The sequence below is a fragment of the Ixodes scapularis genome, unplaced genomic scaffold (genome assembly GCF_016920785.2).
Source record: "Ixodes scapularis isolate PalLabHiFi unplaced genomic scaffold, ASM1692078v2 PGA_scaffold14__6_contigs__length_520768, whole genome shotgun sequence".
NCBI classification, from domain to species: domain Eukaryota; kingdom Metazoa; phylum Arthropoda; class Arachnida; order Ixodida; family Ixodidae; genus Ixodes; species Ixodes scapularis.
Genome location: NW_024609840.1, coordinates 161,016 through 233,104, shown reverse-complemented (window position 1 = coordinate 233,104; position 72,089 = coordinate 161,016).

The window sequence follows — 72,089 nt, the reverse complement described above, 5'->3', positions numbered from 1 at the left end:
TCCACTGCCGCAGATGGAACTGATCGGCTTCGAAGCTAAATTGCTCCAGATTATTGAGCGTGAACCTGGATTATCTTGATAAAAATCTAAATAATTAACTTGAGACTACAAGTCTTCGGAATTGTTCGAACAACGCACAAGTAAGACTCCGGTTGCGACAACCTATACAAATTGCACATTTATGTCTCTTTCTGTTTGCTGCTATTCTAAGGCTTTCTAACCTGCTTCGAGACAAAAACAAAGTTACGGCGATCTATATGAAACCTAAAGGAGAAAAAGTAAAAGGAGAACCAGGAACAACAACGTTCCATCATCCCTTGGCGTCGCACAGCTCTTTAACGCGGAGAGCTGTTAGCACACGCCCATCGCCTGACAAGGGCCTGACATCGAGCGACGTGACCGCCACTTGGCAGGGGAGTCACCTGCAGCAGCGGCCTCTACGGCGACGCGGAATGCAAGGGCGCGGTCCTTCCAGACTTGCCGGTCTCTTGAGCGGTGCATGCTCGGTTCTCGCCGTACTTCATCAACGGTCGGCACACAATCCCGTGGCGTCTGCCTTCCACAAGAAAGTGAGGCCAAGCTTTGAACTCACTAAAAGGATAGAATAAAACATAAAAAATGACCGCGTATTCGTAGACAGAAGACGTATCCGTTCCCGTGACAGCCACGCCACATGTGGCGCTTTGTCGCCACGCTGTCTTTTTTGAGCCGCGTCCACAGCGACTGTCTTTCGTTTGCTCGTCCCTCCCTCCACTTAATCAACACCGGGAAGTCGCCGCAGATTACGATGGTGAATGCAACACTCGGACGCACGCTGCTAAGTCCGGACCTCCCGTGAAGTACAGACTCCGCTGCGCTGCATGATTCCAGCATTGCAGTACTCAGGTCCAGCGGCGTGCTACGAAAGGAGGTTTGTTCGATTTTGCTCGAACGCACTTGCGTTTAATCCGGGCACGACCGCGTGAGCATTGCTGCGCATTCAGTAGGCTTCATACACAATCCAAGTTCCAATCGACCGAATTATCGAGGTCATCGTACGGGCCATTCAATGCTTATATAAAGCTTACGTCTACACAACTTTCGCCTGGTTCGATAAACTATCCCCGTTTGATAGGAGGATATAGCGTCGTAAGTTTTACGGCTTGGCAACAAGGGTCAAACTTAAAATATTTAATTAATATCTGACTAAAGTGCTATCATGGGGAAACTTCTGGGGCATTGCAAGACAAGGGCAATCGAACAATTAAGTTGATATATTCACATCAAAACAATTAAAACCTGTAAATAACAGAAATATTAACTCTTCAATACATTAACTGAAAAACTTGTATTAAAAGAAAATACAAACTCTGTAATTTAAGTTTTCTTTTTTTTTTTTTGTATTTGTCTCAAAGATATTGCAGACGGTTCGAGCGATATGGTTCCCATCTCATTACAATATGGGTGATTTCATCTCACATCGTGTAGGCCAGAAAAAATAAATAAAACTCCTAATTTTGAATAGAAAAAAGTTATGTATAAACATTTTTTTTACCTAGAAGAACGGTAAAAAACGTGGGTTCGGATCATTTTTTTTCTTTCTTTTTCGAGGAGCGCAGGAGCGACCAAGGTGAAAATTTGCGACCTTCCCGACTTTCGAAGGTCGCATACTCTTCTCCTGTTTTATTTCTAGCTAAGCTATTTTACCTTTTTTCTATAAATCTCCGGACAACGTGAAGAAGTCTTAATATATTTATATATTTTTCACATCTTTATAAACAATTCGCGAACCATACCTCTCAGCTTTATTTTTCTATAAATTTGACACGCTGCATGGAAAACACAGAACAATTTCTTTTGAATTATATTAAGCTCAATAAGTTGTTCTAATTATCTCGCTTATTATCATCGCCTAAAACTTTCAAAAGTTCAGAAAGTCACTAATGTAACATTATTTTCTTAAAAAAAGAAAAGGAGGATGCCCTTCAGGCCGGTTGTTCTCCCGTATGTACACACATTTTCACATATATATATATAGGATCAAGCTGGTGGCTGAAAAGTTTGACGTGCCTGTTGTGTTCTCAGCTCCTTCAAAGTTGTCCCGTCTTTGCGCCGCAGTTAATCGTGTTGGGTCATCTGGGTCTCGGTGTGTGGTGAGCCACCGAACCCGGTATGTTACGTGCGCGACGGGTGTCGTGTGTCTGATCCCTCTGTCGTGTGGCAGGGTGTGTATAGGTCAGACGGGGAGGTGTGTCAACGTTAGGGCCAGGGGTCATTCCCTTTCCCTTCGGTCTTCACCGTCGGGACACCTTGCAGTTCACTGCGATAGGTGTTCGTGTTCTCCGGTTTTCACGGAGATTAAGATTCTGGCTGGTCACCGCAACAAAGTGGCTAGAGAAATTGATGAGGCGTTTTTTTATTTCTACCTACGGAGCGGACACCTGTGTTAGTGCCCCGTCCGTGGCTTTGGCGGATGACGAAGTGTCATCATTAAGAAATTCAGCAGATTTGTTTAAGTGCTCGGGCGCCTCAAGGGGTTGGATTATGCTTTATCTATCTCGCATCTTTTATATTTTTCTTTCTTTTCCTCGCAGGAATAAACTTCAGTTGCCAGTCAGCGTTCTGTTCGTTCACTTCTCGTTCTTGTCCCCTGTCTTTTTTGCGCTGTTTCTAAGTTTGCATTATGAATCAACTAGCCCAACTTCACGCCTTGTTGCATTTTTTTTTTACTTTTATTTTTTTGTTTTTTTAGATTATACTTGTGATTTTTTTTGTATGACCTCTATTTAAGCCTTAATATCGTGAAATGTTCGTTCATATTCAGCTTGGGCATAGGCATCCGTGTATTTCTTAAAATATATTGGAATATCTATGGGGCGATATGTCCACGCCGGGTTGGAGGACTCACTGTGAGGTGACCAGAACAAGACGAAAACAGTGTAAGTAAAAAAAAATTTTTTGCGTGGAAAATTAAAAATAAAAACTCAAAATTTCACCTGACGCTTAGATCAAAGAGCATACTGCACACCACTTTTCCTCTACCGCGCAGGCACTGCGACAAAATTCACCCCCCCCCCCCCATAAAAAAAAAAATAAAAAGCTATTAAGACGTTTGTGTTCGACTTGTTTTTTTTTTCCTTCGTTCCAACGTCCTCGCTACTGCCGTCCCTCCAAAGCTCGACGTGGCATCCACCCCCATCAGGTCTTCGCGCACAAGATAATAATAATAATAATAAAAATATTCTCCCTCCAAATTGTCCGTTCGTCTTGCATTCGCGCTCCCCACTGCACTCCACAAAAACGTTTGAGCTCGGACAGATCCCCAAAGGCCGTGCTCGTCGAAGGTCCTAGAATATGGGAGTGCAATGAAAGAATACAACACAAGAGCTCGCCTGCTTCAGTGTTGTGTCACGTGCCCTTTGGTTTGGTCGGAGCAACGTGTGTATCATGTGAAACGCTTCGTGTGAGGAAATGGCTCTGGTATGGCAAAATAGAACTCAAGTTTTGAGTGTGATTTCGAAACATAAAACTGATGTTTGTTTTTTTTTTTTTTTTCACTTACACCGTTTTGGTCTTGTTTCTGTCGCCTCATAGTGAGGCTACCATCAGGGCGTGGACATATCGCCCGGGAAATATCCAAATATATTTCAAAAATCAGAAAGACGGCCAAGCTCAATTGGTTTCTCTGTTTTTCTAGCTAAATACCAACACACATTTCACGGTATTAGGGCTCAAATAGAGGCTATACAATAAATCCAAACAAACATCATTGTTTGACTTACCCCGACCGCTTGCAGCTTACTTCTAAACCGTGGCAATGACGAATATACTGTATCCATATGTCCCTAAAGAAAGTATTTAGGCTAGCTTTATACAAAAGTAGGTTTATAGTCAGCGTTATTTTGAGATTATTTATACTTGATAAATGTAATAAAACGAAAGTCATTCCTACTTTTGCGCCCTCGGTCGGGTGGTACATAGGCTCGCAGAAATAATGGGCATCGACAACAACACTTGACTAACGAAACCGGTCGAAGTTTTACTATCCATCCAAATCCGGATGATGCATGCAGGTCACCATCCGAATGGAACATTCCAGTGAATACCTATCACTTCCGTTAGACTAAAACGAAAACCTCTAAAGGCGCTGAAATGCTTGCGATAGCCTGGTCCGCTCGAGTTCTTCCCCGCCGTTTCCATTCCTAAGCGTGTTATCTCCAATCGCCTCAGCCGATCTTCCCTACTGCCGCGTCTGCCCCGCCATACGGCGGCTGCGCGGCAGTGGGTGCACGCATAAATCACCACAAAGCCTCTAGTGTACTGCGAGCTCAAAGCCTCGGCCACCTAATATAGATCAACGTCGTCCCCCTTGCGTCGCGCACGTTGAACGCATTTCCCTCGGCGAGTGTCACTGACCTATGCACTTCACTGGGCGCCGCATCCGTACATTTCTAGGAAAGGATTATGAACACCAGGAGAGAGGTAACCGGAAACAATCCCCACTGGTGACCCTCCACAGGCGTCCAGCCTCAAATGGCAACTTTAGCCATGCTATAACGTGCTTGGGCGACGAAACAAAATAAAGTGAAAGCCGTTTACAACTCCCTGTAAAGCCGAATTGGAGCGCAGCTTTTAAGGAGGAGGAGGGAAGGGTACTAAAGGGAGGGTAGACTCCTCCTCCCCTCATTCTTTAATATGCTGCGGGGGGTCACCTCACCTCGGAGGGAGTGGGTCGCGTGACCTCGGGGGGGGGGGGGGTGTACGTGACCTTGGGAGGTCACGTGGGGGTCACCTTGGGGGTCACGTGACCTTTAGGTGACCTTGGAAGGAGTCACCCCAAGGTGACGCCAAAGTCACCCCAAGTTCACGTGACTTCCCCAGGTCACCCCAAGGTCACGTGACCCCGAGGTCACATGACCCCTCCAAAGGTCATGTGACCCCTCCCAAGGTCACGTGACCTTTGGAGGGGTCATGTGACCTCGTGGTCACGTGACCTTGGGGTGACCTGGGGAAGTCACGTGACTTTGGGGTGACTTTGGGGTCACCTTGGGGTCACGTAACCTTGGAAGGGGTGACGTGACCTCGAAAGGTCACGTGACCTTGGGAGGGGTCACGTGACCCCTCCCACCCATGGGTGAGCTGGGGGTCACGTGACTTTGGGAGTGCTCACGTGACCTTGGGGTGACCTTGTGTAGTAATCTTGATTAGCGATAGATGGCGCCAGTCGCCATCTTCTTGTGTTATTTTGTTTGTTTAAAAGATGGCGCCATGTTTCCTTTTATTTCTTATTACTGGCGCCACCTGGGTTTTCCTGTCAATAAACTGGGGCTCACGAGTTTTCGTGAGCAGTCGTTACCAGCCCACGCCCGGGATCGAACGTGTCTTTCTTTCGTCTGGCTCTTCTGGAACATCCTGTCTCTGATGGCCACGCCGGCCCGGAGTCCACCGACGATGGGAACAGCCGGGTCCTCCGAACCGTAAGCCGCTCGCCGGCGCGTCGGCCATCACGTCTTTCTTTGTAGTTTAGTTATAGCGCGGGCAATTAATACTCGGCACTCGTTCCACCCAGCGTTCTACCTTCTGCGCTGTCTCGGGACTGGGCCCCCGAGCACGCAGGAGGCTGTAGTCAGTATTCGTACCCAGCGTCCAAGTCAAGTCTTCTCTCTTTGTAAAATACTAAATGGCGACGACGTAAACGTTTTTTTGTTTTTTTTTTCTTCTTCGCTCTCGGGCGATGGTACGACTCCGCGTCCCGGTGCATTGGTCTGGAGCACCGGCGCGTTCCATTTTTTTTTTTTTTTGTTCCGTTCGATTTGGGCCTCGTCGGAACGCGCGGTTAGCTCGGCGGCGATGTAGCCGAGGTCTGTCTATTTTTCTTGTGCACGAACAGCTTTACCGGGAGTGGGGCCCCGGTGAGCATTAATTTTTTTTATGAACTTTGTTCGTTGCATTGCTTTTTCTGCAAACGTAATCGTACTTTGTTGTTTGAGTATGCTTCGTCGGTGACGTGTCACCGTGTCCCTCGTATTCCAACGTTGGGTTGGGGCCCTAACGTTCGATTTCCATTTCCTTTTGAAGCTTTTGAGCCAACGTGCTACAATTCATGGTTTTCGCGTGTTCCAACCACATTGTTGGTTCCGCATGTCTTAAACATAGTCCTTCTTGTAAAAATAACTTGTTCGCTGTCATAGTCACATCAATGTATCGGTGTCCCAGATCTTGTTTCATAGATTCACACCGCTTTAGGGGTGTGCGGCCAAAAGCTCTAAGTTATGGAAACAAACAACAGCTCACGCTGTTAGAGTTTTGAGGCCGCAACCCGTGTTTTCGGGGACACACCGTCATGTCGCAAACGAGTTCCGCCGTGGGTGTAGTGGGTCTGACGACCCCGCCTGCATTTTTGGCTGTCCCTGGGGCGCCTTATCAAGCTTGGTCAGCATGGAAAAAGTCATTTTTAGCATTCCTTGGTGCTACTGGATTAGATACTGTCTCTGCCACTCGTAAGAAGCAGATTCTCTTCACGATGCCTGGGGTCGAGGGACAACGAATTGTCGATTCTTTTCGTCTTGACGAGACGCCGGTTCCCGAAGGAACCGATGAGTTTTCAGCGTTTCTCACTACTCTGGAGAAACATTTTGAATTCTCCGGGTCTGTTATGCTGGAACGTGAGAAGCTGTTCGACAGGGTTCAGCAACCGGGTGAATCGGTGACAGAGTTTCTCACGGCGTTACGCCGACAAGGTTCTCTTTGCGCGTTCGGGGACGCACTCGACGCGATCCTTTGCGACGTTTTCCTGAGAGGATTGATTTCGAAGCGAGTACATGAGCGTATGCTCCGCGACTCCGTGGATGGGCAGTTCCCCACATTAGACAGAGCTTTCCAGCTCACGCGGCAGTATGAGCACCTCGCTGCAGCGTCGCGCGAGTATCACCAGGAGAACCCTGGAACTTCAACCCTCGGCGATGCCGGCAGAGGCCCGGCAGACGTACGGAGAGTCCTGGCGCGAGCGGCCGTTCGAGCGCCGCAGACCCAGGAGGGCGGTCCCTGGCCACCATCCTCCTCGAGCCCCGGCCAAGATGGCCACCCCGGCCTCCCGCCCGGGCCTGACCATGGCCCTTACCCGTTGCTGCTCGACCCCAGTTCGCGGGCACCGAGGTCTTCTGGCCACGTGCCCAGATACCCGGCGCGCATGAGCCACCCCACGAGTCGGGACCCTCCTCCGTCTCGGAGGGCCGAGAGAGCCAATGACGAGCCGCCGACGTGCTGGTTCTGCGGCAGGCGGAGCCACCCCCGTGAGCTGTGCCCTGCACGGCAGGCTTCGTGCTTCCTCTGCGGGAAGCCGGGCCACTTCGCGGTGGTCTGCTGCAGCCGTGCGCAGCCGTCGGTTTCGTTCGTTCGTGACCAGCGGCAAGCGGCGTTCCCGGTGCGCGGCCATGGAGCGCAGGGGATCGGGCGCTACCAGCGCCGAGCGTCCCGAGGCGGCGCAAGGGTGGGCGCGGTCCAGCCGGAGACGTGGCCTGACGCCACCCTGAATCCCGACGACGTGGTGCCTGTCCAGGCTACAGGCCACACTACGAGCGACAGAGATCGCCGCTGCTCCTTCACGGCCGACATCCAGGTGAATGGACACCCTTTAAGACTCCTTGTAGATACTGGGTCGTACGTCTCCATTGTAAATGAAGCCACCTTTAACCAACTAAACAAGGATGGCAAGATACGGCTGTACAAGCCACGGAAGACTCTCGTACACTATCTACAAGAACCGATCCCTGTGCTTGGATGTTTCCTTGGCTACGTGCATTTCAAAGATCGGCATACTTCACTAGAATTCTACGTAACCCGAAATGGACGTTCGCTGTTGGGAACAGATGCAGTCAAGGACCTCAGTATGACACTGTCGGGGGCTAACTATCAGTGCTCTACTGTACATCCAGCTGACGGAGGAGCCCCTCCTCGAGGCCTAGGGACGGCTGGCAGCCAACAACGACGGCCATTCACTGTGTCGTCGCACCAGCCGGGCCAACATCGCCATCCTGATGGTCTGGGCAGCCGGTTCCCTCCAGTCACTTTCCCCACCTGCCTGTCCTCACGGTCCTCTGACTGCTGCGAGGAGACTATGCCAAAGGTCATCGAAAGGTCGGACTGCGAGGAGACCTTTCCAAAGGTCGTCGAAAGATCTGACTCCAGGTCGACCCCTGTTCCACAAAGTCATCATGATACACAAGGTAACATCCACACAAGTATACATATCAAAGACACATCCAAGTTGCCGCCAGGCTTTGAAGATTTTGAACACCTATTTAGTCCTGGACTGGGTCTGGTTAGGAACTACACCCACAAAGTAAAGTTAAGACACAACGTGTCCCCTGTACAAGCGAGGCTCCGTCGACTCCCGATGACCCTCAGAGACCAGGTTTCGAGGAGATTTTCAAGTTAGAGCGAGAGGGAGTCATTGAGCGTGTGGATGCGTCAGAATGGGTGTCGCCCATCGTTGTCGTTAAGAAGCAAGACGGCAACATCCGGATGTGTATCGACCTTCGCGCACCAAACCAGGCCGTGGTCAATGACTCATTTCCTCTTCCACACATCGATGAGCTCTTAAACTCCTTGGGAGGTTCCTCCTACTTTTCCAAACTTGACTTGGCGTCCGCGTATCATCAAGTTCGCCTCGACCCGGTGAGCCGCGACCTCACCGCTTTCATTACCCATGAGGGGTTGTTCCGATTCAAGAGGGTTTGCTTCGGGTTGGCTTCGGCAGCCGCTGCATTTCAACAAATCATGTCCAAAATCCTGAAGGATTGTCCAGTTGTTCAGTTTTACCTCGACGATGTCATTGTGTATGGGTCGTCCCTACAGGAACATGATGCCAATCTCCGTCGAGTTTTGTTGCGTATTTCCCAGGCGGGAATGAAGCTAAACTGTAAAGGTGTTTTTCAGGTCCAAGAGCTCTCATTTTTGGGACACCATCTCTCCATGAAAGGACTAGCACTCCTCTCATCCAAGGTAGATGCCGTCCTGAATTTCGAGACCCCTTCTGATTCTCACAAACTAAAGGCGTTTTTAGGACTCGTTGAATATTATAGCAAGTTCATTCCTCAGTGCTCCACTCTTGTGGAACCCATGCGTCGTCTCCTGAGAAAAGGAGTCCATTTCAACTGGTCTCCAGAAGTCGAGGCCAGTTTTCAGAGAGTTAAGACTTCCTTGAAAAAAGCTCCAATTTTGTCCATGTTCAACCCAACGTTGCCCATTGTAGTAGCTACTGACGCGTCTCAGTACGGTCTGGGAGCTGTCTTGCAACAGCAGTACGGAAACCAGCTCCGTCCAGTAGCTTTTGCGTCTCGCTCGTTGACAGACACCGAGCGCAGATACTCCACTGGAGAAAAGGAAGCCTTGGCGTGCCTCTGGGCGTGCGAGAAGTGGCACGTTTACCTGTGGGGCCGTTCGTTTGTGATCCGCACAGACCACCAGGCGTTGGTTACTCTTCTTTCTAACAAAGGATCCGGGATTCGTCCGCTTAGAATCACCCGGTGGACATCAAGACTCCTCAACTACAACTTCAAGATGGAATTCCAGAGAGGCGCCACCAACGTCGTTGCTGACGCCTTTTCCAGGCTGCCAGTGCCAGACACTGAAGAAGGCATGAAGTTTGATGAAGAGGTTGTCTCCATGGTAACGGTCCCCTTGTCGAAGGGAGAGTTCCAAGAGGCGACAGCCAATGACATCTTGTTACCGTCTGTCATCCGTTATACAACGTCGACCTGGCCAGAAGACATCTCCCCGGATCTGCGGCCCTACTTCCATGTGAGAGAGCAGCTCTCCATTTTCCAGGGCATGTTATACAAGGCTGAGAAGCTCGTCGTCCCTGCGCAGCTTCGGGACAACATCATACATATTGCACACGAGGTCCACCAGGGGATCTCCAGAACCACAAGTGTCATCCGGGAACACTACTGGTGGCCCCTGATGAACCAGGAGATCAAGATGAAGTTGGAGAACTGCGCAGTATGCCAGTCTACCGACAGGCCCGTGAAGACTGCACCTGCACCGTTGCAGCCTGTCAAGTTGCAGCCTGTCCCGAGAAGGTCTCCCTTGCGAGATAGTCACCGACAACGGTGTCCAGTTTGTTTCAAGAGAATTCCAGGAATTCCTGCGCCAGCAAGGAATCAAGCACCGGAGAACGGCACTGTACCACCCCCAGAGCAATGGACAGGTTGAGTGATTCAACCGGGTACTGAAGTCCTGCCTCCAGCTGGCTGTGGTGCAGGGTCGCCCTCTTCCGGACGCTGTCCGAGACCACCTTGAAGCTTACCGTCGGACGGTGCATCCCGCGACAGGTTTCGCACCGTCTCTTTTACTGCATGGACGTATTCACCGGTCCAGGCTTGACGTACAAGACATGCCGACGAGAGAAGCCCCTGCCAATTTCTCGGAGCAGCGTGTTCAACTTCCAGAGAGGGTACAGGTGTACCAAGACAAAATGAAAATTTATTCTGATAGACGCAGGGCTGTGAGACGGCCACAGTTCCAGTCTGGTCAAGCCGTCAGAGTTTTCAAGCCTATACACCAGGACAAATTACACAGCAAATATACAGAACCACAGAGGGTACAGACACAAATAGGACCTGCAACATATAGATTGGAAGATGGCAGGAGATGGAAAGCAGCCAAGCTGACTAAGACTTCACAACCACCTCCTGACCAATCGTCAGTATCTGACTGGGACGATGACGACGACCTGTCGGCAGGCACAACTCGTGTGCCTTCTCAGGTCTTCTACCCAAGGATGGTTGCACCTTTTCCAATCGTGGTTGGACCTCCGACACATGGCTGTTCGGGGAGTCTGACAGCATCTCGTCTGGCAGCGTCTGGCCCACCTGTGGAACCTGGTCTTCCTGCTGCACCGGCGCCTGCAGCGCTGGGTTCCCCTGTGGAGCCGGATCTTGCAGCTGCAACAACTTTTCCTGCTGTTGGCCCTGGTCCATCCGTGGATACAGGCCAGGCAGTAGATCCTGGCCACCCTGATGAGCCCGGGGTTACTGCTACTTCCGCTCGCCCTGGTCCATCCTTGGACCCAGGGCAGTCTACAGACCCTGGCCGCCCTGCCGTGCCCGGGTCCTCTTCTGTCGCTGGCCCCTCTGAGAGGCCTGTTGGACAACTTCCAGCTCCTCCCCTGGCTAGGGAGCAGGCAGGGACACGAAACGACTTCGACTCGCCCGTGACGAGCACTCCGTTGGGGTCTCACCCAAGTACGCCGTCTTCGATGCCCCCACTCGAAGACCCCGCAGACGAGACCCCAGGTGATCTTCAGGTGACCCCAGGTGAACTTCAGGTCCCACCTGCAGGGCCTGAACCACAGGCTCCAAGTGGTCGACCCCGCCGGAAGAAGCGACTTCCAGCTAGATTCAAAGACTATGTAATGTCGATGCTAGATAGTAGCTATGAATCGGACTAAAGTGAATAGACATGCAAGTTAAACTCACCACATTTGATTTTGGAACTTTGGTAAAATATGTGTCGTTCATGAGTATATTTTTTTTTAAGTGCACAAGTGTTTTGAAACGTGAAACTGTTTTTGTTACTTGTTGGCAGCCCATGGTTGACACTGTTGGGCAGCCTCAAAGGCAGCAGCCAAAGTGACTCATGCTTATAGTTCTGATGCATCATATCTTCATAGTAAAAATCCTTGGCCAAGGTACTTAAAAGACATGTCCATGACAAATGCGAGACACAAAACAACACTACTAACAAACTAATCAATACACTACAAGGGTGTCATGGACATGGACTTTTGCATCACTCATAAATGCTCTTGATAAAATATGCTTTGAATTTCGTCTTGTCGTCGGCTTCCGACGAAACGTGCTAGTTGGTCCAGCCCCAAAATGAACTCTGGTGTCCGTGCAGACAGTTTTGCGACGTTTCGTTCTCCTTATCGAAGGGGGAAAAGTATCGTGTTGATGTTGAACTTTCCACTGAGTATTTGGACAGTTAAGTATAATGTGGCAGAGTTTTAAAATATTATTGTTATTCAGTATTTGATCATTGTTAAAAGTATGCATGTCTTCCAGTACTTCCCTCCGTTTTTCTTAATTTTTAGGAGGGAAGAATGTAGTAATCTTGATTAGCGATAGATGGCGCCAGTCGCCATCTTCTTGTGTTATTTTGTTTGTTTAAAAGATGGCGCCATGTGTCCTTTTATTTCTTATTACTGGCGCCGCCTGGGTTTTCCTGTCAATAAACTGGGGCTCACGAGTTTTCGTGAGCAGTCGTTACCAGCCCACGCCCGGGATCGAACGTGTCTTTCTTTCGTCTGGCTCTTCTGGAACATCCTGTCTCTGATGGCCACGCCGGCCCGGAGTCCAGCGACGATGGGGACAGCCGGGTCCTCCGAACCGTAAGCCGCTCGCCGGCGCGTCGGCCATCACGTCTTTCTTTGTAGTTTAGTTATAGCGCGGGCAATTAATACTCGGCACTCGTTCCACCCAGCGTTCTACCTTCTGCGCTGTCTCGGGACTGGGCCCCCGAGCACGCAGGAGGCTGTAGTCAGTATTCGTACCCAGCGTCCAAGTCAATTCTTCTCTCTTTGTAAAATACTAAACCTTGGTTACGCCGACGGCGACGGCGACGCCGCTCAAGCCGGAAAGGGGCGCCTAAGAGCTGCGCTCTAAAAAAATATTACATTTATAAACTATACCTCTTGGCAGAAAACTATCGTTTCTGCAAGGACGCAAAAACTAAAGAATAGTAAAAGTGAGTTTTTTTTAGAATAATTATACAACGAAGAAAGAAGAGAACGAGGTAAAAAGCAGGTCTGGACCAAGGCGAGGACGAAAACGGCGACGACGGGGCAGTAGCGAGCACGACCATCTCGCGCCAGGCTCCACGTGCTCGCCCGGCCTTCATAAATTCTTTTTCTGTTTCATCAACGTGTCCTGTCCTGTCCTTTCTACTGCCGACAGCACCACCTAACAGTATGGCGGAGCACGGCCGGACTGGAAGCGCGCGCTCTCTTTTTCTTCTTACGACCTTTGCAATTGGGGAATCGCCACCTCCCGCCGCAATTCGCGGGGGGCGCTGTCACCTCACGCCTGGGCTACCTTTTGCTGTTTGCACAGAGTGCGTCTGACAGTGTATCTCAGCGCTGTCGTAACTTCCCGCCGAGATTTTTATAGCCTTTGACATCTGATCCTTACGTTTAGACCCTCAGCCACTATCTAATGCGCTTCTGGTGAGCCCAAAACTGTGAATATTTCGCGCACATCCCCGAGAGATTCGGGAGTAAAAAGTAGTAAGTAGAGACGGCGAATGCAATTGCGGAAAAACTATACTGGTTTCTACCTCCAGGACTTCTGTTGCAACTCAAGAACAAGAGGAGATGGACCCCTTTTACGTGGAGGAACTATAAACGATAAATAATTCGTATACTTTCGTGAAATGTAAGCAGCCCCAATCTACCTATGGTCGTGGTCTGCATCATCATTTCGTAGGCCGCACATGAAGTCGGTCAGCTGCTCTTGATGAGGGTCAGCGTAGTAGTCTGTTCAATTTTCGCACCATGCATTTTACAGCCTAAAGTGCTTCCTCGAGGGCTTGTGCACATATCCAGCTGATTTTTTGCTTCTGCCCGTGGCCGTCTTTGCATGATTAATCAGAGGTATTCTGACGAACTTGTTGCAAATTAATTGCACTGACAGAATGGAACGCAGCAGCAGACCACAGCCGCGCTTTCCGAACAACGGCGTGCTAGGGGTCAGAGAAGTACAGAGGACCCGTCCATGTCACAGGGGAACGCAGTTTGCTGACGACACTGCCAGTCCGTAGAGTGACTTAAATCGGAGCGAAGTTCAATAAGCCGTTGCCAAAACAACAACCTACGAAGCTCGAACACCAGCGTAAAGCAGCTCGAAGGGACTCTCCGAGTGAGGTGAAGTGGGGTGGAGTGGTTGCGCCCCTGGCGGCAAGCAAGTGAACTACATAGGGAGAAAAAATACCGTTGACTCTCCGGCGATTGCAAAGGCCGTAAGAAGAGAAAGAGTGCCTGCGCTTCCAGTCCGGCCGTGGGTGGAGGTGCGTAGTCATCCTTCTCCCCTACATTGAACATCGTCACCGCTATCATCCTGCCTTTTACAATTCTTGCGATTTTAGGTAGTGATATCGAAATAGAAAACAGACACAACTGAGTGATATTAATATATTTCTAGGGAGCTCCTTTGGAGCTTTCTATTGACATAAAAAAAATATGAATATAACCTAAGCAGGACGCAGATAGCAAGCTGTAAATATTTATAAAACATCGTCCAGGGAGGTTAGCTTGAGATTAAAAAAAAAAGTATAAATTTATAGAAAAATTGAATTATTTTAAAACCTCTATAATATCTCCAGAGTTACAAATAACAATAAAAATAGCGCAGAGACAAAAACCACGCAATGATAGTGAGTCAAAGATGCAACCTTCGGCAGTATGGAGAAACACTGATTTCCTCCGAGGCCGCTCCTGCGGCGCAGCCCTCGAGAACAAAAAATCCGAACCCGCCTCTTTTACCTTTCTTCTAAGTGGAAAACTACCTACAAAATGTTTTTCCTCGTCAATAAAAAAAGAAGATTGATTATTGTTTTGCCTGCTTGATTTTAGATGATATCCCCCATATCGATATAACATGGCGACATCTTACCTCCAAAGTTATATATCACATGAAATACAGTATTGAAGGTGCAATCTTTTGAAATTATTTAAAAGAAAATAAACCCTCGTTTCGGGTAGTGAAACCCTTTTTTTTAAATTCAATTTCCCAGGTACACTGAGCGGGGAAACTGGGTGCGTAGGCTACGTTTAACGGAGAAACTGAGGGTGTCTAGGCTACGTGACATCGATTTCCCTACCAACTTTAGCGGCGAAACTGAAATGGTGTATCGGTCACTTGACATGAGGTCACGTGACGTCAACGTTTCCGCCAAATTTAGCAGGAAACTAACTATGTATATAGCTCTCGTTACCTCGGGTCACGTCACATCAGATTTTCCGCTAAATTTAGCGGGGAAGGGAATAGGTCACGTGACATCAATTTCCCTGTCGAGTTTGACCGGGGAATCTAATTGGTGTATAGATAATGTGACGTCTGGTAACGTATCATCAATGGACGTCACGTGACCTGAACAGTTTGTTTCCCCGCAGAATTTAGAGGGAATTGCACTGACGGAAGGAGAACAGTTTGGAATTGGGGGTCCCTTAAAAAGCCTTTCATGCTTTAATACGTAATGTTTCCCGCTGTAAAAGCAGACTTTGGAAGTAATCCGTTATTTTTTTAAGTAATTTTTTATCTGCAAGGTTATTTTTGCGGCAGTAATCTGCATTGAAATTTCGTTACAAAATATTGGTAACTGATTAATTACCCATTACTTAAAAAAAACAAAAAAAAAACTAACATAGTACAGAAACTGGAGCAATATGAGCGGGCGATTCAGCAGCATTAAGATAGCAAGATAAACAAAATAGAAAACATCCTGATGAGGAAGATTAACCGAAAAGAATACACGATATTTTACTGACCGCTCACTAGAACCGCCAAAGAAACGTGCAATGCATGTACGAATATGCGAAAAACAAAGATCCAGAAGACAACGCCGAGTAGGCTCTGCCTCTTTCCATCGCCTTCCATCGTGTTTTTCTTCTTCTCTTGGGGAGGAGAAAGCTCTTCGTGTTTATTTCTTTTTTTTTTTTTTACTTTTACCCCGCTTGAAAAGCCCGTTTCAGTAGGGAGCTTTCATAGATCGGTTCTTTACCTACCTCCAAATCGTCTCGCAGAGGTAGACGCTGTTACTGAGCATGCGCACCATTAGCTTTGCCTGCACAATTCTAGGGGTCAGTTACGGTCGCCGAGAGCTAACTGGATGGTAGTTGTGGTAGCAGCCTTCGCTGCCTTGGCAGCCTAGATGGGAACGGAGTGCACCTACGTTCTTCATATTAAATGCAAGATTTTATTCTTACAAGAACTCCCATGATGCAGGGGTAGGAGAAATGAAAAGGAGTGTTTCAGAACATTTTGAAAATATCAAAAATGTTTCTATTGTTTTTTGATGAATGTACGGAAGAAGTGGCGTGAAAGTAATTGGTAACGTTACGAGTAAAGCAATCCGTCACTTTTCAGCGAAAGCAATTTTTAACGGTAATTCATTACAATTGAGGCTCGGTGATTCCTTAATTGTAATCCATTACATTTTCCAAGTAGTGGGAAAAAATATCTGTAAAAGCCACGTACGGAAAACAGGTCCTTGCATTTGGACTCTCAATTGGGGAGCCATTTCCTGCATATGTGAATAACCAGGAGTGCGAACTGATTTTTCCTTTTTCTACTACCTTTCGCCGTTGCGATGACAGTGTGGTACAAATAGCGCCCTTATCCAATACCGCTATTTCAAGTCAACTCCCTCTAGTTCAATGCTTTTCGAGTGATTGGCTGATACCCCTGCCGCACGTAAATTTGATGCAATTTGTATCTAGAGATTGTTATCGCCCCTACAAAAATATTTAAGACCGTCTATAGAAATTCTATTCACATCTTAACGACTCTCAACTTTCTATTTCGTCACGTTGCATCTACAATATTGAATAGACTTTCTATAAACGTTTGACAGACTTTCTTTTAACTAAAGTCTATAAAGTATTGATGATAGAAATGCAATAGAATTTCTCTCACCACGTCTCAATATATGCCTTGCACCGACGTCACATCATCCATTTCGTACCACAACTAAAGAGTGAGAGAGAAAAGCTGCTTTTGTAAAAATGTTGAGCGACGGGTTATTCCTCTACAATCTTCTATAGGGAGAATGGCGATGTTTCGGCAGGTACAGGACACAGAAAGGAGAGTCGCGGGGAGATGAGAGTTTCTCCTTCGGCCTCTTCACTTGTCGTTTCCGGAGAGTTGACGAAATGACGTCAGCTCCTGACGTCATTTCGTCAGCTCTGCAGACTTTCTGTGCAGACTTCCTGTCACCATATTTCATCTGTAGATTTTCTATTTCCATTAGGCATACATAGACTTACTGTCACTATATTTCTATAGAAGTTTTATAGACTATAATCGATACGATAATAACGTTCAGTGCAGAGAAACGACATTAAACCCAGTTGGAGCCTCCTTGTGGGGGCTGCTTTTTTCGACAGTGTAAAATAATTATCGCCTCTTGCAGTGCATTATAGTTATTGATGCAGTTCACCAACCCGTACAAAGTGAACATCATATAATTTATGCGCGAAAAAAAAAATCCCAATATATTTCTAGTCTTTTTATCCTTTGGGATAGTCCTCATTCAGGTGATTGGCTTTCAAGTGTTTGTAGCAATGGAGGAGTCAACTCAACTGTAGTGAATTAACTAGTGTTATGAGTGCTCCGTGCCGTGTGTAATTGCGATGTCTCCGTATGTGCACACGGCGTGTTTCCTTAGATGCCTCGTGACAACCCTAAAATAAATATTATGAATTTATTTTTTTTTCTCGCGAAAAACGGTTTTATTGTTGTTAAAAAGGGCATAGAAGCGTTTTAAAAATTTCTAGTTGTTTTCTACAGAATTTTTACACACTAAGGTCTGTAGAAAGTCTAAAAAAACCGGCCAAAACGCTTCAGACAGTGCATAGAAAACTGCATACATCTTATCTAGAACATCTATAGCTTCTATAAACTATGGTGTAAAGAAATTCTGTAGAAAGTGGATAAATATTTTTGTAAGGGCGGCTAATCAGCTCGCGATCCAGACTGCAAACCTGTATGAACCAGGCTGCGCCAGGGGTAACGCGTTCATTGGTCCATCAATTGATGTCATTCGATGGAACTGGCATTCAAATTTATTGGCAGGGTTTCGACGATTTTTATCTGGCGCGGTGGATATTATAAGTCGCATAAAATGCGCATTTGATTAGGGCCTGCGATTAACCCTGGCGAGGACATTGTACTACGCTTGTGAGAGGCTTGTTTTTACCGTTTTGTGAACAACACATTTCATGACTCGAGAGGAGAGAGGTGAAGAGAGCCGAGGCTACCTGCGAGCGGGCTCCGAAGGAATTCAGTCTCTCAGAGATAACTCGAGTCATCCCCAACTTTCCCAGGAAATGAAGAGCGCAGTGATGATTGTCAATACTTTGAGCATGCAAGTAAGTCCCATTCCAAAGCATATAGTGGACTCGTAGTGCGTCTCAGAGTGTCCCGTTACTTCTATCGATACGTTTTCGTACTGAATGGCGCTCAAGGAAACAATGGTGCTATCGAGTTCGTCGTCAACAAATGCGTGCCACCATCGCTGTATCATCTCACGAGCGCCTTCTCAGTAATGTGTACTTAGGGGTGTCGTATTCATGTATACGCTTTCCTATCACCCAAAACTCGTCCGTGATGTGCGGAGGCCAGCACTCTCGGGGTTACTGAAAGAAGGTAACGAAATACGTTTGTCGTTACTTTCAAGACAAAGGCGTTACCTAACTACGTTACCTGAAAGCAAAAGGTACATGTTACCGTTACCGGTAAAAAGTAACGCAAGTTTCTTTTTATTTATAAATTCACGGTAGAAACTTTTTTTTTTTTTTTTGCTACAGCGTTTTTTGACACCGGGGCAAAGGGCGTGTACGTTGAGGTTTTCCTAAAGTTGGACCCAGGGTGTGATGAACGGCAGGCAAAATTTTGAAGGTATGTTCCTAGCCTCCTATATACTGACAAAGCCTGGCAGATCGCCACTAGAAGCGACCGCCGAGATGGAAAGGTGGAGCGGCAGACAAGGGATGGCAGGAGAGCCACGTGACTGGCGCCCCGCTGCAGCGAGTCGCCGAAACACACTTCTCCCGAGCGAACAAGCGTGTTTCGGGTCCTCGCCGCTGCAAGCTGTACGCTGATGCCCAGGTTCCCTGGGAAATTGCTCTTTGACGTCTCTGTGCTAATCCCCCGGTTCCAAATCTGCGACCGGGCACTCTATGGCTCCGTCGTCTAACTGCCAGGCTTAGTGAGTACAGAAGAGGCTATGGTATCTGAAATGAGTTCAATTATTACTTCCTTTCGTCTTATTTTCAGAAGCAGCCGACGCTACGAGCTAATGAGACTAATCAAGCAGCGTTAAAAGCGCAAGTCACTGAGCCTTCTTTGTTTATGATTTGTTCAGCGATGTTAGAATACGTACAGAAACATGACGAATACCATGATGATGCCCTTTTTACTCCGTCTGATTGGTCCCATAAGCTCGTACCGTCGGATGCGTCTAGTCTTGAGGTAAAACAAAGTATAGAGAGACGAAATAATTTTAAGCGCAATTTGTTCATGTCTTGGGAGGAAGATGTAACGAGTAACGAAACTACGTTACCCGTCAGTTGAAATAAGTGACGTAACTACGTTACCCGTTACTGTTTTGCGAAGGTAACGAGTACGTTACTACGTCAGGTAAAAAAGTAACGGCGCGGTAACGCCGTTACTTGTAACCCGTCACAGTCAACACTGGTGGAGGCGCACCTGTTTCGCTGCTATCGGCACCGCCACGTGGCCGATCGCCAGCAGGCTCAGGGAAGCGGGAACACGTCGAGCGTATGTTCCGTTTGCGTGGAAGGTATCGCAACGATCTCAAATTCTTGAGTACAGCGCTTGCAGGAAGAGAAGCGACCGTCGCTCTTGCAGGGGACGCGACGGGCGCGACCAGTCGAAATCCGGCGGCGGTTTCTCCTGGGTAGCCCCGCATACGCTGGCGCCGCCGCGCATGCGCAGTCGTACGTCTCCTAAGTGCCGCGAAAGCGCGTGCGGGCTACGTCGTGTCTTGTCGTAAAATCTGCTTGTACACGGCCTCATTAAAACAGCGCTTGAAGCTACAGAAAGAACATATTTACACGTGTCTAAGTAGGACACGCAATGTCCGAAGGTTGAAGAAACTTTTTCGTCAGATTTCAGTGTAATTCGCGAACGCAGGGCGAAAAATTGCCTTAGCCAAGCCCGGCGTTTCGCCAGGCCACTTACCCGCAAACGCTGTTGTTATATTTGACGAATGTGACCCCTTCTCCACCAAAGGGGAGTTGGCGATAAAAGGAAAGAGATGGCGATACTCTGGTTCCGCTTTTTAGTTACTTCAGGAATAGGTAAATAATACCGCTCCTATCTGCACCCAGGTCAAAAGAAGAATCAATTTTGTTAAGTCGCCTAAACAATAACAAAAGGAGAAAATCTTGAACTTTGAACTAAATGACACCAAACAAAAACGCACGCTCTCACATAAATACAGAAACCTATACATGAGTGGTTTGGCCGCTCAAAATCCCTATCAGCAATTCATCAATTGTGCAAGCACACTTTGAAGCATGGCGGTACACGGGCCCCCTCCGCTTGTGTTCGGCTGCAGCAAGAGGCGAGCCGCTCGCGCCTTGTCGATGAAGAAAGCAACGAGAGGTGCAGTGATCGATGAAACCAATACATCGATTATTTCTATGCTCCGTAACATTTTATATTCTACGCCGCACCGATTTTAATAGGCCGGGTCACACAGACCGATAATCCCGCATGGGCAACTTCACTTATGGTTCGCGTTAAAGCATTGTATTGATGTTTCGATATATCCATGCCGTGGAAGGTGTCCACGAAAAATGCGTGATTGTCACATTCTTGTTTTGCCTCAACGATATTTTCTCGCGTACTCCAGGTTGAAATTTATTTTTGTCGTTATTATTTAGTCGCGCATACGAGATACCGAACCCACGTGTTTGAGAACGAAAGGAAACGAAAAACGTCCAGAGATTCTTGGCCACCTCGGCAGAAATCGTTCAGGAAGGTGAACGGCAGATTCTCTTCGTTCGTCTGAAACAATCAGTCGATCTGTTGCAGCGAACGCAAAAAGGAACCTGTCAGCAGCGACCGGCCCGCTTGCATCCGTGTACGCAAACTTTCAGCACTATGTGAGCACGTAATCAGGGCCAGTGGACCGATGGAGAATGCTCTGGAGATAACATTGAAGAGGAAAACGTCGCTCTATAGCGGCAAGGAGGAGACGACCTGAGAGCAGGGTGTCGAACCGGAACCGAACCGAACCGAAAACCGGAACAGAACCGTTATTTTTAGCCGAACCGGAACTGAACCGAACCGAAATCTTCGCCGCCATCTTGGAACTGAACCGGAACTGAACCGGAAAAAAATATAACGGTAACCGGTTCAAAACGGTTCACGGTATTTTTTTTGTTAGTATTACAAATTTATTATTATTGGCACGTGTATTCCTCTACGTATTGATCAAATCGTCATATACAGAATTGCAATGCATAATAAATCCTGGTTTTTTGCGGCGCTTTCTTATTGGCACTATGATTAGCCATGTGTCACAATGTCACGTGACGTCATGATGTCAAGACATTCTGTCAAGTAATGTCACATCACGTGACCCCGTGACGTCACGTGACTCACCGCGTTAAGTCGATTCGAATTGAGGACGTCGCTAGATCTATTAACGTTGTTGATACCGTGACGTCACATGACATCACAACTTCACACTGAGAGTCACGTGACACCATGATGTACCCGATTGTCATGATCCAGAGTCAAATGCTCTGGTTTATGACAACCAGTATCGCCAAACATTCGGGTAACGCTCGTGTTCAACTCAAAGATTATGATGGGCCCGAGTCCCACTAGAGCTAGAAACAGAAACAAACGAAAGCGACAAGCCTCAGACACATGCAGCATGTTCGCGATGGTACCTTTATACGGCTTTGAGTTGTTCGGTGCTCGCGAAGTTAGCACGAGTGTTTACAAGCCTGCAAATGGTACCATCGTGTGCATGATACTCGTGTTTGAGCATAGCCTTCTTTATTCTACAAAGCCTGTCAAATCGCGAAATACTCTGGTTTAAGGCTAGCCGCTGTCGTTTGTTTCTGTTTGTCGCTTTAGTGGGGCTCGGGCATTATAGCCCAACTAAAGCTATATCTGAAGATCAGCCCATGCTCTATGCTTTGCCAACCCTGCGTATGACTATGATAAACACTGACGGTGTATATATTAGGATCAGATCACGTGGCTGATAGTTCTAATTGTGAGTTGAGGAGGGGAAAGCTGTTTCATTTCTTTCTTTCGACTGTCTGCCATTTCGCGGGGGGGCAAACTAATGGATGCTTTTGCAAGTTATCAACGTCAAGGATTACAACTTAGCGGTATTTATTGAACTTAAGGTAAAAAAAAAAAAGATGCTGCACGACCCATTTTACATGTATGCACACCATTGAGGCTCCCAAACATGTTTTCGTTATTGCTGAACTGCCTCAGAAAGTTGTCCCGAGAATAGAAGTGTGAAAGGGTCTAAATGTGACGTATTAGTCGGACGTTACATGGAACTATTAGTGTGTACGGGAGGGATACCTGAAAAGAAAGATCCTAGTGGCCTCACGGGGATAGCCGAACGTTGGCAGCCGCTCTAAGTCTCACAGGAGTGCCGCTCTCAAGTTCTCCAAGTTTCGACCGCCCTGTATTTTGTTTAACCTTCACAGTTTGGTGCAAAGTTAAAGCAAGGAAGAATTACTGTTAACAAGTGACACAAATATAATTGTCGAGTGAACACCACTCAATACGGAGCAGGCAATCCCTGAGGAATAAAAAGTATCTTGAGGAGACACTAAAAAAAAAGGGAGTGGGGAGGGGGGTAGTTTTAAAGCATACTGTGTCGTAAAGATTCCTCTGCCCCACATTTTCGGCGCAGACTAGAAAGCGTGGCCTGGAAACGATAGTGACAGATGGGTAGTTGGTACAACTTTTATTTGTAAAAACACTCTTGCCAGAAAGCACGTTTTCGTCGTGCCAGATACTCGCGCCGTGCCTACCGACGATGTACCAACAAGAAAAATGTGTGCCTCTCAAATACATAGCTTGCACTGAGCGCGAAACTTTTGCAGCGTGCATTTTGCCAAACCGGATTTGATTTTCTCAGCAAGAACAACTCGCAATGACAACCAGTATCTAGTGCGATTACGTCACGTGCAAACCATGTTAAATACTTCAGCTTTCTGGTGAAGTGCGACGTTCGCAACACCAGCACTAGACGTCCAATGTGTAAAGTTGTGTAGTATTTATAGTAGTCTCGCGATGATATAGGAAGCGAGCAAGCCGGCCGTGTCGCGGCGGTCGCCTATTGTTCGCCGCGACCTGGCGGTAGCCGCCGCAGGAGCATCGGGCAGCAATGGCGACGAACAGCACGGCGGACAGTGTCCCCGTCGTGATTACAACGGAATTTAAGGCAGTTACGAGTTCGGAAAGTCCCTTCGGAAGCCGGTGCCGCCGGCAACGAACAGCGCAGAGGATAGTGGGCGACTAAGAATCCGGAAAGCTTCTTCGGTAGCCGGTGCAGAATCATCGGGGGGAAGCAGTGGCGATTAGCAGCACAGCCGACGGTGTTCCCGGGGTGATTACGACGGGGTTTAAGGCGGTTACGAATTCAGAAAGCTTTTTCCGTGGTGCCAATATAACGAAGAGAAAACTGTTTCATGAATCTGGCCGCGTGTGCGACGTGAAGGAGGTCCGTTTCGACGGACAAGTGGATGTCACGGAGCGCCGTACTCTGCAAACAAAATTAAGCGCGCCTGCAAAAACATTTTGTTGGCGTTGAGTGGACTGCGGTAATTATGTACGTTTATTTCTGAATCAGCTTGACAATAACTGGGCGATATTTTTTCGCGCCGTTCCGCGATTCTCTTTACTATCTTCCTGTAGGCTGATGGAAACATCCAAGGGTATGCGGAGGGCAAGTTCGTCTGCTTCTTGCGCAGGGGGTAGCGGTGACGTCAGAACGCCGAGCCCTGATTGGCTGATCGCGACCCCCTATCTGAGCGTCGTCTGCTCCTTTGCAACGTCGTCTGCGTCTGTCTTACCTTTCCTGCGACTTTCGGAAAAGCAGAGGCCAGATTTACGAAACGATCTTACGCCAAAAATGTGCGTAAGACAAAACTTAAGAACAAATTCGTATTCACGAAACGAAATTTTCGTAATTTTTTTGCAGGTTACGACGAGATCCTACGACAGCTCCGAAGCTGTCTTACGCACTTCTCACGATCAAATCAGCAATGGCTGACAGCGTCACGGTCGCGACGATCCACGAACATTTATTTTTCTACGCGCGCTTCTCACGCGTCCCGACTTCAAGCAGCAAGAAAAAAAGTAAAAAGCACCTGAAACAGATTACGACGAACAAGAACGCAGGATCCACAAACACCCGGGAAAAGCTCCAACGGCCACGATTACACCGAACACGACCAAGCGAGTACGGCAGTTAGGCCTAGCAGGCACTCCGCGACTCGGCGACCGTCTGCCCACAACCGGCTGGCGTGCTGAATGGAATATGCCCGCACGACCTTTGTGAACCCTTCCCGTATTATACTTTGATCGCTGACCACAATTTTAGATTAAGAGGTCACTTTCTTCCTCTTGTTATCTCCTTGTTTCCCGAGGCAACGGTGACTCTCGCCGGTGAAAAAGCGGTGAATCTCCGCCAGACGCAGGAAAGGTAAAGCAGCCATCGCTTTGACTAGCAGACGTAAAGCAGACGACGTTAACTGCGCCAACTCGCCGACGCCGTTAAAGAATGAGGGGTCTCGCCGCACACGAAAGGAGGGAAAAAGTATTTGGGAGGGAACTTGCGGGGCAGAAACGCGCTTACCCCCTCTCGGTTCTTAGCAAACAAACTTCAGCGCCTCGGGAGAGCTCGCCAGTGAGTCGTTTGACTTCCCTCCTTGATGCGCGTCTGCTAGTTGTTAGACAAAAACAACGTACCGCTCGAGTTATTTAGTCTGCCCCCTCTGAAAGGCGAAGTCGAGCTCGCTGGTAAAGACCTGCACTTCCGAGAGTCGCAGGAAATGTAAGACAGACGCAGACGACGTTGCGAGCAGACGACGTTGCAAAGGAGCAGACGACGCTCAGATAGGGGGTCGCGATCAGCCAATCAGGGCTCGGCGTTCTGACGTCACCGCTACTTCCTTTCTCATGCGCAGAAGACGAAAATGAGCCCACTTGCGAGGCGTATAGGCTTAGGTGGGCGACCGCATTCCGCTTCTCGATTCCGGTGAAGTATTTGCTGCATACTTTAGAGTTTGCCGTCGGTGTTGATGCTGTTCCATTGTCGCTAGAAGAGAAAAAAAAGTTAATTGTATTATTCGTCAGCAGCTTAAACAAAGCGCGAACTGGAAGCTAAGAAACACCACTAACCTGTAAGGACGCACAAGTCGTACCCAGGTCGCGCAGTACTCCGCCTCGTACGGCTTCGAAGGGACGATGTAGTACTTCGTGCCGTGCGCGATCTTGCCGACCACGCAGCGATTGTTGCGGCTTTCTTGGTGCAAAATAGCCATCTCAGAAATTACAGCGCTAACCCACTACAACGCACAACCAACGCAGCGACTGACAGAAGATGCCCGATGCAACGGACCCGTTTGCCGCTAGGGGCGCCCTGGTCGGGGCTTGAATTAGATCCGCACGGTTCCTATACGGCAGCCTAATGAAATGTTGGAGCACATGACTGATAAAGAACAGAGTCATGAAGTAAGGTCTCAAAACAAGTGCACGTAAAACCTAAGATAACATTAGCCTCCCGAGGTAGTATCCCGCGACGTTTCGAGCTGAGGCAAGCTGATGCCCAAAAGTGATTTATATTAGGATTCTAAAAAATCTTTGTTTGCCCTGCGCCGAATCTATGTTTAATTAGGAATATCATTTTATGCATTTCTATGCATTTATTTTTGCAGTAAAGCGTTGTGTAAGGAATTATTTAGAAAAAAATTGCGTGTCATCTCCTTATTTCTGCACATTTCGTGTATTTGCCTTCCGATATATCATGTGACCACAGTGTTTTTTGGCATGCCCTGCAACCCACTATTTTACACTGCAAAACAGCTAACAAAAGCACGTTGCCGAAGACTCAACAGCTGGCGTATTTTCGAGTAGCGTCCTTCCGTGTCGGTCTCAGGCGGTTATGTGAACTTCATAAAGTCAAATTTATCGATGATAATAAAAATATACTTAATTCCTGTCTGAAGATTTGGCAGCATAAATAGAAGATTCTCACCTCCAAGATATATAAGTAAATGCGCCTTTAAATTATCTGAAAGATGTTCGGCAAATATTTTTCGGCGCTTTTATCCTCTATAGACACGTTATAGGTGATTTTGAAAAGATATAAATAATGTTTTTTTTTTATTATTTTGAAGCTAATTTAAATAACTATATGTGTTCCTCAAGCATATATAACTTCTCAAATATATAGAAGTTTATTATCGCGTTTTTTATGTGTTTTTACTATCGCCTTTTTTTACTGGAACGAGTGGTGGAACTATGACGATTGCACACTTAAACTCTCAGAAAGTGTCCAATTAGGTAGCTTCCGAATTGAGTAGAGCATGAAATACCACTTTGTTCTATTTAACAAAAATCATCAATTAGCGAGGGTGATGCTTATTTGCAAATTAAATTGACCTGCATTTTGTCAAGAGCAAACCTCAACATCCAGGCTATGCCAGTTTATCCAATATAAGAAAATGTTCACATGGGTAAGCACTGTTTCAGGTCAGATTCGATCTCAGTACTAAGGTGCTCATAGGTTAGAGTGAACAATTTCAGCCACTCCTTTTCGCATGATTCGTCGCCCGCATCATGGTGCTGAGAGCAAACAATATGCTAGTTAGAAAAACAAGCATTGCGATTGTCGCTTAGTGTTCCTATAAAATATAGACTGGAAGGACTTGTCCCGTGACTTTCGTGACATTTTGAAAATTATATTCCCTTAAGCTCAGTCGTCTCGTCATCATATATATATTGTGAAACGTATTCCGTAAAACACATGTCATGATATATATGGCGACGAGGTGCCCATTTCATGATTGTATTCCCTGTAATTAATTCCTTAGTTCAAGGGCGAAACCACGATTCAACATCTAATAATGCGATACAAAGTTGTACCAATCACGGGTATTTCAGGCAACCTACTTCACTTCGCGAAAACATTTCGATTCAGGTACAATTATGTGACTCTGGCAAACGAAGGAATGTTGAGTCGTATATACACGACGTTTTGTATGTTAATGTAGATTTTCCTTTCTTGTTGTGTAGAAATAAATAACATAATTTTATAATTTTGGTACCTGAGAATAAAACTGAATTGAACAAACAATAAAAAAAAAACTATATACTGTAAACGACTATTTTTCGTGGGCTCAATATTTCGCGATTTAGGTCAAAGCTGAAGTTTTGGAATAATTCGCGGGTTGTAATTTTCTCGACGCGGTGAAATCTCAATATAAATTTCAATCTGTTTACATTTTACCGAAATTGTTCGCGGGACCCATTTTTCGCGAATTGTAGGCGATTCGCGAAATTCCCAAAAATAGGTCCTCGCAAAAATCAGATCGTTTACAGCAGTTAGTTTCACGGCCTAAATAGCGCCTATTGACAGAACAACGCGGAAAATATATTCTCAATTTAGCGGTTCAAACCGGTTCGAACCGGTTCGAACCGGTTTGAACCGTTATTTTTTGCGCCCCGGAACTGAACCGGAACTGAATCGAAAGCCGTGAACCCGAACCCGAACCAAACCAGTAAAAATATCGGTTCGACACTCTGCCTGAGAGCCCGAAACCAGGTGAAGACTTCTTATGGAAGAAGGTCGGAAGCGCGCTACGCGCTCCTATCTTCAGCACTGGTTTCGCCCTCTCCATTTCTCTGCCTGCGCCTTTTCCCGGGAAGGAAGCGAAGTCTTATTTTAACAGTCAGTCGGAGTACGACGGGACTAAAGTGACTTTAGACGGGACTAACAATTTAATGGAAAAGAATTCGCCCGCTACCATAAGGGATAACTTGTGATACATTTTAATTTCGTCCTTCGCGCGACGTTTTTTTTTTGTGTTTGTAAATTATACGTGCTTTTATCTTATTGGTACACACGTATGCATGGGGACACTACGCGAGTCGCGACATTTATATTAACTTCGAGGTGCCGCGGCGATAAAATACAGTCTACGCTTCGCCGCCTGTAACATCGTTTGCTGTCTCGTCCACATCTTTTTAATACGCGTAAGATATTACCAAACACATTTAGTGATTCGGTGTTTGCCGCGAGGAGGTGCCCATGTTGCTGCACCGCACAAAGCAGCAACATGCAGGAAGCAGCCAGGGGACATGGGACATGGTCACGGTTATGGTAAAGAATAACCTTCCAGAGCTGTAAGAAACAAATAACTAATATTCGCGTTTTTTTAGAGCGCAGCTCTTAGGCGCCCGTTTCCGGCTTGAGCGGCGTCGCCGTCGGCGTAACCGCGCGGTGCATTATGGGTAAATTTCCCCGCTAAATCTAGCGGAAAAATTTCCCCGCTAAATCTAGCGGAAAATTTTTCCCGCTAAATTTAGCGGAAAATATTCTCCACTAAATCTAGCGGAAAAATTTCCCCGCTAGATTTAGCGGAAAAGATTCCCCGCCAAATCTGGCGGAAACATTTCCCCGCTAAATTTGGCGGAAAAATTTCCTTGCTATGTCTAGCGGGAAAATTTCCCCGCTATTCCTAGCGGAAAAATTTCCCCGCTAAATCTAACGGAAAAATTTCACCGTTAAATCTAGCGGAAAAATTTCCCCGTTAATTTTAGCGGAAAACTTTCCCCGCTAAATCTAGCGGAAACATTTCTCTGGGGAGTCACGTGACCCCCCGCCGAGGTGACGTGACCCCCCCCCCCCCCAAGGTCACTGGACCCCCCCAGCTCACGTGGTCCCCCGAGGTCACGTGACACCCCCAGGTCACGTGACCACACCCCAGGAAACGTGACCCCCCCCCCCCCCGCGAGGTCACGTGACCCCCCGAGAACATGTGACCCTCAGTACCCTTCCCTCCTCCTCCTCCTCAAGAGCTGCGCTCTAATTCGGCGTTACAGGAAGTTGTAAACGGCTTTCATTTTTTTTCTAGATATTAGGAGCAAGGTAAGGTCCTATTCGCCATTCCAGCATGCCGCTGGCCCTCTTGCGGACGAAAAAAGAACCAGAGGAGCGCGGACGGCTGCGAAGACGGTAGTGGGCACTACAGGTTGTGCTATATTACCGCATGGTTCTGGTCGGTGTGTTCGTGCATCATGCAGTTTTAATTAAAATCAAGTGCGTTAAAATATATACCGTATTTACTCGAGTAATAGCCGCACTGTTTATGAAGAAAACCGGAGGGGTCGCTTTTCCGCGGAGCACGCGGATTGCCAATCACCCCGATCGACAGCACCACTCCAGGGGTTTACAGGACTGAGATAACGTCCTCGCGCGAAGATACCGTCTATGAAGATTGCATTGGAATGGAGAATCATGTTCTCGATCTGGTTATTCGCCATGTTATTTATGCGCAACGCGATGATTGGCTGTATATGTGCTTTGCGGGGAAGTAGAAGCAAGGTCCTTGTTCATAAATGCTGCGACTATTACTCGAGTAAATACGGTATTTCCGCGTTCCGCTTCGTAACTTTGAAAAGTCAACCTGCTTATCTTCATAACACACGTCAATATTTCCGTCACCAGCGATAGGCTTCTTCCCTGACAGCTTCGTATTTGTAGTCAAACAAAGTAATTTTTACACGCTGGCCAGTGTGAGCGGGCAGGCGCACGAGAAATCCTAGAGAAACTATTCCCGTCTCTACCACAATCTTCCAACCACCGCTCCGTCATCTACAAGGAGTTGGAGTTGCAAATAGGTGCGCCTTCACGGGCCAGTCAGGTGCCGCAGCGGGTAACTCGGTATTCGCTCACAACCTGCCAATAAAGAAATATTAATCTCGGAGGGAGCAGATGGATGTGTGCACACACTTAGATCAAACGCGAAGCCGTAACATATACACACGAAGAAAATGATCTGACTTCGAACATCGATAGAGAGCGACGTCCCCCGTTTTAAGCTTCGAAAAGAGGTTCTGCAAAAGATGCCGCCATTTCAAAAGGAAATGAAACATGAAATGGGCTGAGGGTGAATGGGTTCCTGTGAACGATGAAGAATCGTAGGTTCGATGGGGTCTCTCGATCCATCTCCACACCTTGGTGTCGCGGTGGCGGTTCTTCGAGTGCAGGTCGCTCTCACGGCGTGTAGGTGACCTCGATCCTTCATCAAATGCACTTTAGAGTAACTTGCCGACCTTCCCGCAACCTCGAAACCAACTGAGCAGTCTCTTGGCTGCCGCATCCTCTCATGGTTTTGATATGTCGTCTTGACCCTCCAGGTAAAGCACGATAGGCACCCGCGCGGCACAGGTAATGTTGATCACTCTTTTTATAAATGACGCAGCCACTCACAGAAACGTTAAAATCTTTTTTTGTATAATTAAATTATTTCGGGGGAACTTTGTTTTGTTCTTGTGTGAGCGTATATTTTGTTTTGTTAGTTCACTTTAAAAGTTTCGTATCAAGTGGACTTCACTAAAAACTACTAATTCATCATGGTGAGTGAGGGTCTCTTCCGCATATCGAGTTGCATTGATCAAGAGATGGCGTTGTATTCCGAGACTGTAGTAAAGGGCAAAAACTGTAGCAAAGGGAAAAAAAAAAAAACAGTAATCTGCACCCGAGAAAGTTTTCTCCTTTTGTTCCTTCCAAATGTTTGAAGTAATTTTATTCCCATCTGGGGAGACATTCAAGAGAGTCACTGTATGTTTTAATGATGTCGGATTTTAGAGTAGTGTCAAGAAATTTATTATTATTTCTAAACGACGAAAATTGAAGAGCGAAAATGACAAGCAAAAGATATTGTAGTTCTTCTTTTATGTCGGTTAGATAATAAACCGCTGACACATGAATTCTGATCAAGGATAGACGACTCAAATCAAGTACTCCATTTGCTAAACATCACTGGCTTGTTACCCTACGTAACTCTCCGCCGAAACAAAATTGCGTAGAACTAACTTTAGATTTATAAAGCAGCTTAGAAGTATAAAAACTATGCTTGTCCATGGACGAGTTTATGAATAAACAACGGCAGCAACGTTCGTCGGATACGAAATTCTGAATACGTTTTATTTGCTGACTAGAGGTACCTTAATGCGACTCAAATGCACGAGCTCCTTTATTGAAATTAAACTTACGGTGAAAAACACTAAATAACGGATTTGCGCCTTTGTTTTCTAGCTGCAATGCGTCCTCCGGCATGAATCGATTTGCCTGCATGCAATGAAGTTCGAGGATCAGAGCTACTATTCAGCCCAAGTGCCTGCACGGAATTCGCGCCGAAGTAATGCCGCCAAACTCAAAAGTGCTTTTTGTAATAATAGCTACGTCAGCCCCTTAATATGCTATTCTTGTATTACGCTACAAACTGCATTACCAGCTGTTGGGTTATCACGTATCTTTAGAACGTGGGAAGAAAAATGAGAGCAAGCAGATTTTAGTTATATTAACTGCACGTCGGTTAATCCCATCTCAAGTTTCTTGGACATCCCTCTCTCAAAGCTCCTCTCTTAAATGCACTAAAATGAGAATATCAACTGAAGAATAACAAACATCGCAATATTCACAAGAAATATTTTATATTACAGTCACAATATATAAATAAGCAGTCCGAAGGCTTTCCGCAGGGCGAAGGCTTAGCAAGAGCGCGTGCGGAAGCGACTTATGCGGCAAGATCAGTGCAGCTCGGCCCCACGCTTTAATCCGCGCTTTGGCGTTTCAACGGAAAGTGTAATTAAACGTCTCCCGCGTTAATAACCGGACGCACCTGGTATTCAGGGCAGCACAAATGATAGATGCGAGTGCATTTTCATGTGTCGATGTCGTTTCTGCTAAACGGAGTAGTGAACGCTGTGCTCGAGCGTGCGCACGTACTATGCACGTGCCAGGTGAGTGTGTTCGTGTCTGTGTGTGTGTAAAAATGGACACGATAAACGATTGGGCAGCTCGGCGGAGCGCGTTGCTATAGACTCCCTGACGGCTCTCATAGGCCTTCGTCGTTGCGCCGGCTGGTCCTGCGTCCGAATATGTGGGATTGCAAGTGTATTGATCCTCTTTCTGTTCAACTTTGTTGTTCCTCCTATCTCGTTAAGTCACTTGAATTAGATGGATATCATTCTGCAGAGATCGGGTGATGTGGTTTTTGATTTAATCAGCTTGGTTGGGTTTTCCTGCGCCCGGTTTACTGGATGGATGACAGCGTGAAGGACTTATGATAGGTTATTTTTATGGATTCTGTTATTTCAAGTAAGACTTCTCGCAAAGGTTCTAATTACGGATTTAATGCATTGGTATTTTTTTTTGTTTTTTTAATGAGCAACGTTTTCTCTGGTGCTATATGAACTTACTAGAGGGTTCAAAATAAGTAGCTTGATTAAACAAAAAAAAATATTACCCTCAACTGACACCAAGTGCTTGATTTTGGCAGACTTGTGCCTATCTCAAATACTCTACTCAAGATACGGTATCTTAAGTACTTTTTGGAGTATCTTGGTATATTGCAAATACATTTAATGGAGAGTATTTAATACTTTATTTTAATTACAATTCTGAGTATCTTGTACTCATTACCTTAAATACATTTTTGACATTCCGCCGCTTTCCGAGTTTTTCGGTATGAAGTGGGGTGGCGTGGCACGGGCAAACGCAAACATTCTTTCGAACAACCGAATCCTGTTGCTAGCTCCGATCAGCTACGGCTAATCCGAGCTCGTGAAAATATCGCTTTTTAGCCGACTTTGACTCATATTTCAGCCCAAAGTTCGTACAATGTAGGTTCTCCCCTCGCCTTCCCAAAGGCGCCTTTTGTTTCTATGAATATTCCCCCCAAAAAATCCTCAAACCAAAGGTGTGGTTTTACGGAAATAAAGATGCCACCCTGGGGCGCAAGCAGACCGGGAAACGATTTACTTGAACAAGGTGCGACCACTGCCGCGGCTATTATGTGGGTTCTCTTTGTTATTCATTTACTCATATCCGTGTCCCAAGTTCGTTTATAGTGAACTCACCGTATACACCAACTCATGTTTACAAACAAACCGGAGCGCCCCTAGCGGACGCCACCGGCGCCGCGCATGCGCGGTGGATGGTGGGCAAGAAGCTTGCCGTCGCCCATAAACAAACCATTGAATAGCGTTGTTGTCGGCGTCGGTGGGAGTCCCCGTGCTCTTTTTCGCGTTGGGATTGCTGATTTGACGTCCTCCTAACAATGTCTGACTACTTGAGCGGCTTCAGCAAAACTATCGAGGCAAAACTTTGCGTGAATAATGTGACGTGCGGCGATTCATTTCACGTGGACGCCGCAGAATGGGCGCTAAAGCCTGACTCCCACGATGAGATTCCGCTCGCTATTTTCAGTCGCGACGTCGCTCGGACTGCAAAAGCGTGGACCGTAGCTGAGATGGTGGATATCGATACTGAAAACCGCAAGTAGAATCGGGCATTACAAGTCGGTGATGGCCACTGGTAACAATGATCAACAACTTCTTGTATCTGTTTACACTTAGCCGACTTACCCCAACCAACCTTCAAAAGTGTTTTGAGGCCTGCACTTAGTTCTTATCGCAATTGCCGGGTCAACGTTTGGTTTACGGGCCGCTGTCGTTTGAACGAACTGACGACAAAAAGCAGCCAAGTTTGAAAGAGCAGACGACAGTTCGAACGCACGCGCAATGGAGTACGGGCAAGAAGCACCGCGTCCCGCGTCAACAAACCATTCGAATGTCACGTTGTCGGCGCCTGTGTGAGTCTGCATACTCTTTTTCGCGTTGGAATTGTCGATTCTACGTCGTCAACGCAATGTCTTACCACTTCAATCGCCTGAGCGAAATTATCAAGGCTCGTTACGCCGCTTAACTTTCCGTAAATAATTTGACGGGCGGCTTTTAATTCGCATGAACGCTGCAGAATGGACGCAAAAACCATGATGAAATTCTTGTAGCTATTTTCGGTCGCGACATCGCTCGTGCTGCAAAAGTGTAAAAGGTAGCGGCGACGATCGACGTCGATACTGAAAATCGGAAGCGGGAACAGACCAAGCGTAACAAGTAGGCGATGGCCACCGGTACCAATAATTAACATCTTGTATCGACTGTTTACACCGAGCCGTATTGCTCACCAGGTCAAAGTTTGGTCTACGGGCCGCTTTTGTTTGAACGAGCAGACGACAAAAAGCAGACAAGTTTGAAAGAGCAGACGAAAGTTCGAACGATCAGGCGGCCGTGTGAATTTGAAGACGCACTGAATCCGTGGGTGGTCCGGACAACTTGGGGGTTTTCTCTCGTTCATGTTGGAACAAAGCAAATACATCTGGCGACCACAAATTGTGGCCCGCACAGGCAATCGTAGTTCGATAGCGTCTGGTTTGCCCTTTTCACGGCTGCTATCCACGTTCTCGGAAGAACGGAGGGTGCAAAAACACATGAAAACTGATCTTCAAACCTTTCCAGACTCTCTTGGTAAAGCTCCCATCGCAGCATTTTGACGAGAAGGCAGGTTTTTTGTCTCGTTTCTTCCGAAGGAACACAGGAATGCATGTCTGGCACGGCGACTTCTGCCCACCGCCCCAGACCGGAAGTGCGTCCGGCGCGCCACCACCGCGGCGTGACGTAGGAGAGTTGAGTTGGTGCATAGGGAATATGGATTGCAGTGAAAACGATGCGTCTAAGGTGCGCCGCAGGATGTGATATTCACCGATGTCACTATTGGCGAAGCGCTCTTACCCGTTTGTCACCCCCCCCCCCCCCCCAACCTCGGTGTTTACGCAACACAAGGCCTGTGCGCAGTCCCACAGGCCTTGTGGGCATGTTCATGTCATCTTTTTAGTAGAGCGCGGGGCATAGTGAAATGAAAAAATACCAACACTCAGTGAAGTGACGTTAAGGCTGCGGTCCCACGGCAGCCATCTTGAACAAAGCGTTAGTTCAACCAATAGATGGCGACACCGACCCGTGGGGTGGCCGAAACACTGGTTCACGGTGGGATGGCTCGAGCACCATCACGTTCCGCTCGTGGCCTTGCTCGCGCCGCTGTCAGCTGTGCTCAGCTGGTTCAAGTGGCGTGGCCTAGCTAACTCCTGTATGCGAGAATGTCAGGCTGGGTATAAATGCGGTTCGGCGGTTGTCACGGGTTTTCGCAATAAATCTTACCAAGGAGGAATCACTTGTTGATTGACGTATCAATATTATATAATTGAAAATTTCTTCTGCAGGAATGCACGCTCAGTAGACTCAATCTTTCAAAATACCAGTGGAAACGGACGTCAAGTAAACTGCATCGCGATTTACGGTACTTACCTCACCATTACAATGACGACTGAAAAGCGACGTCACAAAGTATTGTTTCACGGGATCCGGAAGATGTTGTAAAGGTTGTTACATTATAGGGTTCCCAGAAAGCAAACGCCGTTCCAATATTTTCGGAAGTACCGACACACATAATGTTGCAAGTACAGCTTAGGAGGATTATGATGAAAACCATCAGAATAAATAGGAAGACGTTTACTTGCAATGAAGAGGCTATGAATGAACGGCGTTTAGCGACGGCAAGTTATGAGCGTTCGGTAATTTGTAAGTTCACGTGATTCCTAACTATGGACATGCGGACAATGAAGATCTGCTCTGTGGGGCGATGGAGTAGCGGCGATGACCTGATATCGGATGACTCGTGGCAGACGAACAAGCAAGTTTCTTCTCAGCGAATGGTAAGCGTCCAGTATCAAGCACAGCACGTGGCTACCGACGCTGTCGACTTTTCTAACACTTACCGCTTTCGAAAAAGGTGCTGGCACCTGGACTAACTTTGTGGAAAGACTCGAAGTCTTCCTCGAGTCCAGCACCATCATAAACGGTAATTGAAAGCGATCCAATATTCAATCGGTGGGTGGCGAAACGTATCCGCATCTGCGGAGTCATGATCGATGCGTACGCTAAGTGGTTGGAAGTTTACACGATGCCTGCCACGACGTCCAAACGCGTCATTGACGTTCTACGCTCTGTTTTTCCTACTTTTGCCCTACCGAAAATACTTTTCTCTGATAACGCGCCAAATCTTGGTTCAAATAAAATAAACAAGTTTTTGAAAAAAAGAAAAGAAAACCGGCATCAGGCATCACCTTAGTGCACCATACCATCCTCCAACTAACGGGCAAGCAGAACAGATGGTGTGCGAAACAAAGAAGGCCCTCTTGAAGCTTACGGAAGAAGCAGTTCAGTGAAGAATCGCCAGGTTCTTGTTCCAGCAACACGCGACGGTCTCATCTTACACGGTAAAAACACCCGCCGAAGCAATGTTCGGCGGACGAAGAGCCACACCCCTCGATCTCATGATACTATGGCCTACGAACGAAGATCGAGAGATTCCCACATCGGGAGTAATGGCAGTTTATTCGGTTGGACAACTCGTCTGCGTAAGGAATTTCAGCGGAAGTCTGGCCTTCCATGTAAAACTTGAGTATAGAAAAGGCTCTTTGTTGGTTGACCAGAAGGTGTCATCCCTCTGAAGATGTTGGATATCAATGCCCTTCAGTGTAAATATAAAGAAATCACAAAACTCTCTATGTGTATTGTGTAACTGCCCTTGTATTTGGTAGGGTGATTTGGACCTTTTACACCATGCTCATTTTTCTTATTTTTCGCCTCATACTCCTTTCCGGTTTTAAGTATGCTTCAAGAATCTTTTGGAAGGGGGACACTTTACGTCAACGAGGCCATTTGTTCCAAGTAGTCAATCAGGGAATGCTGCTAGAAATCCGTCCCTCCTATTAACGAATAAGCCGCACTTCTGCACAGTGCAGTTTTCCTGTTCCACATACAGTTGTAAAGCGCATCGTCATTGATTCTACCATATTCTATTGAGGGTGAAGGTCTTTGGGTACACGATACTTGAAACAAGTCTGGCAATGTACGTTGTGGTTTGACACCCACTAATGTCGTCGTCCTTATAGAGCCTCATCATTCAATCATTACCTCGTCACCTCATATTGCTCTTCATCAACGGTAAGTACAATAGGCTACCGCTTCATTACAATCCAAGAATTAAAAAAATTGAGTCGTTCAGTCCTTCAATATGTTTATCGTTTATATAATGTTATTACGTTACATTACCTCGAGACGATCGACGCCCATCGTCGATCTTAAAATATTTCTACCTGTATATAAATTAGACGCACCAAGAAGGGGGGGGAGGTGTCCGAGTGCATGGTCTATACTTTGTTTCACATTATGATGTACCGCAGTAAAAGGTACACGCGCGAGCTCTTTGCTCTAGGGCACATCTCGGCGGCACAAGCTCTCGTATGCTAAGAGCAGCGAACAACGCTATGAGCTCGCGCTTCTACCCTTCCCTGCGGTACAAGTTAAGATGAAACGGAGCATAGCGCACGCCAGCTCGGAGCACGTGGAGCGAAAGCTCGCACTGCAGAACCCACCCCACCCCTGCCCGTTTTGATCTGGAAGAGCATCATACCGGCGTGCGGTCGTGTATCACTACTGCGTGGTGCACGTTAAAGACCCCAGGTTTGCGGTTGTACCGCACTGGCTAAATTGTTCATCTACAGCTGAGACACCAGACGCCCACTAAGGCAGACTAACTTCCGGCTGTATAAACATACCCACAACAATTTTCAATTAGATGCACAATCACAAAGAACACAGCATGCGGCCTCTTTTCTTTGGATCGTATTATTTTTAAACCAGGGCGAGCTCGCGCGTTCTTTCTTTTGAGACGGTAAGAACGGTTGCACATAAAACCCGCGTTTTTCCTACCCGTCTCGCTCGTCTCGCGTCTCGAACGCCCGTCTCGAACGCCGCCATTTTCGTGCTTGAGCAGAGCAGGCGCAACTGCCGATGGTCATGATTCAAAAGTGCGACATCCTCAGCATGAGATTCGGTGTTAGGAAGCTCATGTAAGGTTGCTTTGCTTTGTCGCAAACTGTTTAAAGTGTAGGACGGAAAAGTGTTTCTTGTGATTTCAGATAAAGCTTCAAATAACTGGCAACCATGATTTTCAGCCACAATATGGCCAAGTGTCGCTACTCTGAAGCTTAGCTTATTTAATGACACTATTCATGCTCTTGTTCAAGAGGCTTGTAATACCTGGAGGGGCCATGACGTAAGCCCCGTGGATTCCACCTTTTGACACCTGCCTCTTCCTCATTGTTCCCGCTTGTGCTAGTAAATAAGCGACGGTTCAGAGTAACGACACTTGGCCATATTGTGGCTTAAAATCATGGTTGCCAGTTATCTGAAGCTTTATCTAAAAACACAGGAAACGCTTTCTGTCCCTTACAAATGTTTAAACAACCCGCAACAGAGCGTTGCAATATTGCCTCAGCTTCCTTGCACCGCATCTAATGCTGAGGAAGTCGTACTTTTGGATCATGACGATCGGCAGTGGCGTTTGCTCTGAACAAGACCCAAAATGGCGGCGCCCAAAACAATTTTGAGGAACGGAGTGCCCATAATTAGAGCTCATTAGTGACTCTAGGCATGAAGTGAACTCGGGTGTATTCTTTTCCTCTTCGTCTTTATTGTTTATTGATTTCAATCATATCGAATAATGAACACATTATATCAGGCTACGCTTGTGTAATTATTTGTCTTAGATTTATTAACCTGACTCAGTACTTAAACCATTCATTTATTGATATTAAATCTTCCAATATATTTTTTAAATGTGAAGGTAAAAAGATACGGAGATTGATGATGATACAGACGCCAACGCCGCCCTCGGAAATTTTTTGAACATAAGAAATCAGCAGTTTGTCTGCCATCCGCCAGGTAGCGCAACAAAACACCCAAACAGTTTTTAATTGTTTTTAAAATTAGCTAAGCTCTACACCTATCAATAAACCGAAGCGAGATCATTCTGAGAATCTAATACATCGCAATGTATATCTATTCCAAACAATAAATGTTATTAGATGCCAATAAATCGGTTTGATGTCCAAAAAAGATATGCGTCAAAAACAGGTAAGTTTGAAGGGCTCCTGGAGTGTTATGACTTTGAAAATGAAAAAAAGCCATCGTCCACCTCTTGGGCAACCATCGTAGCTCTAAATGTTATAAAAGATTTTATCATAGTTTAATTATTTCCTCAGCGGCATTTGAAGTACCATGACTCGAAGCACAAAAAAGTGCTACGTTTGATATAAAATATCTAAACAAAAAAAATTTACACAACATTAAATTTTTTTGTTCATATTACCAATTATAAGCACTACATCTGTAGCTAATTTCATTATGCCAGCGCTTGTCATTAAAAACATATTTGTGCTGAAAAATGTCAATTTTAGGGCAATATTTGGAGGGATGAAAAAAACAAAGTAGTGCAAATACCAAAAAAGTGTATCGTTACATTCTGCTCCGACATCATCTTAACAAAACTGCTATATTGAAACCGTGCTATCTTTAATGGATCGTTCATAAAACATGAACTAGCGGAGCAAGTGAGGGTCCGCGCCATCATATTCGCAACGCTACAAACACGCATGAACAGTAAAAACCAACACATACATAATATGAAATGAAAGAGGAATGCATTGCCTTTCAAATGACATCAATCTCACAAAACAGTATTTAAAAGGAGATGAGTAATGACCTGCCAAAAAGTACCTAAACTGCCACATTCAGTGGGACCGTGGCCTTAAGGCCACGGTCGCACTGAATGTGGCAGTTTAGGTACTTTTTAGCAGGTCATTACTCATCTCCTTTAAAATACTGTATTGTGCGATTGATGTCATTCGAAAGGCAATGCAGTCCTCTTTCATTTGATCTTATGTATGCGTTGCTTTTTACTGTTCATGCGCGTTTGTAGCGTTGCGAATATGATGGCGCGGACCCTCACTTGCTCCGCTAGCTCATGTTTTATGAACGATCCAATAAAGATAGCACGGTTCCAATATAGCAGTTTTGTTAAGATGATGTCAAAGCAGAATGTAACGATACACTTTTTTGGTATTTGCACTACTTTGTTTTTTTCATCCCTCCAAATATTGCCCTAAAATTGACATTTTTCAGCACAAATATGTTTTTAATGACACGCGCTAGGGCAATGAAATTAGCTACAGATGTAGTTATTATAATTGGTAATATGCAGAAAAAAATTTAATGTTGTGTAAAATTTGTTTGTTTAGATATTTTACATCAAACGTAGCACTTTTCTGTGCTTCGAGTCATGGTACTTCAAATGCCGCTGAAGAAATAATTAAACTATGATAAAATCTTTTATAACATTTAGAGCTACAATGGTTGCCCAAGAGGTGGACGATGGCTTTTTTTCATTTTCAAACTCATTACGCTCCAGGAGCCTTTCAAACTTACCTGTTTTTGACGCATATCTTTTTTGGACATCAAACAGATTTATTGCATCTAATAACATTTATTGTTTGGAATAGATATACATTGCGATGTATTGAACTTTCACAATGATCTTGCATGGGTTTCTTAATAGGTGTAGAGCTTAGCTAATATTAAAAACAATTAAAAACTCTTTGGGCGTTTGGTTGCGCTACCTGACGGATGGCAGACAAACTGCTGATTTCTAGTGTTCAAAAAATTTCCGAGGGCTGCGTTGGCGTCTGTATCATCATCAATCTCCATGTATTTTTACCTTCACATTTAAAAAAATGTATTGGAAGATTTACTATCGATAAATGACTGGTTTAAGCACTGGGTCAGGTTAATAAATCTAAGACAAACAATTACACACGCGTAGCGTGATATATTGTGTTCATTATTCTATATGATTGAAATCAATGAACAGTAAAGACGAAGAGGATAATAATACACCCGAGTTCACTTCATGCCTAGAGTCACTAAATGAGCTTTAAAATATCGGCACTCCGTTCCCCAAAATTGTTTTGGGCGCCGCCATTTTGGGTCTTGTTCAGAGCAAACGCAACTGCCGATCGTCATGATCCAAAAGTACGACTTCCTCAGCATTAGATGCGGTGCTAGGAAGCTGATGTAATATTGCAATGCTCTGTCGCGCGTTGTTTAAACATTTGTGGGGGACGGAAAAGCGTTTCCTGTGATTTTAGATAAAGCTTCAGGTAACTGGCAACCATGATTTTAAGCCACAATATGGCCAAGTGTCGTTACCCTGAACCGTAGCTAATTTACTGGCACAGGAGGGAACAATGAGGAAGAGGCAGGTGCCAAAAGGTAGTGGCTTGTGGAATCCACACGGCTTACGTCATGGCCCCTCCAGGTATTACAAGCCTCTTGAACAAGAGCATAAATAGTGTCATTAAACAAGCTACGCGTCAGACTAGCGACACTTGGCCATATTGTGGCTTAAAATCATGGTTGCCAGTTATTTGAAGCTTTATCTGAAATCACAAGAAACGCTTTTCCGTCCTCCACTTTAAACAGTGTGCGACAAACCAAAGCAACGTTACATGAGCTTCCTAACACCGAATATAATGCTGAGGATGTCGCACTTTTGAATCATGACGATCGGCAGTTGCGCCTGCTCTGCACACGCACCAGAATGGCGGCGTTCACAACACTGTTGGGGAAGAGGGTGCCGATACTCTAAGCCCAGCTAATTTATTTGCTCTAGTTCCCGCGAAATTCCTTTTCCCTGACTGAAACTGAAAGTAAATATGAATAATACACCATTATTATAGCTCATTTAGTTATAACCAACTACAGATAATGAGAGGAGGAAGCGGCCGGGTAGGAGAAACGCGGGTTTTATGTGCGACCGTTCTAACCGTCTCAAAAAAGAGAACGCGCGAGCATGCGCTGGTTTAAAAAAAAAGGCACCCAAAGAAAAGTGGCGGCACGCTGTGCTTTTTGTTATTATGCGTCTAACTGCAAATTGTGTGTATGTTTATACAGCCGGAAGTTAGTCCGCCTTAGTGGGCGTCTGACTCTCAGCTGTAGATGAGCAAATTAGCCAGTGTGGTACAACCGCACGCCGGTACGATGCTCTTCCAGATCGAAACGGGCAGGGGCGGGGTGGCTTCTGCAGCGCGAGCTTTCGCTCCAAGTGCTCCAAGCTGGTGTGCGCAAAACCATGCACTCGGCCACCGCCCCCCCCCCCCCCCCTTTTGTGCGTCTAATTTATATACAGGTATAAGTATTTGAAGATTGACGATAGACGTCGATCGTCTCGAGGTAATGTAACGCAATAACATTATATAAATAATAAACTTGTTGAAGGACTGAACGCTGAACGACTCAATTTTTCAATTCTTGGATTGTAACATGGCGGTAGCCTATTGTACTTGCTGTTGATGAGCAATATGAGGTGGCGAGGTAATGATTAAATGATGAGGCTCTATAAGGACGACGACATTAGTGGGTGTCGAACCACAACGTACAGTGCCAGACTTGTTTTAAATATCGTGTACCCAAAGACTTTCTTTACCCGCAACAAAATATGGTAGAATCAATGAGGACGCTGCTTTACAACTGTACGTGGAACAGGAAAACTGCACTGTGCAGAAGTGCGGCTTATTCGTTAATAGGAGGGACGGAATTCTAGCAGCGTTCCCTGATTGACTACTTGGAACAAATGGCCTCGTTGACGTAAAGTGTCCCCGTTACAAAAGATTCTTGAAGCATACTTAAACCGCAAAGGAGTATGAGGCGAAAAATAAGAAAAAGGAGCTTGGTGTGAAAGGTCCAAATCACCACCGTAGCTTCTACTATGAAATACAGGGGCAGTTACACAATACACAAAGAGAGTTTTGTGATTTAGTTTTATTTACACTCAAGGGCATTGATATCCAACGTATTCAGAGAGATGACACCTTTTGGTCAACCGACATAGAGCCTTTTCTACTCAAGTTTTACATGGAAGGCCCGACTTCCGCTGAAATTCCTTACGTAGACGAGTTGTCCGACGGAATAAACTGCAATTACTCCCGATCTGGGAATCTCTCGATCTTCGTTTGTAAGCCATACTATCATGAGATCGAGGGGTGTGGCTCTTCGTCCGCCGAATATTGCTTCGGCGGGTGTTTTTACAATGTAAGATGAGACCGTCGGCGTGCTGCTGGAACAACAACCTGGCGATTCTTCACTGAACTGCTTCTTCCGTAAACTTCCAAAAGGCTTCTGTTTTGTTTTTTTTTTTGTTTCGCACACCCCCTGTTCTGCATGCCCGTTAGTTGCAGGATAGTATGGTGCACTAATGTGATGCCTGATGCCGGTTTTTTTTTTTTTCTTCAAAAACTTGTTTATTTTGTTTGAAGCAAGATTTGGCGAGTTATCAGAGAAAAGTATTTTCGGTAGGGCAAAAGTAGGTAAAAGAGACCGTAGAACGTCAATGACGTGTTTGGACGTCATGGCAAGCATCGTGTAAACTTTCAGCCACTTAGAGTACGCATCGCCCATGACTCCGCAGATGCGGATACGTTTCGCCACCCACCGATTGAATAGTGGATCGTTTTCAGTTACTGTTCATGATGGCGTTGGACTCAAGGAAGACTCCGGGTCTTTCGAGAGAGTTAGCCTAGGTACCAGCACTTCTGTCGAAAGCGGTAAGTGTTCGAAACGTCGACAACATCGGTAGCCACGTTTTGTGCTTGACACTGGACACTTACCATTCGCTGAGAAGAAACTTGCTTGTTCGTCTGCCACGAGTCGTCCGATATCAGGTCATCACCGCAACACCATCTCCCGACAAAAACGCATGTTCATAGTTAGCAATCACGTGAACTTATGAATTCCCGAACGCTCATAACTTGCCGCCGTATAAAGGCCGTTCATTTCATAGCGTCATCATTGCAAATAAACGTCTTCCTATTTCTTCTGATGGTTTTCACCATATTACTCCTAAGCTGTACTTACAACATTATCTGTGTCGGTACTTCCGAAAATATTGCAACTGCGTTTGTTTTCTGGGAACCCTATAATGTAACGACCTTTACAACATCTTCTGGACCCCGTGAAACATAATATTTCGTGACGTTATTTTAGTCGTAATTAAAATGGTGAGGTAAGTACCGTAGATCGCGAAGCAGTTTACTTGACGTCCGCTTCCACTGGCGTCTTGGAAAATCGAGTCTACTGAGCATGCATTCCTGCAGAGGAAATTTTCATCGATAGAATATTGACACGTCAATCAACATTTAATTCCTTCTTGGTAAGATTTATTGCAAAAGCCCGTCATAACCGCCGAACCGCATGTCCCTATATCAGAGAACAATTTATACCCAGCCTGACATTCTCGCAAACATCCGTTTGATGGGCCACGCTACTTGAGCTAGCTGAGCACAGCTGGCAGCGGCGCGAGCAAGGCCACGAGGGGAACGTGATGGTGCTCGAGCCATCCCACTGTGAACCAATGTTTCGGTCACCCCACGGCCGCGGGTGCGTGTCGCCATCTATTGGTTGAACTAACGCCTTGTTCAAGATGGCTGCCGTGGGACCGCAGCCTTAATATTAACCAGTTTAAGCCAGCGTATATTAAATATTGGAAAATCATTGGCTCTGAACGTCCAATATTGTACAGGTTACGCCGGCGTATATCCAATATAGGCAAGCTATTGGCTTAGACAGTCCAATATTGGACAGGTTATGCCAACGTATCACCAATATTGGAAAACCAATGGCTCTGATAGTCCCATATTGTCCACTATGTTTCCAATATTGGGAAACATATGGCTCAGTTGCGCCATTGTTGGGCCATTTTTGCCACATCAAATCCAATGTTGGCCCAATGATGTGTGCTGCCTGGGTCACGAAAGGACGAAAACAACAACCATTGACCAGAAAGCATGGCTGCGAACTTTCCTCCCGCGGACCGGTTTAAGCGTACTCGGAACCTGAGGCCGACTTTGTGACGTTGCCTCCCTCCATACCGCCAGGACCCGCTCTCTCGAACGCGAACCGTGGGTTAAATTTAACTATTGTCCCTAGAAGGGGGAATTCTAGGTCACGTAACTGGGAGAGCAGGGGCGCCGAGGGAGGAGCAGTACCTACAAGCAAAATGGCCGCGACGTCGCTTAATGAGGGCTAATAGTTCTGCTTGGTTCTGCTGAATATTCATTTCGATCCGGCTGTTATATTAATGGCGCACCATACCTATTAGCACGTCAAGCAAAACGGTAGTTCAGAGGGACGACTAGACTTACCGACGGCAGCATTCCGCGAACGCATCTCTCTTCAGCAGTCCGAGATCTAACAGTCTACATATGACGGTACATAAGCCTTGCAAGTGTTTTTATGGTGAGTAAAGAAATGCTTTGCGAACGAGTGCTTGTATATATTTATACTAACACGTTTAATTTGTTACACTATGCATGCCAATTTGTGAGCCGCGATTACTTTGCGGAAAAAGGGTGTTATCCTCGATGAAGTCTTTGTTCCGGGTGAACAGCTGGGACATTGCACTGTATTTTTGTTCGCAGTGCGCCGACAGTGTGCCGACAGCATCGAGGTTTCTTGATATCCCCGGTGGCCAGCAATTCAACGGTCACGAGAACCTTAGCTTCTCGTCACCGTTGAATTGATGTTGACGAAAAGCTTAGCTTCTCGTCACCGGTGCATCGGTGGGGCAAACGGAAGAGAGGGCAAACAGTTGAGATCAGCAGGAATCGCAGAAACGTGCGTCGCAAGCATGAAGGTCGCAAGGAACAAAAACGAGACTACAGCACTGGCGTTGAAACACTGGAAGGCACACGGGAACGTTATGCGTTGTTTATGGCGAAACATATTGAAGGAAATGTTTCTTACATTTTCGAATATTCATCGACAAACTCTAGCACTCTAGCTAAAAGTTTTTTCGTACCATCTGTAGCAAATAAATTGGTCTTCGAGTACAACATTACTATATTTTTACTTAAAATACAATACTAGATCGATAACAACCAGCGGAAAAAGAGAATATACAAAATGGCTGGCTTGTTTCTTTGATAGATGGCGCATCTTACAGCCCAATCAAAAAATAATTATTGTTGTTCTATATCCAGCCGTTTATTACAGTACCTAGGTACTTTTTCCTTCGTAGGCACCGTGGTTTACCAAAGTGGGTTTACCATCGCTTCGAGAAAACCGGTCCAGGTGGCGCAGCGTCTTGCACTGAGTAGAGTAACTGTATAGGCTCCGGTGGAGGCAGAGACTACATAGTCTAGCACTGAGTGGCACCATCCCCGCTTTGAGTGGCGGCAAGCGCCAAGGCACGATCGGCACTGACTGCTTCAGCAGCCGGCAAGACTTGGTCTTGATCGGCGCCGCTGGTCCCATCCTAATCCTCGTCATCATCGGTCATGAGGAGGCGGGAGAGCTCGTCACTGGGCGTTTGGCCGAGGCAGCTGAGGACAGGGCTTAGCAGGAGGCAGTCTTCGAGCTGCGGCGCGTGCTCGCAGCGTCTCGAAGGGGGTGCTGAAGTGCGTGAAGACCGCCGTCGGGGGCTCGTTAGGGTCAAGGAGGGCAATCATGTCGCTCGGAGTGTCGTCAGCCTCGCAATCCATGATAGAGTGAGGAACCTGTGTCATTATGAACAGTAGGTTACTCCAGAGCCTTTTATACTGGGAGAGTTCGGCGGGTGGGAGGGGCTTACGGCCCGCTAGGTCTAGCGGACTCAGCGGGCGCCGCTTCCGCCATGATGTGCCTCCCGGCGAGTGGGTCCCCATTGACATGCGATCTATACGCGTGTAGGTTTTGCCGTTTGCGCTTTTGTTGGCGTAAGGAGAAAGTCGAAAAATGAAGCATTTTGTTACGTTAATCATACGTTAATCATAAACTTACCTCGCACAATCGAGAACTCGGCTTCCAGTCAGCCCTTCTTGGTTTCCCAGATCTTGTGCCTTGGGCGGTTTTCTTTTCCTTGCGGGAACCGGTACATCCTGAACCCCTTTTTCGCGTTGTTCGAGCACCCAACGGCACTGCAGCCCCCCATTTCTTTTTCATCTAACGTCTGGCAGAGCGCAGCGCAGAACGATCATTTTCATCGTCGTCTCTCGCTCCATGGACTCTAGCGAGCCGACTGCCGGCTCGAGTCAGTAGGGCACACGGGTTTTATCAGCCGCCACCAGCCTTACACCAAACAAGGGTGAAGCTTGCAATTTAAGGTTATAATTATAATGCAATTAAATGCAAAGGTGCAATCAAGCTAGACGGCAAGGCACATCATGGCGGATGCGCACAGTTGCCAGACTGTTTGATCAGTGCTGCCAGACTGGCGGCTGGATCAAAGAACCGCCGAACTCTCTCAGTATAAAAGGCTCTGGGTTACTCGTAAAAGTTGTCTTTGGGAAGTACAACTGGCTGGGAGCCTCCGCTGCTTTGCAGAACTAAGCGTCACGCAACGTTAAAGAAAAGGGAAAAAAAATGTCTCGATTCACCACGACCTCGTGAAAAGAAATGCTGTTGAGTTAAGGAAGTTTCCGTCGACAGAAGGTTTATTTTAAGATCTGGGCCTACAGGCCTACCAATGAATCCAAAACAAGTATACTAAAAACAATTAAGACTACTGGCGAGCTTAGCCACTGCAACAGAAATGTAATAGTAACGAAGTAACAAAACCAAAGGTCACTAGGGACTTAACGTCAACCACTTAACAAAACACTCTAATTGTACGACACGCGCGACAAGGCACCAAAAAGATCAAGACGAGTCGACCGCGGGTCACTTGGAAATGAAGAGCTGCTTGTGATCTCGACCAGCTCTCATTGCAGCCAGAGTTCCAGCCATCCGTTAGCTATGCGTCCGGAGTGCGTTCCACAGAGTGGTGAGGGGTCTCTTGGACGCTGCCCAAGTTGAGCTCGTCATTCTCGCTTGCCGTACAACACTGAGTGCAGGAAGTCCAGGCTCAGGTCCGACGACGTCAAGAAGCTGGTGGCCGACTCCCCAGCTCCGCCGGTGGTCACGGATTCCTGATCGTCAATGGCGTTGTTCTCGGCTTCCTCGGTCAAAATGGAGTAGAGGTTGTCGCTCAAAGACTCGTCGAGGTTGCCGAAGACGGAATCGAGCATGAGCGACTCTTCCAGCCACGGGATGACGTCGGGCTCGTTTCCTGCCGCCTGGTGCGTGAGCACCATATTGGGGGGTTGTTGGAGTCGAGCAGAGCGAGCATGCTGTTACTGGACGAGGGCATCGGGCTTGCTGCCACACTCGGTGGAGCTGGCACCGCTGATGGTATACACCGGCTGGAGCGCGCCGACGTTCATGTCTTCGACGGTTTCTTCTACGTGCCAGTAGGCCATATCCGAGTTGGTGCGCTCATCCAGTAAGCTCTTCTCGCTCAGAACCTTGGCCATCGCGGTTACGTGTTCCCAGTCATAGTCGCTAAGGCTGCTCGTGTCGGTGCCCGTGCCGCTGCTTGAATTATCGTCATACCAGGGCACGCCCCCATTGTTGGAGGACGCGCGGTTGTTGGGCGGCAAGTGCGAGGGACCGGCATTCGTTGAATCCGACGCGGAGTTGGTGGACGGCCGGAAAAGGGGCTGGGCTTCTTCGAAACACGCCGTGTCACCCTCTGCCGGTCGGGCGAAGGCAGGCGACGACCCTGGGATGCAACATATCGGGAAGTCGCGGACAAGGACGAAGAAAACCCGCAACACATTAGCACGACCGACGCGCCCGTCTGTTTGAGCTCTTTTCTGTCTCGGCGGTCTTCCCGCGGAAAGCAATTAATTTCGGAGCGATATCAGTATTGCGAGCAGTGTCGAATAACTCCGATGCGTCTGCTTCCCCTCAAAGCACTCGGAAAGCCAATTGCTGCTGTCAACATCTCGGCGAATGACGAGACTGGAAATATGTCCATTTCATATTGCATCCGAACGCAGCCCATGCCATCCTTGGGAGCCAATCAAACAGCTGCAAAGGTGCACCGTCACGGCCCTCCTCTTTTTTCTTGGGTCGTTTCCTGTCACCGGCTTAACTCAAAAGACTGAAAAAAGAACATTCCGGATTACCTCGCATTTTTTGCCCAGGGAAAGCTGACGGTCCAGATTTCGAAGAGTGCCACCGCCGTGTCTCTGCTTGGAAGAACGAGCACCAGCAACCGTAAGCTTGCCAAAGGATCACCGTCACGCGCGTGCTGCACGGGTCTACACGCCAAAGCTAACGTCATTTTTTTTCTTCTTCTTTCGTTCTTTTTTTCTCCTTAGCATTTATTGTTAGGGTGAAGTTGAATGGAGTCTCGGATTCCGCTCATCATAACATTGGACGCTCGGAGGCATGCAGAAACGTGTCGGACATATCCCTCGTCGATTTCCCCTCCTGTCTTCTCGGTTTTCACCACGGGCGTCCGCCGCTCGACTCTGCCCACCCTTGCATCCAACGGCGAAAACTCCGAGGGCGATCGCGTGCTCTGAAAAGTACGTGCCTTCGGCGCCCAAGCGCACGAGTATAGCCGAACCACCCCCACACCTGCCCGGGAAACGAGATAGTGCATTCGGCTTTTGATTTGGTCAGAGAAGAGCCGAATCGAACGCAGTGCCCGCCTGCCTGCGTTCCAAGCGTCAATTCGATGCGTGTAGAAAGTGCGACGCGTTCTTGAAAGTTTGCGCGCACGTCGTCGCCAACGAGGAGAATTGATGGAGGTACCGGAAGAAATTGATACAGGCATACGTGGTAACCTATAGGCATCCCTTGAAATTCAGAATACATTTTTGTTCTTAATTTATAAGTAATTTAACAGCAATTTCTTTCTACCCTTCACCCTTTTGTTGTCTCTAGTCCCAGCTTTCTGCTGATTTTGCGCACAAAACAAATTAATTGCAGAAAACTACAAAAAAAGATCTAATTTCCAAATCTAAAAAAAAAAAAAGAAACACCAAAGCGTTGTAGCACTTCTTCTTTCTTTCTTTACAGGGGCACGGAAACGAAATGACGTAGCCGCGAGCTCTCTACTCCTCGCTTCAAAATTGTTTAGCGAGAAGTGCGGTACGTATCGCGCTCGTGACGTCAATGGCTCCTGCACGGTCAAGCGTACTGAAGTAGCGAGCGTCGCCGCTTGGTGGCGTCAACGCGTGACAATCTCGGCTAGTAGTAATATCTGAGAACCGTACGCCCTATGGCTTACATATAGACGAACCGTCAGTACCCAGCCCCGGTGACACCTGCAAGCTATTTATATAAGGTATTCACAGGGTGCCATATTCGAGCGCGTTCTTCAGAGCTCATCCGAGAAACGGGGGGAGGGGGAGTAGTGGCATGTTTGGTGAGGCAGAGCTGGGGTGCTATTCTGGTCACAAATGGTCACGTTCGTGTTTCTCGAAAACTCCTCCCCCCTACGAACCGCGCGCGCCTATTGGCCACAGCCCGCGTGATAATTCCACGCGGTTCCCATGGGAACGTTCGCGAAACACGAAAGCAACCGTTTGCCGTAAATGTCGCTCTTCGAGTTCAGACCGTGACGACAAAGTGACGTATGACCACGTCCGACCTACGTAGCACATAGCGGAAGTCGCGTCACTAGATTAACTGCGGTATTACTCGACACACCCTACTCTCTGTTTCACTATGAGTGCGAGCTAGTGCGGGTGTAGGAGCTACAAGAACGTGCTCCGGGCTTTCAACGTCCCTGTCGAGCAGGCGCGCTTGCGCAGTGCAAGCCAACGTTCGTGCAAGATCGTTCGGGGTGATGCGCTCGTGCTTTTAACCTCTTTTTCTATTGCACGAAGCGGAACAAGCTTTGGGCAGGATTCTAGAGCGTAGAAAATGGCGGCGATGCTTGTTGCTCAACGATGGCTACGCGTACAATAGGGAGTTTTAGAATAACGTACGCAATTTTAGCGCACGCTCGCGCTAAATTTAGCGCTTGCGTTAGCGCTCGCTAGGCAGGAGAGTTTTAGAATAGCGTTTCCCCGCGGCGACGCAAAACGCAACGTCGCGCGCTTGCAGCGCCGCCAAGATGTAGTTGCAGCTAGTAATGCAATTCTCGCATTTCAAAAGGCACGCGAAATGCTGTAAATTAAAAATAAAATAAACATTTTTTTGTCACAACAAACATCTTTAAACGTGTTTTAACGTATACTTTTGGTCACAGCCAACCTAATTTTTAGTTTAGTAGGTCACAACTAACAGAGCCAAGACAATCCACACGTGCACAATTTCGCGCCAAATTACGAACCTAGGTTGCGCACGCTTTGAGCTCTGTGAAGTGGTTTCTTTTTTTTCTTCTTCTTTCTAATCATGCCTCCAATACGCCGATCGCGATCCAGTGTGCTGGTTGACCATCTTCTTCATATGAACATGTCGTGGAGCGATTTGGAGGACATGTTCCTCCAATACCGGGAGCCAGAACCGCGTAGATACAAGTCAAGTGGGGGGCTCCTGGATGTCGCCAAACTCGACGACCTGACTTTTCGGGGCATGTTTCGCTTTGAGAAGGACGATTTTGGACTCTTAAATGACGTCCTGCTGATGCCAAAGGTGGTGTACAGCAGCCAAGGGGTTGTTGTTAGCGGGGAGGAGGCCCTCCTTATGTGCCTGCGCCGACTTGCCCACCCAAACCGCTGGTGGGATTTGGAGCCGATCTTCGGCCGTCATTCGTCGGCAATGTCGAGCATCGTCGGTCAGGTGCTCAAGCACATCGACGGCACCTTCTTAAGTTGGCGCGATCCTCTGCAGCAAACTGTGCGAGCAGCAGGTCGAGGCGGTCACGTACCGCTCGCGTGCTAAAACCTTTGCCGGTGGCTGAAAGAAGGTTGCTTGCGATTTGGGCCCATCGCGATGGGTCCTCAAACGGGTTGAGGGCGTGAACTTCTTGTAACAGCGAAATGTCATCTTGCGCAGAAAAGCGCAATCGCGAGGAGGCTCTTGCCGCTGCTGCTGCCTAGAGCCACTCGATATGGCAGCGTAGCTGCCAGAGTAGCGCCACGCTTTTCCCTGTGCCGCCTCTCACCGTGATTGGTCACATGCGGTACCATAGCAACGAGCTGAGCTGGCTCGGTTCCCTTAGCAACCGAGTGACTACTCGTCACGTGACCTCGCAAGAGCCGTGATGTCACCGGTAAGATGGCAGCGCCCAGAGCTGGTGGATACGAGTTTGTTCGGTGCGCGGTAGTCGTAATGTGCCGCTGCTTGCCGACGATTTCGGACTTCTTCATGCTCTCTGACGCAGGTATAACGTGAAGATCTGAAAGAATGTGACTTTATACCTTTTCTGTGCAAGATCGCTCAGGATATTAGCACCTGTGCGACAGCATCAGTCATATCGCCGTAGCGGTGCTCGTATTCCTGGATGTGTTCGAGGATCGATAAGACATTTTGCATGCAATTTTCGCATACGCCTAGCCTTGTTTGAACGTTGGAATGTCTGAGAATCAATGAGAATTTTATGCGTCGCATGTTGGACCTTGGGGAAGTTGTTTCAGCCCCAGCTAAACGCGTAATCACAAACTTTTAGCGAGGAAGCTCCTGCGATCTTTACGTCTTGTACTAATCAACGATCTTACGATATGGTTTTTGGGATAACATTTTCGCATTTTCTAGCTTCCTTTGAATGGTGGAATTTCTGAGAATCGAAACGAAAGGTATACGTCGTGTGTAGGGCCTAGGGGAAGCTGTTTCAGCCCAGGGTCACCGAATAATCACAGCAACTTTAAGGGAGGAAGCGCGTGCGACCTTTAACCTTTTGTACTAATCGACGATTTTACTAATTGACAGTTCTGAAGACTTTGATAAACGTCCTTTCGTTGCAATAGCTTGCATTTGATCGCAGTGTTTTTTTTTTTTTTTTTTTTTCAAGTGACAAGCAGGCGTTTGCTCAAATGACGTATGTAAAACGACCTGCTCTATAAGAATGCATCAACACACACTATTAAATTTATATGCTCAGAAGTGTGTTCGTCTTTGTAATTAACAAGTTACAGACAATTATTTTTCACGAGTGTAATATTTATTTTCTGTAGCTGGCCCCGTTTTGTACTCATTAATGTCCGTGTGCGATGATGCTATCATCATGTGTGTATGGTTCTAAATATCCTCTTTGCAATGCCTACAGAAGCCAAAATGACGCCAGCCTACAGCAGCTCACGCATTTGACACGAAAACTGCGTCACTCGGACGTATGCGCTCGTCAACAATCAATTCGTCGATGAATATTTGAATTCGCGTTCGTGGCCAATGACTGCACATGAGTGCACTTGCGAATGACAAGTTCTATGGTGTGCTTAAAAAGCACGGTGGAAACTTGGGGTCATCCCACCGGTGCCCTAGCATGTCACGACCGCGTGATGCCACTGTTCTCTTTTGAGTTGAGGATTAAAGCTTAGGAAGAAGAAGTTAAAGAATAATTTCATGGCCCCTTTAACACGGGTATACGTGCTACACCAGATAAAAATATTGACATTTTGCATGCCGGTAAACTTCCGGACGACCACTTGCCTGTCGGCAAGAACACCTCATATCCGGCGTCCGTCTCTTTTGATGGCGTTAACAGTCCTCTGTAGACCACCGTGCTGTCCTTCTAGGTTTAACCCCGTCGACTGTTCATCGCCCCGAAACGAGGGTGATACCGTCGTCGACGTCGGTCCCCGCCAGTCGGTGAGATAATCTCATCTTGAAGAAGTATGGTGCTAAGCATACATTCTCTTACTATGGGGCAGTCGAGCAGCAGTCATGTCCCAAGGCAATCGTTCTGTCGTGACCGGCGTAATCGGGTTTTGTTCCATAGGAGCGAAGTCCGAAAGTACAAGGGCGGCACGTTCGTCCCACGAAGCCGCCGCCATCCCGGCGGCGCGGAAAACCACTCGCCTTGTCCGTGCACGCTGCAAATCGTCTCATTTCACAGAAGAAACAGGCGCCGCTCCTCCAGAGGCCAGTGCCGTACCGCCATGCAAAGCGTCTTTTAGGTCTTTTACCACTTTACAATTAACAAATGGAGATATCAACTAGATAAAGGTTGCCGCCCGGCGTCGCTAGCAGTACGGTTACCATAGAAACCTCCCAGGCCCAAAATGGAGATCACTATAGGCGCTTCTGACGTCGTGTATCTAGATAATTTTGCGTCGTGTCGCTACTCTGGCAGCTACGCTGCCATATAGAGTGGCTCTACTGCTGCCTTCTGAGCCGCCATTTGCCTATTCCCGCCGGAGTAGAACACGGATCGTCTTGGCCTGTGGTCTTGGCTTTAGCCCTCTCGCAACTTATCGCGCAGCACGAGAACGACGCAAAGACCCTTTGCGTCGTCGGAAATAGCGCGCGCTATTTCCGAGAAATAGCGAGCGCTAAAATTGCGCACGCAAAGCGTAAAACCTGGTTTGCGTTCGGAGCATGCGCAGTGGCGACGACGCTATTCTTTGCGTGCGCAAAGCTTTAGCGTGCGCTATTCTAAAACTCCCTAATGACGGGTTTTCCGCGAGCACCCGGTTGCCTTCGCGATGCACGACGACTGTTTCTGACGACAATACCGCTTGTCGAAAAGCACCGTGTGATCGCAGTGTGACAACGAGAGACGGCGACGATGAGAGATGATGACCGTCGAGCAGCAGCTACTAATTGAATCGCACTGAGATTTTTCGCAACGGGGAACTACAAGGGCGCGGTTGCCCCCGATGATCACATAGCTAATGCCCAGTGGATGGTGATCAGAGCCTTGACGGCCGTCGTGAGTGTCGCTGTCAACCGGCTGGGAAGAGACGGTTGGGTCGACAAAACCCCGGACAGAGGCAGCTGAGGCATGTGCGAAAGAAGGCTTTCGTCGCCACCATGACAAGCACACCGACGTCGTCGGGTGCGTTGACTAAACTCTAACTAAACCTTTGTCACCGTCATCATCGGTCTGAAGGAGACCGTCACCATTCTGAAGGACTCCAACACTTTGCCGCAATCACCATTTTGCCATTAACAACATGGTGGTAAGTTGACGTTTAAACTTTAGGGTTTCTACCGCTTTGAAGTTAGAGCACGCTTAGTACCTATGTCTTTAGTTGACAATTTGTTGCGGTCTGTAGCTACTGTCAATTACGCAATAAAATCTGGATGGGTTGCTGATGGCATTTCGTTGTATCAATAAGATGTTTTACCTTTTCACGCCAAGCTGCTGGAATTGCAAGTCAGTCATCGGAAAGGTATAAGAACACTTTTCAATGTCCTGCAATAAACTACGAACAGGTCTGTCCTAAAATTAATCGTTACTTGTCTATACAGCAGCAGTTTAGTCTGACAGAGTATGGTAACATTGTTACCCACTGTAGACGAGAAATTTAGCCAGTGTCTTGTGGATGGTTGTCATCTTCGTGACCAAGAAAAACAATAAAAATAGAATTGTCCTACAGTCAACATACGTGTTATGATAGCAATTCAAAAGATAGTCTTTTCAAAAGTGACAGTAACTCCTTGAAATTAAAGAGTAGTGTGAGCTGGATTTTTGAAATTTGCCTGTGATGCAGAGCAAATACGCACTGTTGGCCTATCACCATCAAGCATAAACGACAAGCGGAGGCAGAGTAGATGTGTGAAGGAAAAGCGAGCATACTAACGCTGATATTCTGGCTGCCATTGCTGAACAGTCTTCTAAAAACGATGCGCGTCATACCGAAATGGTTGACATGCTAAATCAGGTCAAAGATAACCAGCATCAGCTAGAACTAAAAGTGTTAGACATCAATTCAAGACTTGCAGCAGTCGAATCACTTGTAGAATTACTAGATGTGCCAAAGCATCCTACTGAACTGTCTAATGTTGTTAGTGAGGCCGTCCGAGGCGAAACTACCGTTCTGAATTCAAGACTTAATGAGCTTGAAGATAGATCCCGTCGTGACAATTTACTTTTCTACGGTATCGCCGACACCCTTTCCGAAGACTGGTCGCAGTCAGAATCTCATATCCGCGATAATCTTTCCACAATGTTAGGACTAGATCTACCTGGCGAGGCAATATCCCGTGCTCACAGATTAGGCTCATACTCAACTAATAAATGCCGGCCAATAATTGTTAAATTCTCTTCCTCTAAATTCAAGGCGAATGTGTTTTCTCAGCGTTTTAAGTTGAAAGGAACAGGAATTTCAGTCAGTGAGGATTTCTGTCCGGCTACGCGGCAGTTACGTAAAAAGTTAATCGATTTCGGTAAAGGCACCGGTCAGAGGTTCTCGCTCAAACTAAACAGGCTGCACGTTAATCAAAAGGTGTATACTTACTGCCCTGTAACAGATTGTGTTTGCGAAGTGACTCCTAGTCACGCTCGTGAAGCTAACAACGCCGCGTCTCTCTCTCCGGGTGCCAATAATACAGTTTCCGCGCCGCAACCGGGCATCGATAACGCAGTTTCCGCACCTGGTGCAAGCAATTATAATTCACACGCGTCATCAACATAACTATGTAAAGGCCCGGCGACTAACGCTATCTCAATATTGTATTCTAACGTGCGAAGCGTGTGCAACAAACGCGACGCTTTGTCATCTCTTATCGACACGTGTACAGCTGATATTGTTATCCTGACCGAAACGTGGCTTTCTAGTAAAATTGCTGACAGTGAAATTTTTGAGTGTGAAGGTATGTACAAATTTTATCGTTTCAATCGTGACTCGCGCTCAGGTGGCGGTGTTCTTATCGCTGTTCGTGATTCTATAATATCGAGCGTTATACCACTTAACCTATCATTAGAGTTCGTGTGTGCCCGTGTACATGTCAGAAACAAGGATTTTATTTTTTGCGCCTGCTATCGACCCCCCGCTTCGTCTAGTACATTTTGCTCTGAGCTTCACGATGTCTTAAATAGATTGGTAGTACGGTTTCCTTCTTCGTCTTTGCTTCTTCTGGGGGATTTTAATTTTCCCACAATTAACTGGAAAAGTGACACCCCCACAGTAAGTGATCACTCATTACAGGCTCTTTCGTTTCTAAGCCTTTGTCTTGATTTTAATTTAAAGCAACTTGTACAAGAGCCTACACGATGTTCATCTCATTCTTCCAATGTATTAGATCTCATTCTCACTACAACCCCTGAGCTTGTGTCTCCCTTAACATACTTACCAGGTTTAAGTGACCATTGTGTTATTCAGTTCGACCTGCAGGCATCTGCTTCCTCATATAAAGCATTTAAGATTATTCGTGACTACAAAAATGCCGATTTTGTTTCAATTAATAATGAATTAGACACGTTTCTAACTGATTACATCTCACGTTTTCATACGCGAACGGTTGAAGAAAATTGGTCTCTCTTCAAGCAAAAAGTGAGTGACCTAACTGACCAGTACATCCCTCTGAAGCGCATCCGCTCTAATTCACAGGCACCTTGGTTTAACGCACGCCTTAAGCGTCTGCGAAATAAAAAGAAACGGTTATTTCGGCGCGCAAAATTAACAAAAAGTGCTGAGCGCTGGGACGCTTACGAAGCTGCTGATACGGAATATAAACAAGCTGTCGCACAATCAAAGCAGGAGTTTTATCAGTGTACACTTTTTTCTCTTTTAAAAGATAACCCACGAAAGTTTTGGAGCGTGGTCAGCGGTAGTAGATCCAGTGCGGTTGAGCTTTGTGATGCGAATAATGTTCCTGTAGATCTAAATGATTGTTGCAATGTCCTGAATGATGTGTTTGCTTCTTATTTTTCCCACACGACTCCTACCTGTTACCCCATTGTTTTCAGCCCTAATTATAGTCCTATGTTTCCTGTTAGTATTGATTCATTTGGTGTCGACTGTTTAATCCAGAAGCTTAAAATTTCTGCGTGTGCTGGGATTGACGGAATCAACTCAAAATTCCTGAAGAGCACCGCCACCTATTCATCTTTGATTCTTTCCGAAATTTTTTCACAGTCTTTGCAGTGTTGCACGTTACCCAACGATTGGAAGGTAGGGAAGGTGGTTCCTTTGCATAAATCAGGTACTGCTCACTCCCCACTTAACTACAGGCCCATATCATTGACTAGTGTGCCGTGTAAATTACTTGAACATATCATTTACTCTCACCTTGTTGCCTTTCTCGAGTCCAATTCTTTTTTTACTAATTGTCAACACGGGTTCCGAAAATTTTTTTCTTGTGAAACACAGCTCGTATCGTTTACTAATGACCTGATGGTTGCCATTGATGCCGGGCTAATAGTTGACTGCATTTTCTTAGATTTTGCTAAGGCTTTCGATTCTGTCTCGCACGACCTACTTCTCTTGAAACTGAGTAAACTTAATATCGATCCTAACATCTTGGGCTGGATTAAATGTTTTTTATCTAACCGCTCACAATATGTTTCTGTCAATGGGCATAATTCTTCTACTACTCCTGTAACGTCCGGGGTACCACAGGGATCTGTCCTAGGGCCTCTCTTGTTTTTAGTCTACATTAACGACCTCCCATCGCAAATTGTCTCCTCTATTAAATTGTTCGCGGATGACTGTGTACTTTATCGCGTAATTACTAATGCCCAAGAGTGTGCTATACTACAGTCAGACCTCGACGTAGTTTCTTCTTGGTGCGCTGAATCCCTAATGAAGCTTAACGTTACTAAATGTAAAAGCATGCGTCTTTCGCGACTCTCTAAAAACACTGACCCTGCCATATACATCCTTAATGATATACCATTAGATGCTGTTGCTTCATACAAGTATCTTGGTATTCACATAACTCATAACCTTTCCTGGAACATGCACGTCGACTATGTCTCTAATAATGCTAATCGTATGCTTGGGTTTTTGCGGCGCCATTTTCGTTCCGCTAATCTTCCCGTCAAACTCCAATTATATAAAGCCTTAGTCAGGCCAAAACTCGAATACGCCTGTTCCGTTTGGGATCCGGGTCATGTAACATTATCACACATTCTCGAATCAGTCCAGAACCGAGCAGCCCGTTTTATCCTTTCTAATTATTCTCGTACTGCTAGTGTTTCATCAATGAAGACAACTTTGGACTTACCTGACCTTGCTTTACGCCGTAAATACTTTCGTCTTTGTCTTTTCCATAAAGTCTATTATTCTAATCTAATTCTAAAAGATCAACTACTTTTTCATCCGTCATATGTGTCACCTCGCCACGATCACCAGTGTAAGGTTGGCACGCCGACATGTCATACGAACATCTATTTTGACTCTTTTATTCCAAGAACATCTAGCGAATGGAACCACCTCCCTGCCTCCATCGTGTCCATCCAGGACGTCCCATACTTCAAGAAGCTTGCCAACGATTTCATCTGTACCACCCACTCCTCTCTGTAGAGCCTCCGGGCATTGAGAGTATGAAAATAAATAAATAAATAAATATGTACAAAAAAGAAAGAACTGCTACGTAACGTGAAGAATGTCAGCAACTATCTTGCCATTGTGGTACGAGCTCAGTGGCAGCCTGTGAATGTAGGATGCTCCCCTTATGTGCCAAAGCCGGGGATGGGTGGGGGGGGGGGGGGAGAGGGGGGGGGGGGTTTATAGGGCTTCGCTCCTTCCCTACCCAAATCGGCGGGCCCTAGAATATGCACACAAATTCCGAAACCATCCCCCTCGCACCCCAAGTCATGAACCTCCCAGCCACCTCAACCCCCCTCCATCCTCACCCCCTCAGAAGTTCCTGGCTACGCCACTACTATCAACAGCACTCAATAGATAGTCAACATTATCAAGATAAACGAAATTTATTTTATTTTATGCACCATATAGGCATTGGTTTTGTCTTTATATGCATGCAGCCAAAGCACACACTGTAGAAAACACTTGTGTGAAGCCTGCGTTCACAATGCGGTCCCCGTCAAACTTTCAAGGCGTTAACGAATTCCACAAATTAAATTTTCAACGAAACGAATTCGTTTTGCAAAACGCTGGCAAACTTACGTTGCGTTTTACATCATTCACCTTTGTCGTCCGATGAATCAGTAGTCAGCACTACACAAACCTCAATGAGCTTGTCGTTTTTTTTTTTTTTTTGCCGTTGGGGCGATCGCTGGCGGTCGTGGCGGCGGCACAATTCTTTCTCAGACCGTTGGCTGCTGCCTCCGTGCTCGCGGAAACGTCGTTCCCTTTGGGCCAAGGTGAGGTTTTGAATTTTAATTCACGGCAACGCTGAATAAAGGTCTATTACCGTCTTCATAATCTCAGCAACGGTACCGTACGAGCCACAACAACACCACCACTTTCAAGCTTCATAACACCGGCACAAATAGAAGCCAAGTCTTGCATCTCTTCAAGCGTTACATCGGAGACGTTAAACGCCAGCTCACTGTGCTCTTGGACCCGGTCTTGTCGCCGAATGAGCTCATCCAACAGCACGAAAGTATTCGTGTGCGCGTTGATCAAGTGACCGATCGCATGTCAAACCCCAGCCGCGGTCGATCCGACGAGCATCGCGGCCATGTTCTTTCGAGTTTAACTCGCCAAGGGTACGGTTGTCGAGTTAAAACAATGCAAATAGTCCCGTGCATTCTTGTTCTTACGTCATTTTGTCGTCACAACGCGAACTCGAAAAATGACTGTTAGCGGCAAACAGAGACTTTCTAGTTTCACGAACGTTTCCATGGCAAATGACGTTGAATCGTCACGCGCAATGAAGCCAATGGGAAAGCGAGGTACCTAGGGTGCCTTCTAGAGGTACCTATGTAGGGACGTGTAAAAACGTAAAAGCCGTTTTTTTTTTTTTTTTTTTTTTTTTTTTTGCACGAGTTCTTTTGCAAATAAAATAAGTAAAAAAGACTGCCCGAGACTATGCCGTCGCGTGCATTTCTTCAGCGCCGAAAGAGAAGAGCATGGCTTATGGAGACTATACCGGCATAATCACTGCAGTGAGAAAAGGAGCAAAGCATTAATAAAACTGCCCGAAGAAACTTTCCTGCATCATCCAGAGAATGCTCACAACCGTTGCACTCTGCGTCGATCTCATGACTTGTCATATACTACCACAGAGTCGTCGTCAGCCCTGTATCCATTTGGAGTCTCATTCACAGGCGAACAGGAAATTTCATTTGCAGCTTACGTTCACGACGGCTTCAGAAAGGATGGTCGGTGTCGCAGCGTACCTTCACATAATATTTTCTTATCGTAATGCCATCCGTATCGCAAACAGGAAAAGCAACCACGCAAGCGAGACACACACACCACAAGGTCGTTACCGCGGTTTCCGCCATGTTTGTTTTCAAAGACCGTAGCGAAAGACTTCGAGAAAAAAAAGCTGAGATATCTTAGCTAAATTTACTTTACGCCATAATTATTGAAATAATCATTCGTATTTTATAAAAGGATAATATTATTTTTCTCTGTTTCCTTCCATTTTCCGGAAGGTAGCCTTTTCTCCGTTATTCGCTCGTTCTAAGTTCCGGGGGAAAGGAAGAAGATAACAAAAAGAACAGGGGGAAATGCAGGGATTTCTTCGCCCCAACTGGGTGGACACGTCACCGCGACGTAGGGCATCGTCAGATTCTAGCTGACCGCGTGCGTGAACCCGAACGTTCGGGCGGAGCCTCAAACAAGAATCATTCTAGTTTGAGGCTCCGCCCCTTCTTTCTCGATACGTCACAACTCGAAAGGTACCCGTTTGCGACCAGAATAGCACCCCTGCTCGCACCCTCAAATCAAGCTCCTGCCTAACGTATGCAAAGAACGGCGATCTCGATGGTGTGACATGCATGTTGCAGAAACACTGTGGAAGTTAATAAAAAAAATCAAATATAAAATAAAACAGCTTTTGAAGAAAAAAAACAAGTTAGAGGTGAATTTTAGCGTATTTGATCCCGTGAATCTGAATATCACGTTTGTTTTCCCCGAAGGTGCAACTAAACGCGAGAAAACACGAAAAACCTCCGACCAGTCGTTACGTCAAACAAGGGCGGCGCGTGCAGTAGCAAGCTTGCCAGGTATAGACGCTTTGCAGCAGCTGTGCATGGGCGCCGCCATAACTGACCTTCAGTTTTTGTTCCCTCTTATTCCGTTCGCTTCACTTCAAGATTACCACAGCAGGACAGGTTACTGCCATTTTAGATGCTACTGTGTTCTTGTGCCCAGCATAGGCCCTTGTGAAGACCCGTGTGTCTGACGCGTGTGTAAAGCGTTATACGCTTTACACACGCGCCAGATTGAGCCGCCATAGCCGCCCTTCTCTTGTCTTACCGAGATGCCGAGCCACCGAAGCGGGCGTTGACGGGTCTTCACAAGGGCCTATGCTGGGCACAAGAACACAGTAGCATCTAAAATGGCAGTAACCTGTCCTGCTGTGGCACTGGCACCCTTCGTGACGTCTTTTTTTTTCTACTTTTCTGAAAACAGCCAGAGTGAGCTTGCATAGCTTTGACGGGCGCTGAAGATCCGCGAGAGCAGAGATTCCGAAACATCCTAGTGCGACGTGACGCCCCGGGATGGAGGGGCTTCATTGGTACTTTTAATTTAATTTCTGCAGCCTCCGTGCACCAAATTGAAAACTAATCTCAATATTCGTGACCCTGGAGGCCAAATCAAGACGATTTAGGTGTTTTTCTTTAAATACAGAGCCGCTTCAACGTAGCAGACTCGTTAGAGTTGTCCACCAAGTCACCTTCAGGACTAAGTAGCTCCACGAGAGTCATACGACCTCAAAATGGCGCTGCTTCTCAGAGGTCGAGGACGTAGCGGCATTCCAACGGAGCTTCACAGACCGCCACCACCGCTATCTGGAAATCTGTTCACTCGTTTTAAAATTAGATTTCCTAACTATTTTGCCGGCAGCCCAGAAGCAATAGTAAGACTAGAGTTTATGGGCTGCCGCCACAACATAGACCGTATCTAAACAACGAAGTAGGAGCCGGTCGCGCACCATCTTTTTTTTTGAGTGGGGGCAAACCAGACACCCCCCTCCCCCTCTTCCTTCCCCCAGGGCCGCGGCCTTTGGTACCTCTTGGCCGCCGCCGGCGTTTGAAGCCCTTAGTAACAAGGCGAAATATGCTGAGTCACTGGGCCATACACGCATTCCTGGCGTCCGATTTTTGATAGAAGGAAGCAACAGATATTCTCACAATGCGCGTTCAAGTCAGTGCAGAAATATGGCAACGCAGAAAGCGGATGTTGCAATGGCCTTTGTAGTCGATTTAAAGAACAGCATGCTCTGCCTCGAGCGCGAAATTTGTGCCCTTGAAAAGAGCTCGTCGCTCCCGCAGTCAAATTGGGTGGAAGACAACGATCGCATTTTGGGGGAAATGAACGCATGTATTCGGTCCTTAAGCTCAGGTCTAGTATGGAATAAACAAAGCCGGTAAAGAAGCCTTTGCTACATTCATGAAGCTTCAAACGTCCTCACACTAAGAGGGCACCGTCTCAGCCGAGAAAGCTTTCCAAATAAAATTCCAAAAGGCGGCGCGCAGAGTCATCTACTCTCCTCCATACCGCCAATGTACCTCCACTTTTAGGCCCTCTTCATTGGGAGCAATTTCTCCCAGCTTCTCCCAGTAGCTGCAACATGAGCAACACGGGCCCCCCGCGATCACACGTAGCCACTGAATTTCTACGATTTGTCAAGATCATAATTAAATTATATACTTTTTGCTGTATTTATACACGCAGTTATACTCCATACTCTTATTTTTATACATTTAAATATCGTTGAGACCCGTAGCTCATCTTTCCGAAACTTTTTTTCCCCCAAAACCATCAATTTGAAATTAAAACATTCTTTAGCTGTCATCATCAGCGCCCCGTGGGTATCACGTAAAAATTTCGCGTCCTTGACTGGCTTTTCCCGCTGCCAACGTCTCGTCCGAGTTGCTCGTTCATTTCGAACCGGACGCGATGGGAGCACTTTGTGTCGCAGCGCCAGGATCTAGGGCAATCTGGGGAACAACCAACACCACCTACAAGACTAGGGCCAGAAGCGGACGTTGTTGCGACAGGTGCGAAGGCCATCGCTGGACACAGATTGGTAACGAGGGCTCTGTCAATCCACGGCTTCGAATCAAGTTTGAGCCGAACGTTGACGCGATCTTCGTGCCCAATCTGTACCCAGCGGTGGCATTGGCTCATTACAACTATCACCCCTACATCTTTGTTATCTAAAAGGTGTTATCACGGGTTTAGGGTCAAATTTTTAATTAACAAATACCGAGTTCTTCGAGAATTTCTGAAATGTACGAGCGCGCAAATGACAAGCCTGGGAATTTTTGTGCTTTGAAGTTAGCGATCACTGAAGCGGTCAAGTCGAAAACTGATGCTCAGCTTGACCATTCGCTATTCTTTCACGTTTCACACAATGCTCTAGCACACTTCTGTAACATTGTCAAAATAAATTTTTTGGCGCTTAATAAATAAATAAATCAGTATTTTGAAACAATTTTAAAACAGCCTAGCTTGTACTTTTTAATGAGTTTTGCTTAAGATTGCACTGTTCTTACATGTGACCTACATGAGGTATTTTAAGTACCTTGATATCACCATTATTTATTTATTTATTTACAATACCCTCAACGCCGTGAGGAGTTAGAGAGGACAGTGGGTATTACAATATTGTTGAATCACTTCGCGAAATGCGGCGGAATCCTTGATGGCTGCGATATCACCGGGAAGGCCATTCCAGTCCACAATAGACCCTTTCCGAAATTCAGTCTGGTCACTTTGATCACTCTCATCATCTGTGGAATGGCATCTGTGCCATACGAATGGCGGCCTTCTAGTGACTGATAAAGGAAGACGTTGAAGATGCTCCTAAGCGGATCTTGCGAGGCCTGTACATTCGAGGGGTCAGTACGACGCGACGTAGGGATGGAACACAAGGTCTACGTAAGCGTTCCTTTCTAATAACTCCGATTCAATCAATCTGTGGGCAGGACACAATCGGCTTTAAAGGGGTCATGAAACGCTTTTCCAACTTTTTCCTGTTTCGCTTTCCTCCTCAACTCATAAATCGCGCATTCCACCAAACAGTTCAAGAAGACGAAAAGAAGGGAGGCCCCTCTCGCTCGGAACCTGGTTTGTGTAATCCCCGGACACATCCATTCTCCCCCTAGAAGATTAGCCCGTCGCTCAAAACTCAGACAAAAGTTTCTTTCCCTAGCCCGTTCACCCCTAAGCTGACAGTGCTGTGGAAGCTACGTGCTCCTTGGGCTAGCCACACTTTTGCCACGTAAGCGTGGCAAATGTGGCTGCAGAGAATGAAGTCAGGTGATGAAACGGAGGTGACCGATTGGTCCGGCAAACGCGTAGCTTCCACCACAATGTCAGCTTAGGGTGAAGGGACTAAATGAGGTCCGGTTTTGTGTGACGTCAGTTTGGACCCGATGACACGCTTTTGGGACCTCGGATGTATCCCAGTGAAAAGGCAGCGCGGTTACGAAGGGGAGAAGGAACGAAATAGTCCGCTGCGTTTTCAAATTTTCGCACTGAATGTCAGGCTTTTGACTTTCTACCTTTTTTCATTTGGCCCACTGAACGATGTTCTATTAGTAAAATCCCAATCTAAAATGATTTATCTCAACTCAAAAATCGTTTCATGGGCCCTTTAAAGCATTTTGGTGGATAGAATTCTCTCGAGGCATCTGAGTGGGTTGGAGCTTTGTTCTGAATGCAGGTTCTTGGTAACCATCGAACTGAAAGTGATCGAGAAAGAACTCACACTGAACTATTCCTCGCGTGCCGTTGACTTGCGAAAGTGACGGTTCCGATACAAGTTCATTTCCGCCATTGATATGGCAAAGCCTAAACTGCTTTACAAACCACCAGATGGCACTGAATTTCGGAAAGGGTCTATTGCGTCGGGAACAGGGGCGCTTTGATGTTCTGTGGAAAAACATCACGGTCGGGCTTTTTTTTTTAGGATGATCTAGTCTAGAAGACGAATAGGTTGGCGGAGTGGGAAGAGTCTGATGTAGTAGGGGGGATAATAGACTTTATGCAATAGGCACAGACGAAACATTTTTCGTCGGGTAGCAAGTAAAGGAAGAGAAAGGTCAGATTTAGGGTGCCTTCATGTGCGCTTTGCTTAGGGTGGTGGCATCTCGCTATTTTGTCCCACACATTTATTTTTATGTTTTGTTCAAAAGCGCGGGAAAGAGCGTCGCCCTGCACGCGTTTGTGGCGTTGACTGTATTATGGCGACATTTTGTTTTCGTCGATTTCTTTGTATTTTCCCCGTGAGTGCGTGCTGTCGGCATCGGGTACTACAAAGGGTGGCATCACCCTAAACAGAAGAACATTGAGGCACCCTAGTCAGATTTCATTCGAGTAACACTAGAAAAATCGTGAGCAGTCAGATGCAATGAACCGGACAGCACGGTTTTGGACAGCCTCAATACTGTCTGTTAGTGAAGAAAGGTGAGGGTGCCAAATGGAGGATGCATATTATAATTTCGATCGTACTAAGGAAATGTAAAGGAGTCGCTTTAGGTTACTTGGGTCAGATCTGAAGTTGCGACGGAGGTAACCTAGGCTTCGGTTAGCAGCAGACACCATAAAATTGATATGGCTGTCCCAAGAGAGGTTTTTTGTTAGAAGAACACCAATATACTTGTATGTGTCAGTTTGTTGTAGAGGAACATCATTAAGAGTAAGAGTAGAGGGAGATGCAGTTTTACGATAAACGACACAGTCACATTGATGAGGACACCTGAAGTGGAAGGTCGTTGATGTAAACAAGGAGGAGTAGGGGACCAAGGACTGTTCCTTGACGCACACCGGACGTTACAGGGGCCAAGGCAGATGAAGAGTCGTTAGCATAAACAAACTGGTTCTGTTGCGAGAGGAAAGAATTAATCCATGATAGTGCGTTGGTGTCTAGGTTTAACGATGAAAGTTTTAGTAGCAGTCGTTTCACAAGAGAAGTTTCTACGGAAGCCGTGCTGTGCCTTGTTAAAAAGGGAAATGGAATCGAGGTGAATGGAAAGATTCTTATGGATTATGTGCTCCAGTATTTTTGAATGTACAGAAGTAAGAGAGATAGGCCTATAGTTTAAGGGAGATTTTTTACCGCTCTTGTGGACCGCAATGACCTTTCCGATCCTCCAATCGTCAGGAACTGCCGCTGTATTCAAGGACTGCTGGAAAATATTGGTTAAAAAAGACTCGACGAACACACAGTGCATCTGCAGTATCTTAGAGTTAAAGTTGTCGACGACACAGGATTAAGACACTTTCATAGATTTAATAATTGGCCATATTGTGGCTTAAAATCAGGGTTGCCAGTTATTTGAAGCTTTATCTGAAATCACAAGAAACGCTTTTCCGTCCTCCACTTTAAACAGTGTGCGACAAACCAGAGCAACGTTACATGAGCTTCCTAACACCGAATATAATGCTGAGGATGTCGCACTTTTGAATCATGACGATCGGCAGTTGCGCCTGCTCTGCACACGCACCAGAATGGCGGCGTTCACAACACTGTTGGGGAAGAGGGTGCCGATACTCTAAGCGCAGCTAATTTATTTGCTCTAGTTCCCGCGAAATTCCTTTTCCCTGACTGAAACTGAAAGTAAATATGAATAATACACCATTATTATAGCTTATTTAGTCATAACCAACTACACATAATGAGAGGAGGAAGCGGCCGGGTAGGAGAAACGCGGGTTTTATGTGCGACCGTTCTAACCGTCTCAAAAAAGAGAAGGCGCGAGCTTGCACTGGTTTAAAAAAAAAAGGCACCCAAGGAAAAGTGGCGGCACGCTGTGCTCTTTGTTATTATGCGTCTAACTGCAAATTGTTGTGTGTATGTTTATACAGCCGGAAGTTAGTCCGCCTTAGTGGGCGTCTGACTCTCAGCTGTAGATGAGCAATTTAGTCAGTGTGGTACAACCGCACGCCGGTACGATGCTCTTCCAGATCGAAACGGGCAGGGGCGGGGTGGCTTCTGCAGCGCGAGCTTTCGCTCCAAGTGCTCCGAGCTGGTGTGCGCAAAACCATGCACTCGGCCACCGCCCCCCCCCCCCCCCTTGTGCGTCTAATTTATATACAGGTATAAGTATTTGAAGATCGACGATAGACGTCGATCGTCTCGAGGTAATGTAACGCAATAACATTATATAAATAATAAACTTGTTGAAGGACTGAACGCTGAACGACTCAATTTTTCAATTCTTGGATTGTAACATGGCGGTAGCCTATTGTACTTGCTGTTGATGAAGAGCAATATGAGGTGGCGAGGTAATGATTAAATGATGAGGCTCTATAAGGACGACGACATTAGTGGGTGTCGAACCACAACGTACAGTGCCAGACTTGTTTTAAATATCGTGTACCCAAAGACTTTCTTTACCCGCAACAAAATATGGTAGAATCAATGAGGACCCCCGCAGGGGGCACCTGTGAAAGCAGGTGTTTGGAGAGTGGCGTCTCCACGGACCCCGAGCCCCGCAGGGGGCGCCTGCACCTTAGGTGCTAGGTGCTTGGTGAGTTGCGTCACCACAGACCCCAGCTACGTGGGCCACCATACCCGCACGCAGGGGGCACCTACTTTGGTAGGTGCTTGGTGTGTGGCGTCACTACGAACCCCGAGCCATGTGGGTTCGCCCACCCACGTCTGGCTGTGCGTGGCGTACCCGTGTCCGGGGAAAAGGGGACCCTGGTGGTTGAGCTGAGCCCGGGGTATGTTTCGACCCTTCGGGGCCCCCCGGGCGAGGCAATACACCGCTTCGACCCCTGCTTCTCGTAGACGGGTGTCCTGGCTTGGCCCGACCAGGATGATTCAGTCAGTCGCCTCTTCTACCCTCTTCTTCCGTCTTTCCCTTTTCCTTCCACCTCTTTCTCTTTTCTTCTACACTCTCTTCCTTCCTTTTTCACCTTCTTAGGCGGCAAGGGCTAACCTTGAGTGGAAACAGGTCCTGTCCCTGCATCCACACTCGGTTATAGTGCCCGGGCAGCACTGGTAGAGTAATTGTGTCAGCCAAGCCTTTCTTGCTATGGCACATTACCTACCCCCTTGTTGGGCTCCGTGGTGGGCGGTGCACCCGGGCACTGAATCTCCTCCCATCTCTCATGGGTTCCAAAGCTAAACCTCCCTCTGATCGGGCCCTGAAAAGGGTCCGCACCGAAGTCATTCTGAAAGAAACGACCTCATCTCCCCCTACATTCCCCAAATTTTTGGTTATTCACTCTGAAGACGATACACCACTCTCCAAGATGTCCCCCTTTCTTGTTGCGAAAGTGCTAGAAAGTGTGGTCGGAAAGAACTTCAAAGCCAAAAAGATGCCCTCAGGTGACCTTCTCGTAGAAATTGAATCCAGACAGCAGAGTACAGCACTCCTTGCTTTGGATTCTGTGTCTGATCATAAAGTGACTGTTTCACCCCATCGTACACTTAATACTATTCAGGGCGTTATCTCCGAAGATGACCTGATTGAGGCCTCTGACACTGAGATACTTGAAGGGCTCTCTGAACAAGGAGTTGTAGCTGCGAGGCGCATCTCCATGCGTCGGGACGGTCAAGAGCGAAAAACTAAACACATAGTGTTAACCTTTGAATCTACCACACTTCCCGAGGCGGTTAGGGCTGGCTACCTCCACTGCAGGGTTAGGCCCTATGTGCCTAATCTTCGAAGATGTTTTAAATGCCAGAGGTTTGGCCACGGCTCTCAGAGCTGCCGTGGTAAGGCCACTTGTGCCAAGTGTGGGAAAAATGACCATTCTGCTGACTCCTGCTCCAACGAAGCCCATTGTGTCAACTGTAGTGATCCCCACCCAGCGTATTCTCGCTCATGCAAGACATGAAAAGAAGAGAAAGAAGTGCTTAACTTGAAGGTCAAAGAAAACCTCTCTTACCCGGAAGCGCGCCGTCGCTTTGCGTTCTTGCGCAAAGGTGGCTATGCGCAGGTGGTGCAGCGGGGACCTGCACCACTGAAGGTTGCAGTGGCAACCCAGACGTCCTTTCTGGACTATGGGAAGCCACGGCAGTCCCCCACGCCCCAGCTGAAGATTCAGCTTCCGGGGCATGCAATCTCGGCTGGACGGTCTTCGGACCCTCCCAGCCAGAGTGCGAACCCTCGCACTCCAACAGGGCAACAGCCTGTATCTTCTCGGGCTGTTTCCCAAACCCAGGATGGGTCGGTGGCTGCCGCAACCGTCCCTCCTCTGCGGTCTCCTTCCAGGGAGAAGGGTCGACACTCTCGCCCACACTCCCTGGAGAGAGCATCATCGAGGGAGCGGCATGGCTCTCGTGCCGCACCTACAGCGCCTAAGGGACAGGAACGGGTGGACTTGGGCGACGCTTTGCCCAGCACCTCCTCTGCCCCTTTGGCTGGGTCTGGTCGCGGGCGGCGCATGGCGCCCCGTTCCCCGAACCCGAAGAAACCTGCAGAAAAAGGCTTGTCTCAGGAAACTGAGGCCATGGATGAGTGTGAAGTCTCCACTCCTGCGTCTGACCAAGACGACATGGAGTGGCAGACTACTAAGAGTAAGCACAAGAGCAAAAAACCGGTGATCCCACCAACATGATGTTGTACATTCTTTATTGCCCTGCGCGGCAGAGTTGCCATTTTTACTTTTACTTGTACCTTACTACTTTTACTGATTTACTAATTTTTAACTTAGTTTTAGAATAATGGCTAAATTTACTTTTATGCAGTGGAATTGCCGCGGCCTTTTAAGGAATATTGACGATGTTAACTTTTTTATGGACAACCTCCGTCCTATAGCTCTCTCTTTACAAGAGACGCACCTTAATGATCATCATGTGTCTATTTTACGTCGTCACCAAGTTTTTAGAAAAGATTGTTCCACATCAAACTCATCTGGTGGAGTAGCAGTAATCGTCCAAAGTGGAGTTGCTTGTTCTCAGATTCCTCTTTCTACACCTTTAGAGGCTGTAGCTGTGCGTCTCCTCTTGGACCGCTTCATCACCATTGTTTCCATCTATATTCCACCAAATGTTCCACTGCATATTCATGATCTTCATGATTTATTTACTCAGCTCCCTCACCCCTTTTTACTTTTAGGAGATTTTAATGCCCACCATCCCTTGTGGGGTGGCACACGCCAGGACTCGCGTGGTGGGGTCATTGAACGGTTTTTACTGTCATCTAGTCTCTGTCTTTTGAACAGGAAAGAGCCTACCTTTTTTAGCGCCGCTCACAACTCATTTACATCCATTGATCTTTCCATTTCATCTCCATCCTTGGTGTCTTGTTTCACATGGAGCGTTTTAAATAATCCTTTTGGAAGCGACCACTTTCCGGTTGCTCTGGAAAGCGTGAAATCTATTCCCAGTCTCATCAAACGGACTCCTCGTTGGAAGCTAGAAAAAGCAGACTGGACTCTTTTTAGCCAAAAATCCAAGCTTGTTCCCTCAATGTTCTCTTCATTAACTCATGACGATGCAACAGCCTACATCACAGAGCATATAATTGGTGCTGCTCTTTGCTCCATCCCTCAAACTTCTTCGAACATCCCCAAGAAATGTAAGCCATGGTGGAATGAGGAATGTTCCACCACAAAGAATAACCAAGATAAGGCTTGGGGTGTCTTTCGTAGATACCCGACATCTGTGAACTTAATGGAATTCAAGAGACGCAGAGCTTGTGCCCGCTGGACTCGGAAGCAGGCTAAAGGAAAATCTTGGCGAGGTTACTTGTCCTCCATCAGCAGCTATGTTCCAGCAAAGGAAGTGTGGGACCGACTGCACAAGGTCGAGGGGAAATACCGCTGTTTTACAATCCCCCTTTTTCCGTCTTCTGGAGCCTCATTGCTAGACCAGGCTAACGTGTTGGGCACTCACTTCGCTGCTGTTTCAAGCTCCGCACATTACTCTCCAGCATTCCTGAAGCGTAAGGCAAACATGGAAAAGACGAGGCTCTGCTTCACAGGGGGAGCGTCTGCACCTTACAATCAGCCATTTACAATGGTTGAGCTCGAAGTGGCTCTCAACTCCCGCAAGAATTCTGCCCCCGGTCCCGATAGAATTCACTATGACATGATCCGGCACTTATCTAGAGAGTCACTTAGTACCCTTCTCACATACTTCAATGGCCTGTGGTGTGATGCCTACTTCCCTGTTGAATGGAAGCGGGCTGAAGTTATACCGCTGTTGAAACCTGGCAAGGACCCCTCCCTTCCTGCAAGTTACAGACCAATAGCATTGTCAAGTTGTCTGGGGAAAACCTTTGAAAGATTAATTAACAGACGTCTTATTTATTTTCTTGAGCAACATAAAATCTTGGATATTAATCAGTGTGGCTGTCGTCCTGAGCGCTCTACAACTGACCACTTGGTGCGGCTGGAGACCCTTGTGCGCGAGGCATTTGTCAACAGGCAGCATTGTGTATCTGTTTTCTTTGATTTAGACAAGGCCTATGACACCACTTGGAAGTATGGCATCTTGCACGACCTTTTTATGTACGGAATACGCGGTAGAATGCTTCAGTGTATAAAGAGCTTTTTGTGTAAACGCACTTTTCGAGTTCGGTTGGGAACAACTTTCTCA